This window comes from Suricata suricatta, chromosome 4 (genome assembly GCF_006229205.1).
Source record: "Suricata suricatta isolate VVHF042 chromosome 4, meerkat_22Aug2017_6uvM2_HiC, whole genome shotgun sequence".
Lineage (NCBI taxonomy): Eukaryota > Metazoa > Chordata > Mammalia > Carnivora > Herpestidae > Suricata > Suricata suricatta.
The window spans coordinates 47,057-119,145 of NC_043703.1; the positions used below are offsets into that span (position 1 = coordinate 47,057).

At 41.6% G+C, this 72,089-nt stretch overlaps 2 protein-coding genes across 9 annotated transcripts in view; both read right to left on the reverse strand.

Annotated features, from left to right (window-relative positions):
* Positions 1–15,503, reverse strand: part of UPF3A (UPF3A regulator of nonsense mediated mRNA decay) — a 19,994-nt gene extending 4,491 nt beyond the window's left edge. For 3 of the 8 annotated variants that reach the window (XM_029936389.1, XM_029936386.1, XM_029936390.1), the window contains exons 1-8: positions 15,255–15,503; positions 14,238–14,344; positions 12,563–12,669; positions 8,707–8,805; positions 8,469–8,579; positions 4,546–4,601; positions 4,297–4,455; positions 720–880 (exon numbers count right to left, since the gene is read on the reverse strand). In XM_029936389.1, the coding sequence (XP_029792249.1) occupies positions 720–880; positions 4,297–4,455; positions 4,546–4,601; positions 8,469–8,579; positions 8,707–8,805; positions 12,563–12,669; positions 14,238–14,344; positions 15,255–15,461 (1,007 nt within the window). In that variant the 5' untranslated portion in view covers positions 15,462–15,503. Of the gene's footprint in view, positions 1–719; positions 881–1,395; positions 1,485–4,296; positions 4,489–4,545; positions 4,602–8,468; positions 8,580–8,706; positions 8,806–12,562; positions 12,670–14,237; positions 14,345–15,254 lie in introns of those variants that run through there. The other 5 variants (XM_029936391.1, XM_029936387.1, XM_029936388.1 and 2 more) reach the window with 5 other exon arrangements.
* Positions 15,504–23,859: 8,356 nt separating this feature from the next.
* On the reverse strand, positions 23,860–50,939 carry CDC16 (cell division cycle 16). Its single transcript, XM_029936385.1, has 18 exons — positions 50,752–50,939; positions 48,828–48,882; positions 48,630–48,727; positions 47,612–47,650; positions 47,136–47,276; positions 45,006–45,165; positions 43,970–44,061; positions 43,355–43,488; positions 42,425–42,504; positions 41,357–41,406; positions 40,375–40,448; positions 38,089–38,214; positions 34,125–34,277; positions 33,067–33,130; positions 30,476–30,537; positions 29,219–29,354; positions 27,738–27,828; positions 23,860–24,347 (listed from the first exon to the last, which is right to left on the reverse strand). The coding sequence occupies exons 1-18, from the start codon at positions 50,797–50,799 to the stop codon at positions 24,088–24,090; spliced, it is 1,863 nt and encodes a 620-aa protein (XP_029792245.1). The 5' UTR covers positions 50,800–50,939; the 3' UTR covers positions 23,860–24,087.
* Positions 50,940–72,089: the final 21,150 nt, after the last annotated feature.

The window sequence follows — 72,089 nt, forward strand, 5'->3', positions numbered from 1 at the left end:
TGCCTCCAACTGCAAATTCACTTCCAGACATTTCGGAAGCAGCAAGCCCTGGGCTCCAGGAGCTGCATGGGTGTCCTGATATAGTGCAAGAGCCCTGAGCCAGGGGAACCAGAAGCCCAGACACACGTGGCCCCACTGACCATATCTTGAGGAGGCTCCGGGGTGAGGGGGGCTCCTACCTGACAAGGTTCTGGCAGGTCTCTCTGGCCCCCGTGCAAAGACAGTGTCTGGCCCATTCCACACAAGCCCTGCTCAAGCTCCTTTCATGAGCTGCATGTCACAAGCAGGCAGAGAAGTACACGGCCAATGACCCCTAGTCTGAGACAGGTAGGGCTAGCAGACCACCAGGATCCACATGACTGCTGGGCGGATTCCACAGTAGGGCCACAGGGATGCTAACGCCGACAGAGGAATCCTAGCACTTGGACAAGAGACTGGGAAGGAGATCCTGAAGACCTAAAGACTGATAACAAGAATCCAAAGGGAACAAGGACAGAAACAGCTACGGAACTAGCAGCAGGACCTGTTCCTGCTTTGAAGACAGACTTGAGGCTGCAGATGAAAGGCATTTACCCAGTTTCTAGCATGACCAAGGAGCAATAAAGATGTGGACAAGCATATCCTGGTAAAACCCCTGAATTCCACAACTCATATGAAATATGAGCACTTGTACTGACAAAAGACACATATGACTATGACAGTGACAGTCACAGGCTCACTTTCCCCTGGGTTCCTCCAGCGAGCTCCCCAAGAGCATGGGCTTCCGGACAGCACAGCCAGGACAGGACCCCTGTTCTCCATCTCTAATATCCATTTCCTCTCCTCTTTCTTTTGGCTTCTCAGTGGTTGGTTCCTCTCCCTTTTCTGGTTTCTTAAGAAGCTAAGAAAATATAATGTCAGTAAAATATTACTTTTAGAGTACGGTATAAATGAAATTATTTAATAATAAATTAAAAATATAAAACAACATTGAGCACAAGTGTTTGAATAGTAAAAAATGTAAGCTAACAGTACAGCAACCAGGTTTTTGGCTAAATACTTAAGGGAACATTCAATCAATGAAATACTATAGTTATGAACAATGATTTAGGACAGCTGATGTGAGGAGAAGATGCTCATGCTGATGAGAAACAGAATGCTACAAAACGGAATGACCTGGTGTGTATTTGTATGTTTGTACACACACAGAACAACATCTCAAAGGCTGGCAACACTGTTAATAGTGGTTTTCAGATGGTGGAACTGCAATGATCTTTCCTTTTATCAATAAGTTCTGTTTTTTTCCTAAATGAACAAGTATTGCTTTTGTGATAAGAAAAAAAAAACATTGTTTAAAATGCCGCATTATATTGATGACTTTTAGAATAGTTTAGACTTTTCAGAAACACTTCTTACTCTTTCTTGAATCAGCCTGAGCAGGTTGCATGTCTTTGAATTTGGGCCCTCCTCGCTGTTCTCTGTGTAGTTGACACTTTGAAATTCAACTGCCACAGGTAAGTCAGTTTATAGAACAAAAACAGAAGGTATACTTCTGAGAATTTTTTTCTACCTTGTAAAAGGGAACATATTTTAAATTACACTATAGCAAAATTACACACAGGTAAGTTTCAACCACATGAGTTAAGAATCAAACAGATAAAATACAAGACCAAGCACTAAAAGTTGCAGTACCTTACCTACCCTCATTCTGTCTGTGGGATCTATGAATTTAAACATTTTCTTTCTCATATCTATTGACATATTTTTTCAATTAAAAAAATCAATATATGCTGGTAATACAAGCAAACCATGAGGAAGTATAATAGTTTGTTTCTGCCCATCCATCCAACAAATACTTTAGTGCACCTGTGAATCGTTTTTACTTGCAATACTTCTGAAACCAAATGTGTGGTTTCTTTTCCAAAACCACTTCTTCAACTCTCAGCACACACTGGTGTCCTACAATTCCATTCAGTGTTGCCACCAGCTAGCTGGAATTAATGTCAGACCCCACAAAACTGTTCCCACTTCTGATGCCAGTCAAAAATCCCAAGTTGCCACTTGTACTTATGACTTACTGATTATATATTCAGGAAGTTCTGGAATGAGAATGAGTTGTGGGACTCAGCAAAGCTTTATACTCACTAGACCACTGGTTTGTTATAAAGGACACATGCAGGAACAGCTAGATCCAAGAGTGTACTGTGTGCGAGGTATGGGGGAAGGGCTCAGAGCCTCCAGGGCTTCTCCAGCAGCAGAACCCTCCTGGCACGTTGATGTGTTCGCCAGCTTGGATGCTCTATGGACCCCACACTTTAGGGAAGTCTACAGAGGCTCCACTACATGGCCACAAGTGATTAAATCATTGGCTGCTGGGGACTGAATTCAATATTCAGCCCTCTCCCATCTCTCAAGCTCACAGGGCTAAGTGAGCATTCCAACCCTCTCATCATGCCCAGTCTTTCTAACAATCAGCTCTTATCCTGAAGCTACCAAGACCTCAGGCTCAGATAAGGCACTCTTATCACTACAGGTTGCAAGGGTTATAGGAGCTTTGTGCCAGGAACTGGGGAAAAAGACACCTGTGTTAGGTGCTAGGAATGCAGTTGTGAGTAAGAGACAAGCGCCCACAGGCAAGGAATTCACAGGATATTCTAGCTGAGGCAGTGGTGGCCATGTGGGGATGGGGAGAATGGCGCACACAGTGACTGGAAAAGTGAACCATATAATCTTAGGTGGCATGAAATGGTACAAACAACTAATAGAACAGCAAAAAAACCCCAAAACCAAAACGAAAACAAACAAAAAACAGAGCGATGTGGGGTGAGGGGAGATAAGGAATGGCTTCTCAAGGGGGTCAGGGAGGGCTCTCCGTGGAGGTTAGCCATGAATAGAAAGCAGATGATGAGAACGAGAACTTAGGAGAAACCGTAAGTCTCGAGGGAAACTCCCAGTAGAGGGAAGCAACCAGAGGTCTATGGTGAAACCAGAGGGAGGGGGAGACAGAGAAGCAAGGGATTCAGGGAGGCAGGGGTGGGAAGAGGGAGGGAGGAGGGAGGAAGAAGGAAGGAGAGGGGAAGAGGGAGGTGGCAGACGGGTAGGAACAGGTGCCAAGTCTTGTGTGCTTCTATCCAAACCACTTTGGGCTTTTTAATAAGCTTTTTGAAAAGGATCACACAACTAATAATGTATCTATTGCCTAGAGTCTGTGTACTCAGGAATTTTATTTGTGACTTTGATAACCTAACTTCCTACTTCAGCTTAAGCTCATTTCCTAGTTTGAGAGTCCTCAGAGGAAAATAAAAGCAGCTGGCTTGCTCTCCTTGTATAATAGCTTCCTTTATCGTTAAAAATAACCATGCGGCTCTCTCTCTGCATCTGTATTTTTATGATATTAACACAAACTCTTTTAGCATTTCTTCACAGATTTTATTTCTCAGGTTACAAAATAATTTTAATTCTCCATATGATTCATAAGGCAGAGATCCTGAAAGTGAGCTCAGATGCTCATTAAAGGCAAACCTTGGGCACAGCTCAAGCCGTCTGGTAAGGACACCAGACAGTCCCCTGATGTGTTTCTGATCAAGCTTACCAGAGACCAGTCTATGGCTCAGCTATGTGGCTCTGATCTCTCCCCCATCCTCTCCCTTTATACTCCATCTTCCCCAAAGTCCTGATCTTTTCTTTCTCTTTATGATACAATTTTAATGAATCCCTATAAAGCATCTCAAACCCTCTACGGAACGAGAAAAGGTGCACATTAGGTTGAGGTCTAAGATCAGTAAGGTCATCTGAGGAGAATAGTGAGAAGTAAGGGCTGACTCAAATTGGGGCAACATATTTTACACTGGAAAGACCTCCTTCTGTGCATTAACCCACCCTTCCAGATGAATGCATCAGTCAAGGAGAAACGGGGCAAGAGATGTAGAAACCATTGCTGCTCCTGCAAAGTAAACAGTAAAACCCAGTTCTAGGAGTGAGCCTTCATCTAGAAAGGCCAGTAAACAGAGAGCCAGTGGTTTTCAAATGTGTATGGTTTAGTCAGGGAGTCTTCTCTCTAATGGAAATGTAAGCAGAAGCCCAAACTCTGACATGTAGGTGTGGGGCTCCTCTGGGTGGTCCTCCTCCGCCTCCCCCACAGTATGCCCAAGGAACCTCCAGGGCTCAGGGAACACAGTTTGAGAACCACTGCTGTATCGCAGAGAAATGCAGCTGTAATAGTAAGAGACTGGGCTAACTGAAAATGTCCTTCAAAAAGGCATGCCTGCAGCAGAACTAGTTTTGGGAAAGAGAAAGGAGAGGTCTCCCCAAAATTACCTTAATCCTTACTTCTCTCTCAGCTGTTCTCTTCTGTTTGTCCGCTTCTTTTCTCTTACACCTCTCCTCTTCTCTCTTTTTTCTCTTTTCTTCTTCCCGTAAACGCTTCTTCTCCAGCTCCCTCCTCCTTCGCTCTTCTCGCTTCTCTTCTCGAATCCTCTAAAGATGTGGAAAAGCAGGTGTATAAATTGCCTGCACAAATGTGGCAGAGACAGGATGGATATTCATCAGGTAAAAAGGTAGACCTACCTGTTTCTCTAATTTTCTATTTCTAATATATTCCAAAAGAGGTGTGGTTCTTCTAGCTAAAACACAAAAATTGTAATGTAGAATTTAACTCTAAAATATGATTTCTTTCCTTTATTTTAAATACTTGTTTTCAATTTAATCCTTAAACAATCAGGCTGGCTCAGCAGGCATAGCGTGCAACTCTTCATCTTCAGGTTGTAAATCTGAGCGTAAAGATTACTTAAAAATAAAATCTTTAAAATAAATAAATAAATAAATAAATAAATAAATACAATTTAGATGTGCAGACATTGTATTTGGGGGAGTTCCTATCCCATGCCTATAAAATCACATCATCTGGAGGCACGGACAACTCTACACATAGTAGGCCACGAATTCCTGATTATTAGAGAGTCTTCACATTACTCACAAAGATGCTATAAAAGCAAAAGAAAAGTGAGTATAATGGATTAGACAGACTTCCTAAATGTTATGAGTATCTTTACATTATTTTGTTTAGGTTTACTTATTTGTGGTGGGGGGCAGATAGAGAAGGGGAGAGAGGGGATCCTAAGCAGGCTCTGTGCTGTCAGCACAGGGCCTGATGCAGGGCTCAAACTCACAAACTGTGAGATCATGACTTGAGCCGAAATCAAGAATTAAACGCTTAACTGACTGAGCCACCCAGGTGCCTGAGTATCTTCGCATTTTGGGGGATATTTTAAAACATTACATAACACAGTGATAGATTCAGTTTGATTCAACATATATTCTGAGAGTTTCTTCCTTTCCTGCTCTCCAGACAATGATTTTAAGCAATGTGGACCCTTGTAATTTCTCACGATACATGCTCCAAGAACCAAAATTACCAGATGTAAAAGTTTAGACAGTGACTCCCACACAGTACTTCCTCTAAGCAGCACCAACCACCCAGAATGAACCTCTCTGCAAACTCAAACCTGATCCTGTTTTCATGTCCTGGTCCTGTCTGACCTAACCTGAAGTTTGGTGCCCAAATGTGGCAGGCCTCCTGGCATAGCCTCTCAAAGAGACTCGTTCTGAGAAGCCTGTGTTCCCTACGGCAGTGGCTGAGGATGCAGGTGGGAAGGCGGAAGATGGTTTAGGTCTCTTCTACAGCTCTTCCAAGACCTAAGATTAAATGAGGGAGTGAAGAATCCCTGGATGCACTTGAAGACTGGCCATGACATTTCCAGGATGTCATCCTAATTATGAGGATCAGGAATTATTCAGAAATTGTATAAGAAAGCCCCTGAGCAGGGGTTCTTACCTTTGAATTAAGGGACTCCTGAACACCTCAACATAATGTACCAAATGGCTTCTGCCAGGACAGCTCTGCCCTGGATTCAGGGCTGTGCAAATGCCCATGTTTCATCCTAAGTGCAAGGGCTAAGAAGAGCCCATTTCCTCCCTTAGGGGCTCCTGTATTAACCATGAACTCTGGCTCAGGATGAGCACAGCCGATGCCCTTTGTAACAGGCAAGTCACCTCAAACAGGGAGGATTCTGCTCTTCCCCATGGGAGTTCTGGACTTGTGAGTAAACGACAGGGCCAAGACCTCCCTGGGTGGGTGGGGGAGCTGACGCTGAGATCCCTCCTGCCTTCTCCCTTCTCCTACAAAACACCTCCATTCTTACCTCAAAGGGTCAATATGAAGGGTAAATGACACTCTGGATAAGAAAGTGCTTTACACATACAGAAACGTATTATTTGTTAAACAACAGGTGCATGGCCATGTAATACAACACTGATTTAACCAACAGCGTAACTCTTACCACTTATAGAGAGCTGTTGCATCCTTGGCACTGTCACAACCACCTGGAAGAAGGGAAGCTGAGGCTCGGATGTGGCCACATGGCTGCGAAGTCTTAGGGCTGGAACCTGAGCCCAGGTCTGCACTACAGACCTTGCCGTGCCACTGCACTAATCTGCAGCCTCACAGGGCGTTACTTCCACTTAACCTGCTTTGCTCAGACTACGTCTAAGAGTCCACTGAAGGCCAAAATCTAAGAAAAGATATAGGCAATTTGCCATGAATTGTCTGGTTAAGATCCAAACTTCAATGCGCAAAAACAGGATCACAGATTCTGATTCACACTTACTCGTTGAGTAAAACACTATGACCACCTACTATGCACCAGGAACAAGGCAAAGGGCTGGGAATGGGAAAGAATGTCCCTCTTGTGTGGGAGGGTGGCTCAAGCAGCTGGAGGTGTGTGTCTGGTCACCAAGGACTGTCTCAAAACTGTCCACCAGTGGAAGACCCTGGTCCTTTTCTGTGGGTATCCTGTACAAGGGCATTTACAGCAAAGTAGGAAAGAAATGATGGTGGGGGGGGGGGGGGAATTCTGTAAATAATTTTTAGTTTGTTCTTTTTTAAGCTCTTCCTAAATTTAACATGCTCTATAGTGAAATCTCGATTTTCCTCCCATGTTTTTTCCCCAGCTTGCCCCACGTCAGTGATGGTGCCTCCATCCACTGATGTGTTTGGGTCAAAGTCCCGGGGGCCTGGATTCTTTCTCTTTCCTTTCTTCTCGGACCCAATCTGCCAGAGCTCATGTGGACTCTGCCAGCTAGCACAAGCAGCCCTCCCTGGACGGGAGCAGAGCCTCCCCACTGGAAGCCCAACATCTCCTCAGGGCATCTGCAGCCCATCATGCATGTAGCAAATCAAGCCATGCCACTGCCTCAGTGGTCCCAGCTGTCTCTCGAATAAACGCCAAATCTCTTACCAGCCTGCCTCTCCAGCCGCTCTGCCGGTGACCCACCTGTGTCCCAGGCACACGGGCCTGTACCCCGCTCCTGGGGGCTCGCAGCTCAGCTTCCAGCTCTCGTCTCTAGTCCCCTCTTCTCCCACCTCTCAGCTCAAATGTGGACTCAGAAGGCCGTTCCTGCCCAGGAGTCTTTTACCCCATTGTGCCACTGACCCCATGAAAATGCCCTTGGCTGGAAGGCTGATTATTTTTCAGGGGTTTACTACAGTTCTCCCCATGACCAAGGCAGCTACATGATGGCAGAGGCCTCATGGATCCCACTCATGCTCACTCCCACACCCAGGCAACACGTGCTAAGAATGAGCAAAATGCATCCTAGGCACATCTTCACAAATATTTGCTTTAGTGATTATAAATGTTTGAAATGTTAACCTCTTACTACTTTACTCAACAAACATTTACTGAATCCCTAAACTTGGCTAACAATGTACTATGTGCTGGGACCACCGGTACGAAAATACAGTTCCACTCGGGGGTGGGGAGGAAGGGAGATGGGCAAATAAGAATGTCAATTATATAAACAGTGTGATCATCCCACTCTAGAGATGTGAATAGGTGAGTGGGACAGAGCCACAGGGAGGGATACGGTAGCAGAGGTGAGGAGGAGCAGAGACAGACAGCGAGGGGGACACCAAGTATGTTTACAACCTGCCACTAGGAGATAACCATTTCTAAAATATGCTGCTTGCAGATGAAGGGCTGAAGCCTGGTTGGAAGCAGATTCTGTGCTCTGGCTGGGTTTATCCACTCATCTGCTTGGGTCCCTCAGACGGCTTGATATTTTTTTGAACAGTAGCAAGATGACCTCACACTGAGGCAAAGCATCTCATCTCTAGGTCTCCTCTTCAGAAGGATGACTGACTTCAACCTTGAGCCACAGCCCTCCCCCAATGATGCTGCAGGCACGGAGCACTCCAATGTCTTCTTTACTGCTCCTCTGGTAGCATCATGACAGACTATAACTGAAAGCTCTGGTGCTCTCCATCAGATACTCAAATATTTTCACAGGTTGCCATATTTTTGTTAAAACTGGAAAACATTCTATATTCCTGCCAAGCCTGTCCCGAGTGTGGATTTTTAAATTATCATGAAAAAGAAATACATACACTATAAGTACATGTCTAAATAAAGAGAAGAAATGAACAAACAGACCAATGAGTTCTCTGGTCTTTGCCTCTATGTCTCCCAGAAGAGTTTCAGGATTGGCATTAGCTTTCTCTTCCTCTACACAATAAGTTTCCAAAAACTTCTTATATTCTGGATCTGTAAATAAAAAGAAAAAAAGAAAAGAAAAGAAACATGCTTCTCCCCATGTCTGGGAGAGGAATTATATCTGATCAGTGTATTTGATTTGGCAGTTTCCTAATTCAGCCTTTGTGAAAGGACTCACCCTCTTCAATGCTTCCGGTTTTGGCATCTTTTTTCTTTAGCCTCTTTTTGGCTATCTTCTGGAATGGGGCAAACTCTACCACAGCAGGATATTCCAGGCCTTTATTAGAAAACAAACTGCAAAAGCCATTCTAAAATTCCACTGCATTCATTTTAGAAAATAACATTTGCCTTCTTAAAGACTGTGTATGACAATGACAATGTTAAGCTGTTTTAAATATATTTTGAGCAACCGTAACCTTAGCATGTCAAACATCAGACATGAACAAAGGACAAGCATTTATTTATTAAATAAAATTATTTCTCATGTGGTAGTAGTGGTTCTATAACTGAACACATTCAAAATTCATCAAATGGTGGATTTTACATTAACTAAATGTCAATAAACCCTTCTCTCCCCTCACTGAAGAGTTTATAGTAGAATGCCGTTAAATACATTTCTTAGTCACATTAAAATTTCTTCTTATTTTATGGGGCGCCTGGGTGGCTCAGTCGGTTAAGTGTCCGACTTCGGCTCAGGTCATGATCTCACAGTTCATGGGTTCGAGCCCCGCGTCAGGCTCTGTGCTGACAGCTCAGAACCTGGAGCCTGCTTAGATTCTGTGTCTCCTCTCTCTGCCCTTCCCCTGCTCATGCTGTCTCTCTCTGTCAAAAATAAATAAACATAAAAAAATTTTTCTTCTTATTTTAATTTTTTTCAATGTTTCTTTTTGAGAGAGAGAGAGATACAGAGCGTGAGCGGGGAGGGGTAGAGAGGGAGGGAGACACAGAAACCAAAGCAGTCTCCAGGCTCTGAGCTGTCAGCACAGAGCCTGCTGTGGCACTCAAACTCATGAACTGTGAGATCATGACTTGAGCTGAAGTTGGACGCTTAACCAACTGAACCACCCAGGTGCCCCAAAATTTCTTCTAATTTCAAAAAGTTAATTCCATTATCAATCTGTTATGTGAGTTCAAGGGAATTACTTTGCTGACAAGAGACACTCGACTAAAAGAGGGGCTTCAAAGGGTGTGCACAGTAATCAGACAGGGTTGGCTTCAAACAGGAATGTTTAGAATGAAAGCCATGAGAAACTGATTTGGTCGTTACGTGCAGGGGGAAAACATACCGAGAAATGTTCTCTAAGATAACTGGCTATATGCTTAATCAACAAATGGAACACTTCTATGTTGGTACTAAATTCACGGAATAATCATCTTTAGCCTTGTCAAGAATGGTCAGGTGACCATGATATTGCAACTCTTATTACCTGGAAGATATCTCTGTTCTAATCTTAACTATCCAGGATAAAGTCAAGAACCAGGAGGAGAGCAAGGCTTTGAACAGGGAGGAACAATGTCTGATTCACTGCTCCATCAACAATGCCTGGGACATAGATACTTATTAAATAGGAGTTGACACATTTCCTGATTTTAAAGCTTATTACAAAGCTACAGTAATCAAAATAGTATGGTATTGGGGCGCCTGAATGGCTCAGTCAGTGAGCGTCTGACTCTTGATTTCAGCTCAGGTCATGATTCCAGAGTTGTGGAATCAAGCCCTGCCTTGGGCTCTGCTCAGCATGGATCCTGTTTGGGATTCATTCTCCCTCCCTCCCTCCCCCTCTCTCTCTCTCTCTCCCTCCCTCCCTCCCTCCCTCCCTCACACACTCTCTCTAAAACTTTAAAAAAAAATTTTAAGGTTAAAAAAACAACAGTATGGTACTGGCATAAAGACAGACATATAGGCCAATGGATTAGAACAGAGAGCCCAGAAATAAACCCTCACATACATGATCAAATGGTTTTACATGAGGGCGCCAAGACCATTCAATGGAGAAAGGACAGTCTTGTTGGAAAAACTAGATAACCACATGCAAAACAATGCAGTTGAACTCGTAGGTAACATCACAGACAAAAGTTGACTGAAAATGGATCAATGACCTAACCATGACACTTAGAACTATAAAACCCTTGGCAGAAAACATGGAGTAAAAGTTTGACATCAGATTTGGCATTGCTTTCTTAGATATGGCACCAAAAGTACAGGCAAATGAAATAAAAATAGAAAAATTGGACCACTTCACATTAGAAACATCAGCAGACTATAAAGGCTACCTATGGAATGGTAACAAATCATGTATCCAGTGAGGGGTTAAGATCCATAATACGTTAACAAAAATTTTACAGTTTAACAAGAAACAAATAACTCAATTTAGAAATGGGCAAAGAAATTGAACAGACATTACTTCATTTCTCTTCCTCCAAAGAAGACGTACAAAAGGCCAGCAAACACACAAAAAGATGCAGACAACACTAAGCATTAGGGAAATGCAAACCAAAATCATATTGAGATACTGCCTCATACCCATTAGGATGTCTGCTAACAGAAAATCCCAGAAAACAACTGCTGGCTAGGATATGGACAAACTGGAACCCTGTGCACTGATGGCGGGAAGAGAAAATGAAGCAGCCTCTATAGAAAACAGTAGGCCAGTTCCTCAAAAAATTAAAACTATAATTGTAATATGATCTAACAATTCCACATGGTATCTATCCAAAAAAACTGACAGCAGGGTCTCAAAGAGATACTTGCACACCATGTTCACAGCACCGCTGTTGACAACAGCAAAGAGCTGGAAGCAATCCAAGGGTCCACTGACAAATGGATACACAAAATGTGGTACACACACAACTGAATATCACTCAGCCTTAAAAAGGAAATTTGGACACCTCCTGCAACACGGGTGAACACTGAGGACACCGTGCTACATGAAGTGAGCCAGTCACAAACAGAAATAGTGTCTGATTCCACGCAGAAGAGGTATCTAGAGTAGTAAATTCACAGAAACAAAACACAGAAAGGTAGATGCCAGGGGCTGGGGGTAGGGGAGATATTGGGAGTTTTTTAACAAGTACAGAGTTCTGGTTTTATAAGTTGAACAGAGTTCTAGAGGTGGGCTGCACAGCAGTGTGAATGTACTTAACACCACTGAACTGTGAGCTCAGGAAAGGCTAAATGGTAAACCTATATTATGTGTATCTTACCATTAACATTTTTAAAAATAAAGGAAAAAAGCATTTGAATAAATGAGCATTTAACACAAATGTCAAACAGTTCAAGCATTAACTTTGCTTTTACTCACAGGCCAGAATCCCTTTACCTCAGCCTAGTCACTCTTTAAGGATTTCTTGCTCCTTCTCAGTGGAGAAGACGACACTTATCAGGAGTGGGGCAGGGTGGAGCGGGAGGAGGCTGGCTGGTGAGGGGCGTGGAGAGAATACAGTGCTGCAGGTGTACAGACTTGACTGCAGTGGACACAGCACTTGCCAGACAGGAAAGGAGTTACAAAGGGAGGAGCCAAGAGCACGGAGAACTGGGGCCACTTAGAGGACAGGTAAATATCACTGTCTCAGAGGGCAGCTGTTCAACAGTCAGAAACTGAGGTTCGTTGCTACGATCCCCTTCCCCCCATGACATCGTCCAGAAATGGTATGATTACGAGTGTGCTCTGTTTAAGACACAGATATAAGTAATATGATTTAAAAAACGTATATTGCATATGATCAAAGTAACTTAGTTTTGGTACATAATAAAGCGGAGCTCACTTATCCAGAAAACTCATTTATATGAAACACTTCACTCTCTGATAATACATAACTAGGTTGTCATGGTTACAAAGAACTGCCAGAGTTCTTTGATTTACACATAATTTCAATTTTCAACACAAGCACATAACCACAGTAGCATAATCAAAATTTATGAACTTATTTTAAGTCAGTATCTGAGAACTTAAGTGCAATTCACAAACAATCCATAAAAACGTAATTAACGTACTTTGAGATTATAATAGAGTTTAAAAAGCCAATGATCGAACCTTTACTGTCAATGAAGATATATCCATCAAAACGATCTCTAAAAAGAAGGATGTCATCAGGATTTCTAAAATTAATGTATGCTCTTGAGTAGAGATGAGGATAAAGACTGAAATAAGAGATAAGAGTGAAAATTGTTAGCAAAAAATTGCAAGACTTAATTTTAATTTTTTTTTCTTTTTTAGATGCAACAAACTATTTCAAATAAAATCTTTATGCCAAAGAATCACCTCTCTGTTAATTACAACAATCTGGGTATTCTTTAGCAAAAAATAAATAAATAAAAATAAACAAAACATTACCCGAGATCTTTTTAATAACTTGGGAAAGACACTTAAACTGAGTTTCTCTATTATACAAAACTAGGGTTAAAATGTTGGTCTTCCAAGGTTGAAAAATCACAGGCAAGCTTATTCAAAGGTTTTCCTTAGCACACATCATGATGTAATACAACCTAATCCTGATTCATTCACAGTTAAAAACGTTATATTTACAAGAGATTCTTCACTGATTTTGAGACCACCTTTATGTATTTTAATTCTTTTTTTATGTTTATTTTTGAGAGAGAGAGAGAATGAGCAGGGGAGGAAGAGAGAGAGAGAGACACACACACACACACACACACACACACAGAATCTGAAGCAGGCTCCAGGCTCTGAGCTATCAGCACAGAGCCTGATGCGGGGCCCAAACCTACGAACTGTGAGATCATGACTGGGCCAAAGTCAGATGCCGAACTGACTGAGCCACCCAGGCGCCCCTCACCTTTATGTATTTTAAAGAGATATTAATTGTAGCACATAGTACGGGGACTACAGAAGAACTAAGTCTCCTCTATCTCAAAACTACTAATTTTCTTCATAGGTAGGAACTTTCAACCCCATTTCACAGATGAGATCACTGAGGCTCAGAGAAATTCAGTATGTGCAAAAGGTGTAGCTAGTTAAAAGGTAGGACTGGGGTTCCAACCTGAGTCACTGAGTCCAGTGCCCGTCCTTGAATAGTACCTGTTTTCTTAAACATTAGTCCTTTTAAAATCATCTACTTTTTTTTTAAACAAAATCTATATTTACCTGTTAGTGATATTTTTCTTTGAATGGACCCACAGTTTTTTTACTTCAATGTATTTATTCAGAAGGAAAGTTTATATGGCTACCAAGAAGGCAAACTCAAGTCACTGAAGATAAAAAAAGATAATAATAATAATAATAATAAAGGTAAAAATAAAAACTGAAAAATCAAAATTCTAGCTGAATTGTCATTTGTTGAAGGTCTAACCTGCTCTTTCATTGTTAATAGAAAGATCTGGAAGTGTTAGAGTGTTGTCAGAGCCACCTCACTACCAAGGTGTAAGAGAATAGAAAAAGATATAACCTGGCAGGTGTGGAGTGGGGGCAGGGGTCTTAGTGATATAAGGGAGCACAAGTCAGTTTCTGGGGGCTGGAATATTGTTTCTTTCTCTGGTGGTTGTTCTTTTTAGACTATGATGGTGCCAATAGAATTTAATGATCTGCCTACTTGAAAACAACTTGCAGAAACAAAGGTCTGCACTGATTTCTGGGTACACGTAGGAAAGAAGATGGAACTAAACATAGCTTCCATTATCTATAATAATCTTAGTGTCTCATCAAGTGACAAGCCCTCTCAGCTTCATAATGTGGGTAAGCAGCTTCTCACCTGAAATCGGCAGTAAAGAACTCAAAGTAATCATGTGCGGGCAGTGGATGTAGCTGCTCTTCCAGCTGCTCCTTGGTGAGGCTGGGAGGAAGCCGCCGGATGACCACCTAGAGAAAGGACGCTGGGTGGGTTTTGATTCACTATTATTGCCTCAATAATCTGAATGTCACCTGTGTTTAGGTTCAGGAGATCTCAAGCAGGAGTCCAGCAGAAACACACATTTTAGGAAAAGCTAAGAAACAGATGCATGGAGAGCATGGTTGTCAAAAGGGTAATGTAACGAGGGCTAATTTAAACGGGATCAGTAAGGTCAGAAAAGGCTGTGCCTAAAGCAGTTCCTTTTCAGGAAACCAGACAACTGCTGGCATGACGCTTACTGTCCATGCCCGAGTTGGAAAATAAAACCTCCGCCTACAGTCTCCCTGCACGAGGGCAACAGCAACCCTAACAACCCAGCGGTGCACCGGTTCTTCCAGCCAAGGGATCTCCGTCTGCGACGCACACCTGTTGCCCCTGCCCGCGGTATCCTCCCGCCGCCCTCCCTGGACCTCGCCGAGCCACCCCCTCGCAACGCCCGGGGCGAGGACAGAGCCTCCCTGGTGTCTAGTGTCTCAGCGTGGCAGCCCCATTTGAAAACAACAAAGACTGAAGGCGCTCTTCTGCCTCCTCTCAACACTAGAAAGGGCCGCGTCTGACGGAGCGGGAAACGTCCCAGCCTCGGCCGCTGTCCGCGGTGCTGAAGCTGCTGGCCGGAACACGCCGCGCGGGGCCTCACCTCCTCCGCACCACCCCAAACCGAGCCTCCCGCCCCCGCCGTCTCACGCAGAACGTACCTCTTCTCGCGAGGTTTGCCTGCCCCACCCCCCGGGAACCACACCAACTCTTGGCCCCACCCCCACCACGCTCAAGCTCCTCCCTCTTCTCCTCGGGAGGTTTGCACACAGGACCTCGCCTCTCTTCAGCCAGTTGAAGCTCCTCCTCCCCTCGCGAGGTTTGTCTGCCCCGCCCCTTCCCCACCTTGCTCAGGACCGTTTTCTTCTCCTCGCGAGGTTTGCAAGTGCCACTCCCGCAGCCCAAGGACGAGGCTGGTGGCGCCTCGGGCTCTCGCCGTGGCGACTCCCGGCGAAACAGGACTTCCACGGCCGACGGCTTCTCCCTCCCGCTCGGGCATCGCGCAGCAACGGCAGGCCCTGGCCCTCCTGTCCCCTCCTTCTCTGAGCGCATCTCGCACCCGCCGCGGAGCCGCCTCTGCCTCCCTCACAGGCCGAAACCTCGCGAGAAGTGGGACACTGCCCCTCCTTCCCTCCCTTCCTTCCTTCCTCTGGCCCATGATGCTCTACGTCTGGCATTACATCCGGCTGTCCCAGGGAACCTGGAACCTGCTAGTGCTGCTCGACGGAAAGCCGAGTCGGGTCCTGGCAGCCTGGCCTTGGGTGGGTCTGGGGGCGGCCAGGGGTGGAAAGGCCTCTCCCAGTAGTCTGGCAGCGGGAAGTTAGGGACCAGAGCACATTTGGATAAGTGTTCCTAAGAATTACATACACGTACTTCACAAAGTATTAACTGCTATTTTATTATTTTACTCTGAGTCACCTTAAGGTGGCGACCGAGCGGCCATTCTGCTGTAGGTCGGAGAACTCCGTGCACCAACGACCTCCACCCCCCCCCTCAACTGCAGACCTGAAATGTCCCGGGCCAGTTTGAAAACAGCCAATCATGAAGCTCTAGCTTCCCATCACCCTGACAATAGGCAACCTATTCCATCCCTCCACGTCCCTGAAATGCCCTTATTTGATAACCTGCCCTCCCAAGACCAAACCCAGAACCCTCTCACCCATTAACCCCCCCCCCCCCCCCCCCCCCCCCCCCCCCCCCCCCCCCCCCCCCCCCCCCCCCCCCCCCCCCCCCCCCCCCCCGTCACTGTCATACTGGAGGTAAATTCAGGCCTAACTCTAGTGCTTTATCCTTAAACTACTCACTACCAATGAACACACTGGAAATTTGACTTTTAAAAGAGCCAAGACTCAAACTGTTCCAAAGCAGTTTTCTAAAACCTCGTGAAGAGGGCAAGGAGCAGTTGTCACTATTTCATAAACCTAAAGGAATCCTGTTAGAAGCACACCTTTAATAAGGTTGCCCACACTGGCTCCATGGTTTCCTTTTTATTTATAGTTTTCATCTCAAATCAACGTTACGTTAAGATAAAAAGTTTTGGTGTTTAAGGAAGCATTTCAGGTGTCAGGAAAACTCATAGCTGTACAATACTTTGTTAATAATGGTCTGAATAAAAGTCTCAGAAACCACGAAAATGTAGGATAATATATCTGGTGAAATCAGGATGAAGGCTTGCAGGGGTTTCAACAAATGAAGTATATAATCCTATCCCTTTATTATATGACATATTTAAAGCTCTGAAAGAGAAACACCATCAACCAAAAATTCTTCTGGCTAAACCATTCCTCAAGAAGGAAGGAGAAATTAAGACATCCCCAATACACAGAGGTTAAGGGAGCTAATCACTGGTAGACTAGTACAAGTGCCCTTTAAGAAATCACAAAGGGAACCCTTCAAGGTGAAATGAAAGAAGGCTAAACAATAATTTGGAATCCTGTCACGAAATAAAGAACCGTAGTGATGATAACCACATAGGTAAATATAAAAGCCAGTATTAGTGTGCTTTTGATATTTGGTTTCTAACCCCTTTTTTCTTGTAGGATTTAGAAGGCAAATAAAATGGTACTTATAAATCAGTATTAATGGGAACAATGAAAAAAGATGTAATCTGTGATAAGAAGAAGAAAGGGAGGGAGGCATATAGCAACAGCGTACATATGCTACTAAAATAAATTGGAATTACTCACATTAGGTTGTTATAAATTTAAGTCGTAAATTATAATCCGCAGAGTAGCCATGAGGGAAAAAAAACTTAAAAAAAAAAAACCCAGAATAATAAGAGTATCAAAATGGCGCAACACACACACAAAATCAACTATAAAATAAGGTAGTTCAGAGGAACTGAGCAGCAAGAAATATGTAACATATCTAGAAAACAAATAGCTGTATGGCAGCTCAAGATAAATTTCTTATCAATAACTACTTTGTAAATGATCAAACTTTTCATATAAAAACCATGATGGATAAAAAAAAAATGTTCCATTAGTATGCTGTCTATAGGAAACGTGCTTTAGACACAAAAGGGTAAAAGTAAAAGGATGGAAAAGATTATTCCATGTAAATAGTAATGGAGAGAGCGGGGCTGGCAAAACTGTTAAGAGACAAAAAGGACATTATATATAGATAAAAGTGTCAAAAGCTGTAACAAGTATAATGTATATATGTATCCAGTAAGAGAGCCCCAAAATACATGAAGCAAAAATGGGCAGAACTAAGGGAGAAATAGTTCTACAATAATAGTTTCAGACAACACTTTATTTTCAATAATGGAATAAGTAGGCAGAAGATCAGTGAGGAAATAGAATACTTGAAAAACACTATAAACCAGGTGGTGCCTGGGTGGCTTAGTCAGTTAAACGTCTGACTTTGGCTCAGGTCATGATCTTGCAGTTTGTGGGTTCGAGCCCTGCATCAGGCTCTGGGCTGATAGCTCAGAGCCTGGAGCCTGCTTCGGATTCTGTGTCTCCCTGTCTCTTTACCTCCCCCCCCACTCCCCCCCACACACCCACGCAGGCTTGCTTGCTCTCTCTCTAAAATAAATATTTAAAACTTTTTTTGAAAAACACCATAAACCAATTAGACCTAACAGACACACACAGACCACTACACCCAACAAAAGCAGAATAAACAATCTTCTCCAGTGAACACGGTATATTCTCCAGGAAGGACCAAAAATTATGCCACAAGAAAAGTATTAAACATTTAGACTGAAGTCACACAAAGTATTCTTTCCAACTTCAATGGAATAAAACTAGAAATCCATAATAGAGAAAAAACTGGAAAGCTCACAAATATGTGGTGAATTAAACAACACACTCTTAAACAACCAATGAGTCAAAGAAGATATCACAAGGAAAATTAGCAAATACCTTAACACAAATGAAAACAAGAACACAATGTAAAACTTAGGGAATGCAGCAAAGAGAGTGCTCAGAGGGAAATTTATAGCTGTAAATGTTTGTGTTGAAAAAAAAAACTTAATTCAACAATAAAACTCTACACCTTAAGGAAACAAAAAAAGAATAGCAAACTAAAACCAAAGCTAGCAGAAGGAAATAATAAATATTTGAGTGGAATGAAATAGAAACTAGAAAAACATGAAATAGAAATGAAACAAATGAAATAGAAACTAGAGAAAGTAAAGAAGATCAAAATTTAGTTCTTTGAAAAGAGCTTTCAATATTGCCAAACCTTTAGACATATTAAGAAAAAAAAAGGCTCACATTACTAAAATCATAAAATGGAAGGAGAAATTATTACAGACTTTACAGAAATAAAGATCACAACAGGATACTTACTATGCACCATGGTTCACCAGCAAAGTAAATAACTTGGATGGACAAACTCTTGGAAACATACAAATTACCAAAACTGATTCAAGAGGAAACAGCTATTAGCAACTAAAGACATTGAGTCAGTAATCAAAAACTTCTCAACATGAAAAGGCCCAGGATCAGATGGCTTCACTGCTAAAGAATTAACATCAATTCTTCTCAAAAGCCTGAAGAAGAGAGAATACTACTTAATTCAGTTTATGAGGCCAGTATTACCCCAATATCAAAGCTGGACAAAGGCAATACAGGAGGACTACAGACCAATAAATATCTCTTATGAACATATATGTAAACTCTTCAATAAAAAATTAAACCAAATTCAACACTGTATTAAAAGAATCATACAACATGACCAAGTAAGATTTATCCCAGGATCCCAAGGGTGGTTCAACATACAAAAATCAATCAATGTAGGGGCATCAGATGGCTCAGTCAGTTAAGCATCTCTTGATTTTAGTCCAGGTCACGACTCATGGTTAATGGGTTCGAGTCTCGCATTGGCCTCCATGTTGATGGTGTGGAGCCTGCTTGGGATTGTCTCACTCTCTCTCTCCCTCTTCCCTGCTCGCTCTCTACGTCTCTAAATAAATAAATAAATAAATAAACAAACATTTTTTAAATTTAAACAATCAGTGTAATATATCACATTAATAAAATGAAGGAAAAAACCTTCAAGACATTATATAAATGAACCAGAGAGGGCCCCTGTGTATTAAAACCTACATTGGTTACTTCTTCACAGCAGGTGGGGATGGTGAGCTCAAGCCCAACACTGCCAAGTCCAATTTTTACACATACAATTGTTTTAATGTTTTTTTTTTTTTGAGAGACAGTGCCGGCAGGGGCGGGTCAGAGAAAGAGAAAGAGATACAGAATCTGAAGCAGGTTCCAGGGTCTGAGCTAGCTGTCAGCACAGAGTCCAAAGCGGGGCTCAGACCCACGATCCGTGAGATCATGACCTGAGCTGAAGCTGGATGCTTAACCGACTGAGCCACCCAGGCACCCCCATATAATTGTTTTAAATATAGCTTAAACAAGCATATCTTTAGCCATCTAGAGCCTGCCTGTTTTGCGTACTGGGCAAATCTACACTCAACATCTACCACCTGTAAGACAAATGCTGGGACTATGAAGGATCACATAGCCACTGCGCTTCAGACTTCTCTAACCTCTCCCTGCCATGCGGCTACCACACGGCCCCCAAAAGAGCCGCTCAAATACACTTACCCAAACAAAATGTGCTACTGCTACCTTATGGTCATGTTTCCCCCTCAACAGTCCCAAAATCCTAGAACTCATTGCCACTCATCATAATTGATCGGGGGGGGGGGCAGGTAGCATTTCACAAAATTTGCAGCCTTTCTTGGGAAAACAACTAAACACTCAATAGAGTAGGAATAGAAGGGAATGTCTCCAACACTATAAAGAACATTGATGAGAACCTCCAATAGCATTACCCTCAATGGTGAACTGAAGCCTTCACCCTAAGATCAGGAACAGGACAAGGATGCCTGCTTCTCACTTCTATTCAATGTAATACTGGAGTTCTAGCCAGAGCAGTTATGCAAGTTGAAAGAAATAAATGGGATCCAAATTTGAAAAAAAGTAAAACTATCTCTATTTGCAGATATAATGATCCTATTATGTAGAAAGTTCTACATGCGCGCGCGCACACACACACACGCACAAACTGGTAAACCCAATAAATACATTCAGGATACCAAATCGACACACAAAAACCAGTTGTTTATACACTAGTAATGAACAATCAAAAAAGGAATCTAAGAGAACAATTCCATTTATAATAGCATCCGAAAAAAGAAATAAATACTTGGGAATAAATTTAACCAAAGAGGTGAAAGACTTGCACAATGAAAACTACAAGCACTGCCAGAAGAAATCAAAGATGACATAAATAAATGGAAAGACAGCTTTTGTTTATGGATTAGATGACATAATATTAAGAAGATATACACATTCAATAAAATAAAACATGAAAATCCCAATGCCATTTTTTTTGCTGAAATGGAGAAAAAAAACTGTTCTAAATTCATATGGTAATTCAAGGAAGCCACAACAAACAAAACAATCTTGAAAAAGAATAAAGTTGGAGTCACACATCCCAATTTCAAAGCCTACTATAAAGCTACAGTAATCAAAACAGTGTGGTACTAGCATAAGGGTTCACATATGGACCAATGGAATAGAATCCAGAGCTCAGAAATAAACCCTCATTTTTGTCATCCATTCAGTTCTTTTTATTTACTTATTTTGAGAGAGACAGAATCACAAGCAGCTTGGTGCTTTCAGCACAGAGTCCAACATGGGGCTCAAACTCATAAACCATGAGATAATGACCCAAGCCAAAACCAAGAGTTAGACATTTAACCAACTAAGCCACCCAGATATCCCAATCATCAACTGATTTTTGACATGAATGCCAAGACTATTCATTGGGGGAAAGGATGGTTTCTTTACAAAATGGTGCTAGGAAAACTGAATATCCACATACCCAGAATGAACTTGAACACAATTTACCACATTTAGACAAATTGATTTAAATGGATCAAAGACCTAAATTTAAGGCTTAAAATTATGGAAATCTTAGAAAAAAAGTTTAGTGAAAACCTGCATAACCTTGTAACCTTGGATTTGGCAATGGTATGTAAATATAACACCAAAAATGCCTTAAACAATAAAACGGGCTTCATTCAGTTAAAAACTTGCATATCAAAGGACACTATCAAGAGAGTGAAAAGACAACTGTAGAATGGGAGATTCTGTGCAAATCACATATCTGACAAGGGTTTAATATTAAGTCAATAAAGGACTCCTATAGCTCAACAAAAAGAAACAGCCCAATTTAAAAGTGGGCATAAAGGGGCACCAGGGTGGCTCAGTCAGTTAAGTATCCAACTCTTGATATTGGCTCAGGTCATGATCTCACAGTTTGTGAGTTTGAGCCCCACATTGGGCGTTGTGCTGACAGTGTGGATCCTGCTTCGGATTCTGTCTCCCTCTCTCTCTGCCCCTCCCCTGCTGGTGCTGTTTCTCAAAAAAAATAAATAAATAAACGTAAGTGGGTGTAAGACAGTTCTCCAAAGGAGACATACAAATGATCAGGAAATATAATATCATTAGTTATTAGGGAAACACAAATGAAACAAAACAGCCACTTCCCACTGAGTGAACTGTAAAAACAAAGAATAAAAAACCTTGGTGAGGGAGCAGAGGAACTGGAACCTGGTGCTCTGGTGGCAGGAATGTAAAATGGGCAGTTACTGTAGAAAGTTGGTCAGCTCCTCAAAAAGTTAAGCACTGAATTATCACGACCCAAGTCCCTTCCTAGGCAAATATCCAAAGGAACAGAAAACAGGGACTCAGATGTTTATACACTCATGCTCACAGCAACATTATTCACAATAGCCAAGAGATGGAAATAACTTGGTCCATCTGTAGATGAATGTGATATTCATTTTAAAGTATTATCAAGTCTGGTAAAAGCTGCAACAGGAATGAACCTTAAAAATATGCTAGGTAGGGGTACCTGGTTAAGTGTCCAACTTTGGCTCAGGTCATGATCTCAAGGTTTGTGACTTCGAGCCCCACATCAGGTTCTCTGCTGTCAGCACAGAGCCTGTTTCGGATCCTCTGTCCCCTCTCCTTTCTGGCCCTCCCCAGCTTGCATGCACTCCGTCTCAAAAATAAATACTTAAAAATATATGTACACTAGGTAAAGTCATACAGAAAAGGACAAATATTGTATGATTCCACTTATATGGTCTAGAATAGGCGAATTCAGACATAAAGTAGATTAGAGGTTACCAGGGGCTAGGGGGAAGGACAAGTGTGGTGTTCCTGTCCAAATGGGTACAAAATTTATTTGGGATGATAAAAAAAAACAAACAAACTGAAAATAAATACCACTGAAACGGACACTTGAAATTGGTTAAAATGGCTGCCCACCCATATCTATACCCACACATGCACACAATTTCTTTCTTAGAGCACTAGAAGGTTACAGAAAAATGGAAAAGAAAGCACAAGTTCCCACAGGCTCCCCACCCACACCTGTATCACACCTTGCACTGGGATATTTGTACCAATAGTGATACATTATTACCTGAAGTCCATAGTTTTTGTTACTTATATTTTACCAGAACAAAGAAAAAAAACACAACTCCAAAAATGGATGGGGTTACATCACAGCGATACAGAGGCCAGGCTCAAGGAGCTTCCAATGGCCAAAGTTGAAACAATGAAGCCCTAAAATAATATTGTGTAGGATTATAACTTAAAATATAAAATATATATACTGGAGTCCAGCTGAATAAATGGGAGGAGACACAAATTTTTGTTATAGAAGATTTCCAAATAATATTTGCAGATAGTCGCTCCTTCAGACAGCGGAGCCCTTGGTGCTAAAAGCTAGCAAGCAAGCAGATAAATAAAAAACAATCTTGGTCATATTGAGGATAGGCTGAACTTCATGAAGTTTTTTTTTTTGTTGTTTTTGCTTCCAAATCATACATTATGGACAGGGGGAAAACAGTAACTTTATAGTGGAAAAACTTGGTAGACATCATAGTAACCAAGTGGTCAAGACTAACACCATCTGTGATGTCATGTTGTATTATGTACCCTGAGATGTGATGACAAAGGTACTTCATTCATATCCGTGGGCTTTTCCCCCAAAACAACCCTAGTCCAGTATGAGAAATACATCAAACTCCAACCAAGGGACACTCTACAAATCATCTGACTAGTCTTCCTCAACTCCATGTAGGTCACGTAAGTCTGGCACACGGTCACAGCTGAGAAGAGCGTTAAAGAGATGTGACAGCTAAGTGCAGTGTGGCCCCTGGGTAAGGTGCTGAATAGGAAGAGGACATTAATGGAAAAATGGTGAAATCCAAATAAAGCCTGGACTTCCATTACTTGTAGAGTACCAATGTGTGCTTCTTTGTTATGACAAAGGTTCCACGGTCACATATGCTGAGAACAGGGAGAAACTGGCTGAGAAGTCTATGGGAGCTCTCTGTGCGATTTCTGCAGCTTTTTCATAAACCTAAAATTAGTTTGAAAATAAAAGTTTATTGACAAAGGAAAAACAGACATACTGCACAATTTACCTCTTTATTCCTCTACCTATAATTCTTTTGTAGGATCAGAAAACTCCTGTTGCAAAGGTATGCAGTCCAGTCTTTTTTGTCAGGTCCCCGTTTCTAAACGTAGAAGTGAGGTCTGGATTTGTGTTAAGAAATGGGAAATTCTGAAGATAGGACAAGGCTGTGAGGAAACCCCAACCTCCCCCAAGGCAAAATAGAATTGACAGCTGTCTGCAGTCAACTACTATGGTCTGACATAGAGGTCTCTAACATCATGTCACTTTCGTTCATTTCAATTTCAAAGGTTTCTTCCAAGGAAGGTCTGGGATCTGGAGTTTTCCTTGAGGTTTCCAGTGGTGCAAGCCCCGTTTCTTCTGCAGTTTGTTTTTCTACTTCAAATTCCCTGAAATCCCACGGAGGCGAAATAATGTTTTTTAGTGTCTTCATTGTATGCACATCAAAGTCATAACATTTTAATTTGTCTTTAATGTCTGCTCCTAAAAGGAAACACCACAAGGAGAATAAAATAAGAAACTCCACCATTATCTGTCATTTCCATCATTATGTAGCACTGCCTCTATCATTTAGGTCCAACCGTACTTTTTAATTTTTTAATGTTTATTTTTATTTTTGAGACAGAGAGACAGAGACAGAGAGAGAGACAGAGAGAGAGGACATGAACGAGTGAGGGGCACAGACAAGGAGACAGAACCCAAACAGGCTCCAGGCTCTGAGCTGTCAGACCTGAGCTGAAGTTGGATGCTCAACTGAGACCTCAGGCACCCCTAAGTCCAATGGTGCCTTTACGAGCACAAGTACAGCTTACAAGGAAAAAACATTCCAATCACTCTCCTCCTCTTCCTTTTCTCTTTATTATCAAGGGCGGTTGCTGGGCGCCTGAGAAGCACACGGACCTCCAGCTCCATGTGGCAGCGGCACCCGTCCCTACAGACCTCACACCCACAAGCGAGCCAGAGGCAGGCACTTGCCCTCGCCTGTTACAAACAAGAACCGCCTGCTGGCATTCTGGCATTGGTCTCATCTCAACCGTAGGCACACAGAAACACAGCGAAGGGAAATATGCTTTCCACATATCAAAATCTTAAGAACAATGGAGAAGAGATTTCCAACAGATGTATTAGGTTCAATCATTTCTGACAAAAAGTAGTTTTACACAGTTCAAACTAACAGCTTTCAGCAACAGGTGTTTTGACAGATAATGGCATGCAGGCCTTCTAAAAAGAAAAATAGTACAGCAGAGTGATTAGTGTTAATACTGTATTGCATATTTGAAATCTGCTAAGACAAGATTTTAAAAGTTCTTGTCAAAAGAAAAATAATTTATTATGTATGGTGATGAATGGTAACTAGACGCACTGTGGTGACCCTTTCACGATATATACAGATACTAAATTCTCTTTTGCGCCTGAAACTGATGTTATGGGACAATTAACACGAATAAAAAATATATATAAATAGTTGGTAATGACTGCCACACTTGGAAATCTCTGTAAGACCATGATCTTTGTGAGGATAGGCAAATGTCTGTCTCACACAGTAACCTGCCTCCAGACCTTCCCTAGCTTTGTAATTTTGCATTTAAGCCTCACAATCCTCCTTGAACAAAAGAAGAAACAGGCTCAGACTTGCCCAAAGCCACGGGGCTTGGTAGCAGAACTGAGATTTCAACCCAGGGTCTTTGGGGTGCCAGAGCTCAAGCTTTCTGTTTTAGCTTTAAAAAAATGAGCCCAACCATACACATCGTAAAGTGTGCAGAGCTGGGCAAATTCTCACATACCTGCATAACCACCACCACACCAAAAAGAGAACACTTCCGGCTCCCAGAAAACCACCTTGCGCCCTTCCCAGTGAAGACCTCCCCTTCCCAAGCCAGAAAGAATTACTGCTCGACATTTTCTACCACCATTGATTAGTTTTGCTTATGACTAATCGTCACATAAATGGCATTTATCAGTGTCTCTTATTATTGTCAAAATCTGGGAGATTCACCTCTGTTACAGCACGACTTCCTAGTTGGTGCTTTTAACTGAGTACTCTACCACATGAGCTCGCCACAATTCATTTCTCCATTTTCCTACTGGCGAACATCCAGTTACTTCTAGTTAGGTGTGATTGCAAACAGCCACTGTGAATAACCCTGCATGTGAGCGTTGGCCCACGGAGCCCTTGATCTACTGGGCACACACGTGGGAGCACATCTGCTACAGCTTCAGAGCAGGACGGCAGACCAGCACCCCAATGAACCACACCTCCTAGCCCCCACCCCTGATGACAATGCACTCGATCACATGACTTATGCTGAAGAGAATGTGACGGAAGTCATTTTGTGAAACTTCCAGCTTTCAAGCAGTCTTGAGGCATTAGTTCTTGTCATTAGAACCGTGAGACCTCCATGTTACGGAGAAGCCTGAGATAAAAGACCCATGAAAGGCCCAGTGGGGTTGGCTGAGGTCCCCATCTGTGCATGAGGCCATCTTACACCGTCGGCGCGTCAGGTGCCTGTTGACCGCAGCTGCGTTAGTGAAATGAGACCAGTAAATAAGCCACCGACCAACCTCGAGAACTGAGAGAATACACCCTTGCTGGCTGGCGTGGTCTGTTGGCAGCAACAGGTAACTGATGTAACAGGTCTGTTTAACTTAAGCAGACAGATGGAACAGCTTTCCAAGTGGCTCTACCTGCTCATAGCCCACCAACCATCAATAATATAAAAGAATACCAGTTGCTCCATATCATCACCAACCCTGGGCACTCCTGGTATTTTTCCTCTGTAGCCATTCTGGAAGGTGTGCAGTGACGGCTCGTTATGGTTTTCATTTCATTTCCATGGTATGAAATGATAGTGTGCACGTTCACTTGCTTTGGCGAACAATCTCTTTGGTGAAGCTCCTGTTCAAGTATTTTGCCCATTGTGGACCCATTTTTTATTGAGCTTTTTCTTACTGACTTATAGGATTTTTTGTATTCTAGACACAAGCTCTGACCAGTATATACACTGTAAGTTCTTCCAGACTATGACATGCCTTCTCATTCTGTTAGGAGTGTTTTGATGAACAGTAATTTTATTGAAGCCTAACTGAACACTGTTTTCCTCTTATGTTTTTATGTCCTGTTAAAGAAATCTTTGCATACCCCAAAGTCCAGATCTCAAGGTTTAACTTCATTAAACCCTCTTTACCTTACAATGTTTGTAACTAAATGAATGCCAAAGGACAGCAATTCTACCCAAATTTATCTTAACATTTACTTATCATTACAAAAACATTATATATATAAAATTATATAGCACTGTAATGTGAACGTAAGCCAACTTATTTTTCAAATGTATTGCAAAAATTAATGTTATTAATATGCTATAAACCTCATTATAAAGTATTAAGGCTAGAGCGTTTTCATTTATTTATTAGAAATTAGAAACTATTGGAAATTTAAAGTCTCTAACATTTTTTCCCATTACGCAATTTAGATTTTTTTGTTTTATTTCCTAAGATTTTATTTTTAAGTAATTTCTACACCCAACACGGGGCTTGAACTCATGACCCCATGATCAAGAGTCACACGCTCCACCAACAGAGCCCAGTGCCCCACAATTAAATGGATTCTTGTATCTCACAGCACTTTACACATACTCCGTAATAGAATTTTGCGTATACCAAGCACTCAGTTATAAATGGAACGAACACTTAATGAGCCATTAATTCCCACAGCATTGTTCCAACAAATAAATGGAGTTTCTTAACAATATAGGTAAATGGTTACAAAGATAAACTTAAAATTTTACATAAGATTTGAGAAACCTAAACAGAGATACACAATGATCTAAAGAATGGGATGCAGTGTCAGTCAGAATAAAATTATAATCTTACCAATGTAAGCGTCAGAATCACCAATGTACATCTCAATGCAATGACCAAGCATTGTAACAGAAAATGTATCATCTCGCCTAAGACCAAGGGCCTGCCAGAAAAGATGCACCATGGTTATTACAAGAAAATGTATTTCCTTCTCTTTCATTTTCAAATATTCCCGCAGGACTCCATTCAAAACACTACAGGGCATCAGAAGTAGGGTCGGGCTACAAGAGTGGCCATGAGTTGCTGTCTGTTGCAGCTGGGTGATGGGCACAGGGAGGGTCATTACATCACTCTGTTTTATATTTGAAATCCCCCTCCTCCAAAAAGATTTTCAAAACTTTGTCTCCACAGAGAGGCTTCTAAGTCTTCTGCATTAATTATATCACAGAAGACAGGTAAATTTTACAATCTTCAGGACTTGATCTCACCTGAACATCTCTGACCAACTCTATGCATTTTCTCAGATTTTATTTTTCTCTCCAAATACCATTATTTCATGGATTCTAAGACCCACTTTTTTTTGTTGTTGTTGTTTTTTTACTTCTAACATTTCTGAACTTAGGATGCCTTAAACTACTGGTGGTTTCTTACTACTGTTGTCAGCTGGCCACAGGTGTGATGAGGGTATCTAGCATGGGTAGCCTGGACTTGGTGGCCATGGTGATGTACAGACTAGACTTCAAACCACATGAACGCTCAAAGATACAGGAGAGACGGCTGTTGCCTAAAATCCTTGCACTGACACCTTCTGGGTGTATAAGACTTACAGAGCCAACGTCTGTGGGAAAAACCTGAGTCAAGAGCAGGGTATATGTGCCGGCTGCAGGAAAACAGGGACACTTACCACCTGGTATAAAAGTGATTTAAAAGGACCAACTCTGAACAGAGTATCTTAAGTATTTATTTCACTTTTATTTTCTTTTGAATATAGACACTAGAATCATCCCTGATAAAAATCTATGTCCTAATATATCCAAAAAGAGCGCTTCCTCTAAGTACCAAAATTGAGAGATTGGAAAGAATCATGTAAAGTTTAAAAGTGTATTTGTCTGTGTGTGTTGAGGGGGCGGGGCACTCAACCTGCTTAGTAACGATGTCTTAGGGCCCATGAGGTAGGACATGTGGGTTAGGAGATTCTTTCCTTGTGATGAACACAGATTGTTTTGTTCACCAACTAAAGTGATCCAAGAGAATTAACTATAAGTGCTAAATAGACTGGAATTTCTTTTCTCCTGCCCAGATGTAATGCCCAGCTCTGACGAGGCCAACAAACCTCAAGGAAACATGTACGTCTCACTGCACAATTAGGACAAGTCTCACATCTGTCTCTAATTTGATGAGTATTGTACAACACACAGATGTTTTTCTCTGGAAAGGAAAGAAGAAAACACAAAGTCGTCTGAAGAATTTTAAAATAGTAAATACAATACTGCCTAGGAAAGATCTACTCAAAATATTAATAAAAAAAAGTGGTAAATGTTAACTAGACATACTGTGTGGAAATAGTCAACAGCATTTTCAAAGTTGCCCATCAGACTGTGGATATACCCTATGGCAGAATAGGTAGATGCGTTCTGAGGAATTAATACCAGTGCCTGACGATGATAATCCAAGGCCTCGGCATATTTTCTGTGAGAGAAGAAAAGACAGGGCGTAGGGAGTAGGGAGCAGAAGAACAGGAAGAAAGAGAGAAAACAATTAGTGGGTACAGTGGAAGCACTGAATTTCTAGATCTAAGATCAGTATTCATCTATGTGCTCACATCAGAAACAATCTGGTACATGACAGTAATGATTCAAAATGATCATGACACTGCCTCGGTGTGTACCTTGGCACCTCCCTAAGTGGATCTTCCCGCCCCGCTCACCCGGCCAGCTGAGGGCGCTCCCACAGGGACACAGGTGGGAGACAGGAATCAGAACATAACCTCTGGCCCTGGGTCCTGTGCCCTACCACACTGCAGAGTCTCCTTTAGGGCAAGACAAACTTCCCATTCCAGGGGTAATTAAAAACAACCAAAGGTTTTTGGTTTAAGAACTTCCAAAGAAGTTACTTGAACAGCATTTTCCAAGTTCTCTGCAGTTCCGGCCCTGTAAAATCTTTTGTGAGATAAAGATTCAAAAAGGTCTGGGAAATGCTGCAGCTCATAATGAACAGTAAAGAAACCAACACATCCTGAAATAAAAGAAACTGTTAAATTTTGAGTAACCTAGAGTCTGCCAAACATATTGAACCAAAGAATCTATTTTTCAAAGGCTGTCTATCACATCATAAAACTGGTACCTAGAGGAAAAAGATCAGTTAGAATGTGGATATGGTTTTAACTAAACCCTACTGTCCTAATTCTTCCAAATTAATTTTGGATACCAATTTTTCTAATCTAAGAAAATGGAAGTTATTGTAATTCTCTATATTTCCAAAATAAAATTATACCACCAGAGATAATAAAAATAAAGAGATAATAAACCCACTAGAGATAATTATTTTGATGCTTGCTATATCTGAGCAGCAAAGTACAAAACTGAAGATCTCAAAATAAAAATATGGAAAAAGAAGGGTGTGTGCTGGCTCAGTTGGTAGAGCATGTGACTCCTGATCTAGGGGTTGTGAGTTCAAGCCCTATGTTGGGTGCAGAGATTACTGAAAAATAAATCTTAAAAAAAAAAAAAAAAACCATGAAGAAGGCTACACAAAATTAAGTAAACTTTTAGTCACAAAGAGTATTTCTAAAAACGTCCTAGTTTACTTACTTGAGCTTCCTGCAGACGTGCCCCAAGTTGTTCAACAAAGGCTCCCATTTGTCAACTGTTACCTGAAACACAGCAGCATGGAGCCCATGACTTGTGTGCCGCTTTTCAGCTGAGCCTATCCAACCACACCACTGCCCACAGCGAGGCAGGCTGCCTGCTCTCCTAGTGCCTGCACAGCACATAGCAGAGTATTTGTGGATTCTCCACCTTTCTTTCTTATTAGGAGAGACTTCCTGAGGATGCTGTTATTTTATTAGCAGAACACTGTTAATGAGCCCCTCTATGCTGAAGTTCAAATTCTGTATCTTGAGCCCAGAGCTTTCTGCCTGCCTACTAAATATTTCTCACAAGCACTGCAAATCCAGCAGGCCACCTGCTGGATTATCCTGACTCTTATCATCACTCCTGCCACCCCAGCTCCCCCACCTCATGCCCTTCTAAGCGCCTGCCTCTCATGCCTGGCACCCAGGTCGTCCCTGACCCCCTTGCAGCTACCAAAGGCTTATTCATCACCACCCCAGCATAACACCAAGCTCCCTGTATCAAGTCTGGTCTGAGCCCAACCACCTCAGGGTAAGGTACAAGGCCCCTGACGATCCACACTCAACACTCCTGACCCATTTCTTGACATTGTCCATTAGCTCCAACTTGGCACATACCATTCTTTATACCTAAGATACTCTTTTCCTCACTTTTGGCTTGGCTGATGTCTATTCATGCTTTAGGACAGAAACGTAAGATAACTGTATCCAAGAGGTCTTCTTGGCCCATCCTCAAGTCCAGGGTAACTGCTCTCCTGCATGGGTTCCTTTATTTCCTCCAACACAGCTCTTTTTGTACACTGTATCATTACTGCCGATTTACTAATTTGCAATCCCCAACAGGTCTCAGGCCAGGAGCTATCACGTCAGTTTCCCACTTCCTCCCAACACCTAGTTCACAGCTTAGGACACAGTCAACCCACATCAGTCAGTCTGAGCTAACCAGGCAACAAATCTGAGCCACAGTCTCCAGCTCCCATGAACCTGACTCCAGGAGGCACAGCCTATAAAGAATAAAAACAAATGTTTCATGATTCTTAGGCACATGGCTTCCCTATGTCTGTTTTGACATTTGCTGCAGTTTACAACTGAAGGGAAACACTAATCCCCCTTCTTCACATAACTTTCAATAGTCCTGGGCATTTGTGCTTAAAGCCCTTACTGTGAATTTCTGCAAGGCTCCACAGTGCCCTCTGATCATCAATGAATATAGTTCAACTCTAAGTGTGGTTTGTGAGAGTGCATTTTAAACTTCTCTGAGCATGAGAATCATCTTGGATCTTCCTAAAACTGCAGACATGATCCAAGATGTGGGATCCTAAGCTTCTAGAGAGCTTCCAGGGGATGCTGATGCAGCTGGTCCATTTACAGCAGCAAGGTCCTAAGGTATTCTACTCTGAAAACTAGCAAGGTGGTATGGGGCAACCTCCATATTAACAGAAACACATTTATTATCCAGACTGCCCAAGACTGAGGTCATCAAGAACCTGCTTTATAGGGGCGCCTGCGTGCCCAGTTCATTGAGCGTCCAACTTTGGCTCAGGTCAGGGTTTGTGGGTTCGAGCCCAAACAATGGGTTCTTTGCTGTCACCACAGAGCCCGCTTTGGATCTTCTGTCTCCCTCTCTCTGCACCTCCCCGGCTTGCTCTCTCTCTCTCAAAAATAAACATAAAAAAAAAAGGGAACCTGTTTAATATAGACACATGTGCCAACACACAGACAATCAGTGTTTGTAAGTTCATATGTACGACAAATAAGAGACCTGGCAGGAATCCCAAGGGAGCTGTGTGCCAGCGAAGAGGAACCCACGCCACGGAAGACGTGGGTTACAAGCAAGGCTGACCAAACTGGAACAGAGTAAAAATGGGAAGTGACAATCAGAATGGAACAAAACAAAATAGATGTGAATAAAAAGAATCAGGAACCAGAAGAGTAGCAATATGCAAATCCCTTACTTACAGGAGTTGACAATATTTAAAATTATTATTATTTTAAAATAATACCCATGTATACACATCCAAGCTAGCCAGGTTAATTCACGAGCACACATCTTTCATACGGCAGAACCTAGCTAAATATTTCACACCTTGAGAGGTATGAATATGTAGTGAGTACACGGTCAGCAAGAGCCAAGAGGTCTGAATAAAGTGACACCTGGCCTTATTCCTACAGAGGTGGGCGCTGTATATTTACCCATTAATCCAAGAGGAGGCTCTTCAGTTCTATAGGAGAAGATCTTACGTTAGATGCTCCAGTCCACTAGTATCCACTAAATGTCACATATTCCCCATATCAAAAAATTATCAAATATATTCTGGTTACTCCCACATATCAAAGCCTTCCAGGAAGCAAACAGTTGACATCTACCTTCTCAACTGGAAACAAACTCATTTTATACCATGCAGCAAAATAAGTACCTGAAATTCAAACATTAACAAGCCATTTGCCATGATAAGTATTAGCCCATTATCTTCCAGGCAAGACACTGTCCATATTATTGTTTTCATTCAATAGCATACACACAAGAGTGACAGATATTACATAAGATACCTCATTCCCAATTGCTTTAATTTTTTCCAAAGCATCAAGAAACCATTTTTCAGCTGTTTTCCACCTAAAATAGAGGGGAAAAGATTGCAGATTATTCAAAACTAGCAAGTACGAACATTTTAAGAAAAATGAGGTGAATTGCTATAAAGTTTATTAAAATTCAATTTTAAGGTCAGATAAATGAATTTTATGGCATTAACATTATAAGAGTTCAAGATTTTAGGATATAGTTAATTATCATTATTCTTGGTAATTATATCTTATAAAGTCACTGTGAACACTGTTTTAGCAAATACTGAACTACTGCTCCTGGCAAAAATACAGGGTCAGGTTCCTATAAACTCTGGTCAATCATTCAACACACAACCTGTTTTCTATGTGCTTCCGTTGATCGATACCTTATTTAACATACAAGCTGATTTACTGACGCCGAACTCACAGCCAGCAACAGAGCTCATCTAACAGGCTCACTGCAGCCTTCTTGTGTTTAGGGTCACTAACAGCACATCAGCACCAGGCTTGGGGATCATTTCAAACAGTAAAATCACCAATGAAAAGCACAAAAATGTGAAAAATGGGGCACTGAAAAAACCCCACAAAATCAGTTACAGTATGAGAGCAGAAACAGGAAGGCAGAATATCATCTCTGACCTTGGCTGGGAATGTGCACCTGTCTGAGTGTGAAAGTGCTGCAGGCACATCATCTTCAACGTATGACTCCAACTCCTAACCAACAGGGAGATGACTAAGGGCTCTGCAAGGCCTCCAGGCCACCCTACGGTGTATGGTCACTGGACAGTCGGCAACAACTGTACAGTCTTGGAACTGAGTCCGCAGGAACCCACATCCAAGGGGACCAAAACCCTAATTCAGTATTTTTAAAGAATTCCAACGTAACACTTTCTATTTCTTTTTTTCACACGTCTGCCTCCTTCTCCTAAAATGGTATACATTAAAAAAAAAAATCTACTCAAGAGTCATTCATCACTTAAACTCTAGTGACTGGTTTTACGTCATTTATAGAAAGAAAACAGGGTCTGGGGCCTTTCAGGACTTACTCGCCATTCTGAAATGCAACCACGCCAACCTCGTGCATAACAAAAGGGTCTTCTGGTGCAATGCTTAGCGCTTGGCCAAAGAATCTTTCAGCCAATTTTGAGTTATTAGTCAATCCATATTCTAATCCGATGTAGAGCATTGGCAAATGACACCTAAAAATATTGGAGAATTTCACATATTCAACACCTAAAACTTTGTAATTCAGCAAAAATAAACTTACCAAATCCAAATCCTGTCTGCAAAATAACTTAAACATAGCCAAAAACAATGTGTTTACTTTTTTCCTAACACTTCATTTACTAATACGTAATAAATGTCTAATAGGTTTTCAGACCTACTAGAATCTATCACCTTCAGACCACTTTTAGAATCTATCAGCAAGCTGCTTACTTATCTTTATTTTTCATCATTCTACAGTAAAAACAGTACAAAACAAAACCCTCCTAAGCAGAAGGGCAGGTCTGTGCTTCCTGTTTTCTTTCAGGAATGCTAATGTCATACCGCTGGCCTTCACTGTCTTCCTCTCCTCCGTGGATTCAACGTCATTTATACTTTGTGAAGTGTTTAAGTGCCCTTTCCCTTCGGAAAATGCTTCTGACTTTCTAACCCAAATGGCTCTCCCTTGTGTTGATTCCTATTTTCTCAATTACCATCAGTTCTATCCCTGAGGAGTTCAAAAGTATGTCATGTATACCCCATTTTCACATCCTCTGAAACAGTTCTAGGTACAGAGAAAGTTCTAGGTACTAACCACTTCTTAACTGAATCTTGACAGACTAGTAATTACATTAAAACAAACAGAATAAAATAATATTTTTTTTGAAGACAGATCTAATAAAGTCTATAAATACTAACCAACTGTTTGATAGGTGCTTTGATTTTAATCAAGAATCGGCTCAGGTGCAGAGTCTATCACCTACAGAAGATTCATGAAGAACCCTTTAAAAGGATTTACCTGGAGGAAGTACTTCCAAAATGCCTAAGACCTCCAAAACTCTAGACAATAAAAGCAATATCCACACTGCTTAACTGTCAAAATACACTTTTCAGAACTCTGGAGGTTAACTAAAGGCTAACAATAATCTGAGGGGTGTTTACACTAGAAAAACAGCTGAAACATGCAAAGACCCAGGAAACAATCGGCAAACCAGGGGAGTGGGGTGGAAAGCAGGGACAAACGGATGCTGAACATACTAGACAAACATTTTGGTATTTTTTTTTTTTTAGACAAGCACTTTAAATGAGCTATTTTAAATATGAAAATAGAGGGGCATCTGAGTGGCTTATTTGGTTAAGTATCTGACTCTTGATTTTGGCTCAGGTCATGATTTCACAGTTTGTGAAATCGAGTCCCACATCAGGTTCTGTGCTGGCAGCCAGACCCTGCTTGGGGTTCTCTCTCCCTCTCTCTGCCTTTCCCTCGCTTACATGTATGAGTGCATGCACTCTCTCTTTCTCAGAATAAACATTAAAAAAAATATATATATGAAAGCAAAAATAAATATAAAATATCAAGTTGACAAGTGAAATAATGAAAAAAAAATTCAGTAGAAGGTTCAACAGCAGTGTGAACAGGCAGAAGAATCAGTGAACTTGGAGTAAGGTCAATTGAGATTACCCAGTCTAAAGAACATAAAGATAAAAGAATAAAGAAAAATGAACAGAGCTTCAGAGATCTGTGAGATACCACCACACAAACCAGAATATACACGATGAGAGCCCTAGAAGGCAAAGGGAAACAGTAAGTGGCAGAAAGAATATTTGAAACTAAAAAATATTTGGGCCAAAACACCTCAACGTTCAAACAAACAAACAAACAAACTTTAAACAGGATATTCAGAGACCCACATTTAGACAAATCATAGTCAGACTACTGACTTTTAAGCAGTAAGAAACTATAACTAGTAACGTATAAGAGACTCCCAATAAGATTAACACCTGACTTATAATCAAATACCGGGAGACCAGGAAAGGCAGATGGAGGACATTCAAGGTGCCGAAAGAAACAGAGCGCCAACCAAGACATTTATATCCAGCAAAACTATCCTTGAAAATGAGGGTGAAATTAAAAAATTGTCAGAGAAACAAAAATCTAGAAATATTGTTGCAGACAAGAGACACTGAAGGGTGCCCCTCAGGCTGAAACGAAAGGACACTCGATAGTAACTCAAATATCACATTAAAATAAAGGAATTTAGGGACACCTGCGTGGCTCAGCTGGTTGCGCATCCAACTTTGGCTCAGGTCATGGTCTAAAGGTTCGTGCGTTTGAGCCCCACGTCAGGCTCCATGCTGCTGACAGCTCAGAGCCTGGAGCCTGCTTTGGATTCTGTGTATCCCTCTCTCTCTCTATCCCTCCCTCACTTATGCTCTGTCTCTGTCTCAAAAACAAATAAACATTAAAAAAATTTTAGTTGAATACAGATGTTACATTGAGAAATTCTGTCATTGGTTTTGATTCTTAGGTAGAAACTAACAAACAATAAGTATTATGGGTTTGTGAGCACCCAGAAAAAAAAAATTTAAAAAGCACACTCTAGCCAGTTTTCATAAGAAACAACCCACAGTGATTTATGGAGACCTTTTCTTTTCTGCCAATTAACCAGACTGATAGATTAGGGGTCTTGGGAGACACGGGGGCCAAGTTTCAGCAAAGCACTGGAAAAGAAAGGTCTCTCACGGCTCAGTGGATAAGCTGGAGAATCACGGACTGGGTACTGAGGACCATGTGGATGGATCAGCAGCTGCTGGAACAATTTTAACCTGGAGGATTATTTCTAATAATACACTGGTATTAGGCCTGAATTATATATCCCCATTCCGACCAAATTCATATATAGAGCCCTACCCCAATGGACTACACTTGGAGAGGCCTGTGAGGAAACAGAAAAGGTAAATCAAACCTAACAACACGATGTTCAATGCAGACAAATATATGATCCCACTCCTGAATACTACAAGCAAAAAAATTAATGTAGCTAACTTCTACTGAGTGCTTTCAGTATGTCAGACATTTCTCCAAGTCTCTAATTGGTACTGTCTCAATTATTCCCATGGATTAAGTACTGCAATTATACCTATTTTTCAAGAGGGTACATACATGGCTAAGATCACTAGGAGTCTGACTCCAGAGTAGCCCTCTGAACTACTGCACTCCCACTACCTCTCCAGAGATGAACACAGCCCACACAAAACAACACTGTAGGGTAAGGCTAGGGTAAAGGGTAGGCAAGTCCAAAGCAAGTTGACAGGAGAGTTGACTCCTCTCCTCAAAGTAAGATACTCTTAGGGTGCACCTACATGACTTAATTTCAATAGTTTTAACATTGATATAAATCTAGAACACTGGAGGGGTCCCTGGGTGGCTCAGTTGGTTAAGTGTCTGATTCTTGATTTAGGCTCAGAACATGATCTCATAGTCATGAGATGGAGCCCCTTGCATCAACTTTTGCACTGACAGCGCAGAGCCTGCTTGGGATTCTCTCTCTGCCCCTCCCTCCTGAGTTCATGTGCACTCATGTGCGTGCTCTCTCTCTTTCTCAAAATAAATAAATAAATAAATAAATAAATAATAAGTAAATAAAATGAAGAGCACTGTCAAATACAGTCCACAAAGCCTACATCAAATACCTTTCGGACATAAAATAGGATACAAATAACAATATTTTCTCACGAATACTTTCATTCCTACATGAGAAGGAGCTTCTAACCCTCCTGTCTTCCCTCAGCTCAATTTCCTAGCTCCCTTCTGTACTGGTGACAGTGAACTACTATGCCAAAATCACTACACCAGCCTCTTTTCCTCAATGTTCATAGATAGTTTACAATCATAAGCTACGAACAAGATACGAGTAAGATATTTTTGTTTAGTTCAGTCATCAAATGGCAACGGCAGTAATAACAGAATCGTCATTCCATTAGCAAGAGCAACCCTTCATGATCTCACCACGCGCTCTGCCGTACCCTTTCATGAGCTGCGCCGCGGTGAAGTAAGCAGCCATGGCCTGGTCATGCTCACTCTCCACAGCAAATGAGTGCCCGTACGCTACCCACGCAGGCCCGTAAGTCTTCTCAAGTGTTGTTGCTTTGCTGAAACAAAAGACATCGTTCTGGTGAGATACCCATTCTCGTTAATTTTATATAGGCTGACGGCTTCAAGGATATTGGAATTAAACAAATAAATGAGCTCTTAACATAGTAAATACTTGCATAACAACTGTTATCTCATTTGTTAATCTCATTTGAAATAAAAGAATGCTTAATAGTACCAGCAAAATTTTAAGACATTTTACCACTGGCACTCTGAATTTACAAACAGCACTTAATCCAGGAGCTTTGTTTCAGTAACTATGGTAGTAACAACTGTTTGATGAGGGCATATTTTATGTCAGGCATCATGTGAGATGCTTTATATGCATCACCTAGTAACCTGCAAGATAAATCACTGCTTATATTTTAAACATCAGTATCCTGAGGCTGGGAAGATTAAGTGACGTCCTATGGATGGTGGCAGGAGAGTGCCCTGGTTCTGCAGATGGCACTACACAGTGTTCAGCTGTCAAAAATAGTCTTCAGTCAGCAGACACAGTGACCCACAACAGGAATAAAGAGAACTTAGCACAAAACAAGGAAAATATAAAGGAAGAGATTCCCATTTCCCAGCCTCTTAATTTCTACGTTTTCTATCACTCAAATGTTCCTTGATTCAAGTGGAGTCCATCACTAAATCAGAGAAGCATAGTTCAGAGGAACTATATCTACTGAAATGTCTGCCTAGTCCTGGAAAAACCATAAGGAAGTTCGTCTAAAATGCTGAATACTCAACTGACCAGAGAACTCCCTGTTTTTATCCTAGTGCAGGATCCTTATGAGTCATCCTACCAATTTTCCTAACAACCCTGGGATACAAGTATTATATCATTCCCATTTTTAAAGAAGAGACGGTCAGAGATATTAACTTTCCCAAGGAATTACAGCTAGCAAGTAACAGGACTTGCATTAGAATTCAAATCTATGTCCAAAGTTTATACACCTGCTCTTAGATCTACTCTGTTTTATTCATGTGGATGAAATCACACTTAGAGTATTTTACATTTCTAGTAATTAATTCTTCACACACTGGACATTTTTCTGTACTTGAATAACTGAATAAAGTAGCTTTCTTGGGCTTTGACTGGGCTGCACACAGCAGACCCTTACATAACCAGTTCACTATGACAAGAATTCTGTTTGACAGTCACATTTAGTGATCCTACTCTCATGCAGTTTCATGTAACTTCACAAATATTAACAAAATAAGTCCTAAAAAGTGAATAGTATCTCTGTAAATGAAAAACAGGACCTTCCAAACTACTATTATTCTGTTTCATATTTCTTCTCACTTATAAACAATTTACACATATCATAGGTTCCTTGAGAACAAGGTCTACACCACTGACTTTTATCTCCCCTCATGACATCTTATAAAAGGGCATGTAGGGGCGCCTGGGTGGCTTAGTCAGTTAAACGTCCAGCTTCAGCTCAGGTCATGATTTCCTGGTCCATGGGTTCAAGCCCCATATCAGGCTCTGTGCTGACAGCTCAGAGCCTGAAGCCTACTTCAATACTGTGTCTCTCTCTCTGCCCCTCCCCTGCTCACACACTCTGTCTCTCTCAAAAATAAATAAACATATTGAATGCTGAAAATGAACTGAGAGTTGAAGGGGAAGGGGGAGGGAGGAAAAGAGGTGGTGGTGATGGTGGAGGGCACTTATGGGGAAGAGCCCTGGGTGTTGTATGGAAAACAATTTGACAATAAAATATTATGGAAAAAAATTAAAAAAAAAAATAAATAAATACACCTAAAAAAATAAGTAAATAAATAAATAAACATTAAAAAAAAAACAGTATGTAACAAGGGCGCCTGGGTGGCTTAGTCAGTTAAGCAGCTGACTCTTCAGCTCGGGTCACGATCTCACGGTTTGTCAATTTGAGCCCTGCGTTGGGCACTGTGCTGACAGTGCAGAACCTACTTGGAATTCTCTCTCTTGTTCTCTGTCACTTTCCTGCTCGCATGTGTGCATTATCTCTCACTCTAAGATAAATAAACATTAAAAAAAAGGTATATAATTGATGCAACTGAACTGATTCTGAAAACAATTATTATCCTTTCATGTTGCTTTCACAGTACTTGATTATCGTATTAAAAAGGAGGAACAAGATATCCCTTCCTATAGGCTCATGACAGGGAGAAAGACAACAGATCCATACCTGAGGTATCTTCTGGCATGTTCATTTTTATGACCAACCATGAGATAATAGCATCCCACTGCAAACCACGACACCTAAAATGTTCAAAATTTACTGTGACCAAAGATGCTTAACATGGAACTGGAAATCTCTAACATAGTAGGCCAGAGGGTGGACCAGACATTCCTTTACATGTTCTGGTTCAAGTTATTCTAGTTCAAGCTGGAAACTTCTCTGAGACAGGTTGTCTACTAAAGGTTCTTAATGAAAAAAGAACAGATTCTTCCTCAGAGTGCCTTCACTGATGTCCCTGCGGCATTCAGTACAAGATGAGGTTCCTTCACACCTGGGACAAACAGCAGCCTGAGTGGTGTCCTCCCTGGCTCAACCCAGGTTCTCACTAGCACTGAGCAGGCTCAACCTCACCAGCAGACTTCTCTTGCACTGGTTCCGCCTCTTTTTCAAAAAATTATTTTCACACTGGCCAAGGGCAGAGATTCTTGGGTGAGGCTTAGGCTTTGATCCCTGACTTCTGTTTCTAGGGACCCAGTTCCTGATTCAGTTTTAATCTCTGAGTCTCAGTAGTGTTCCAAGGCAGCCTGGGAGGCCCAATGACTCAACCACTGCACTACTCAGTAAGTTATCCTGTATGGGCAGTGTGAGAAAGCCACCAAGTAATTATCAGCATCACTTCTAAGAGGTGAGAGTATCACCTCCACTTTCATTTTTTCTGTATGTTAAGTATATTAAAATAAGCATGTATCATTTCTGTTAGCAGAAAAAAACTGATTTTTGTTTTAAGCTGTTGTTTCAAGATACTTAAAAAAAATACTTTCATGGATTGAAAAGTTAATGCTACTTCTAAGTATCATAGCACTAGGAGGTCCTCCTACACCTTAAAATAAACATTATTCACTTGGACTTAAATAGAAGTTACTACCTAAACACCAGTTAAGTATTTTTTTAAAGTTCGGGTAAGAAAAAAAGGTTCACATTTACTTACAGGATTACTAGGATACAGATCCACCAATTTATGAGAAAGATAGAAAAGTTCTATATTAGAGAAAAAGAAAAAAAATTATAACCAGTCAATTTTAAGATATGACTTTCCTCTAGTTACAACTCTTCACAATCATACAAATTTTTCCTCACAGTAACGAGTTCATAGTTTTCTTTCTATTTACCTAATAAAGTATACAACTACTATAGTTGTTTCATTCACAGCCCCCCATCAACCCCTTACCCTGTAAGTGGACACTGAGTGCTTCTTGAGTGACTGGAAAACCAGATGAGTCTCTCATGATAAAGCATGTCATGGTGCTTAAGAAGTCATTTCAAAGCTCCTCACGTATCATAGTAACTGAGATCTCTAACTCCAGGCCCTTACAATGAGCCATCTTAACCACCACAACCAATCTGAGCGACCAAACTTTCAAGTTTCAAGACAGCAAGATGATTTCTTCCTGAGTAACGTGTAAGTCCTAACACATCACGGTGAAGTTTCCTATGTGCAGATTTGGATTCATTAGGCCACGACAGCTGGAGTGTCTGCATTTGCAACAAGCTTCTGGTTGATGTGATGCTGCTGGTTCACAGGCCACACTTTGAGCAGCAGGGGTTTGGAACTGGAGTATCTGGCTTTTTAAACTCCTGACAGAGCTCACTCATCAGTTTAAAAGATTTAAGGGCAAATACCATCCAAACATAACTAAATTGTTTCTGAAATGTTAAAATTCTGCCCCCTTTGAGTTTCTAAACAGCTACTGCCTATTGTCTGTTAGTTTTCTTAGGGTTGTACAAAAAAAGGAAAAACAATCCACCAATATTCTCAAGCTTATATAACTTAAACCACAAACTACATTTGAGAAAAGGAAGCAAGGATAAATAAACACTGTTCTGTTAGGGTAAGAGAACTGACCCTCGGTCACTGTGATAAGCTCTTCTTACACCAGCTGTTACTTTTGTTGAACTCCATTTTGTTGTCAATTATCCAGGATTTGTGACACAAAATTTCAAGTTACAGAAAATTTTTTTGTCTTAACAACTATTATTTTAATTTAAAAAAATTTACCATTTGCTTTATTCAGCTCCACAAGCGTCCCTATATGTACAGGTAAACAGTTTGCATGGAAAGGGTCTTTCTCCATTACTCTGAAAGTCAAAGAAACACGCTGAATGTGCCAGAAGCAATGCATAACAGAATATTAACCCACTAAAATTAGCTATGTCTACACAGTCATTACACCATTATGTAAAATACTGTGGGTTATATTACTTTTTTACTTTCTTTACTCCATTATCTTCAGGTTGGCCGAGGTAAGGTAATGATTCCCTCATAAATGAAAGGGGAAATTCTGGTATATTTAGAAGGAATAAAAATAAACAGTATCACATATATTTACTTTAAATCAATAGAATTATAAAATAAGCAGTCTAATTACCAAGAAGGATTAAAAAACCATATGAAATATTAGGCAGATCATAAGTATTTGTCAATTAATATTTCTGTGAATTGAAGGATGCTAAGCAATCCCCAAGATCTATTTAAAATAGCGTCTGTGATTTGGCTAAAAGACAAGTTTGAATCATGTGCACTGGAAAACTGTTACGGTGGTGAGGGTGAGGGGAGATGGCTCAGCTGCTCAGAAAGCCTGACTGAGCACCCAGCACCTACAGGATTTGACGAGTCCCTACTTTAACAAAGAAAGGATTTTATGAGACTATGTGCCAGATGATATTTTCAAATTTTCATATTATAAAACACTGATATGAGGGACATGTCAAACCAAAGGTAATGGAATAAACCTGCAAGTGTCCATAAACCTGTGTCTGGAAATTGCTTTTTAAAAACAGTAACCCATCTATCTAGTAAACTGTGCAAATGGTAGAGGCAACTTATCACCAGTTAGTTCAAGCTCATTCAGAAAGCAGTCCCGCATACTTCTTAGGGAAAATGGGAATGGATTCTTTGCTCCTATACAGAAATGGTGGATATACTTACACAGAAGTAAGCTTGTAGCACATTTTAAAGTCACAGTTATAATAATGTCTTTCAGCCAAAGACACTACCACATCCAGATTCTCTTGCAAACCATCCACAGACTCGGGGAGGACAGTTTCACTGGGTTTATTATACTGCAACCGAGAAAGGTAAACATGAACCAAATGTGCAGCACAAATCAAACGGAAGACTCGATCTGGCCCAAGGGCTCAAGGTTTACACAGCACTGATGTGAGCCTCTGGGGCTCTAACTTTCTATCTTATCAGTCCTCCTCTCAATTAGCTGCACTCTCTTCTCAACTTTATCACGGGATTCCAAGGTGGGAAGTATTTTACAAATTAGAAGTTCGGGAAGCATAAGAAAAAAATCCTCATTTTCACACAACATCCCATTTATGTGATAGTTCAATCTTTTAGCATAAGGAATCCCTAAAAGAAAGACATGTTTTTGGAAGCTTTTTAAGGAATCATATCATCTATTTCAAGTAATCTAAATCTATTCTTAGAAATGTGCTAATAAAAATTAACTTTTAATAATTTAACTAATAAAAGAACAGATGCCAAATTCAGTGAAATGGTTCCATAAAGCAAATACTACTTTGTGGTTTTACTCACCTTTTTTAATTTGTTCTCAAACAGAAAGCGTAGCAATTCCTGTTCTTCAGTACAGAGCTTGCTGAGAGGTAGTGACTCGAGAAGTTCTTTTTCTTAAAAATGTTAAGAAAAAACAACGTCCTCACAATATTTACGGGGAAAAAAAAGTCATCAATGAAAAATATTCTTCTATAGTTCTTGATCTAAATAAATCAAACTCAAATGAGAAAATAACAAGATCGAAATATACTTGAAAAACTAAGACAATGGTCCCAGACCCAGGTGATGAGAACGACCCGGAGGGCTGAGCCATGAAGCCTTTCAGGCAACTCTGGTCACGACCAGACGCAAGAACCACCAGCCCAGCTTCCACCTCAGCAGTGTTGACACTCTGTGTGGAAAATTCTCGGTCATGCTGCTTGTCCCACGTGCCACAGGACGGTGAGCAGGATCTCTGACCTCCACTCACTAGATCCCATTAGCAACCTCCCACTCCAATCCCCAGTTTATAAAAATCAAGTGTCCCTAGGGCACAAAATCAACCTGAGAACTATGGCACTAGACTAAAATGTGCTTGAGCCCCATCCTCATTTTCTCTGTTTCTTGCATGTATCCACCTGGCATTACTGCTGACATCCTAGGTCTACGGTTCTCAGCCCGAGTTGCACCCTAGCGTCATCTGAGAACTTTCAAACATCGGATGCCAGGGACCCACTGCCAGAGATTTCACTCCCCCCGTCTGGACCTGGGACCTGCATATTGATGTTTTTAAAGCTCCTTGTGGTTTGAGCGGAAGCCATGTTGGGCATCTCTGAATCAGATACTGAGATCTTGGTTTACACTACCTCAAGTTACTTCTCAAAGAGATGGCCTCACCACATCACAACCCCTAAAGATTCTGACAGCAAAGGGCACTGCACAATCCAGCACTGTCCTCTGCAATGTGCTTCCGGTCTGCTTAAACATGCATAATCTGCTCTTGACTCTATAGATTTCAGAGAAAAAAGTCCAAACAATATTAATTGTGCTAAACGTAAAAACACCTGAGTTTCCAAACCTTCTTGGGCTGTCAACATGTGGTGTGATGTTAAGAGGTCAAATGCTTCAAAACAGTAGGCATCCAGCTTCAAAGCTTCTTTGTAGCTATAGGTAGCTAGGGCTCGGTTATCCAGAGCATCATAGATTTTCCCTCGTAAAAGACAAATAGAACTCTTTATCTGTTGGAAAAAATATGATGAGTCATACACTAAATCAATACTTCTAAATTTAAGTTTTGATCAGCATGATCTATTATCTTAAGGCTGAGACTTTTCTTTACCTCTAAAATAATTTGTTCCACCCCAACTGTCAGACAGTATAAATGAACAGAAATAGGAAAGCAAAAGTAGAACTTCTCTCTCTTTCCTAGGCTCTCCTCACTTCAGCAATCTTTGTAACTATAGCACATGTCACTGCTACTTGGTTCCTTATCTGTTCTGTCTCAAAGAGGGTAATGATTTAGATAGCAAGCAAAATACAAATATGAATTATGAAAATATGAAATATGAAACCGGCAGTAACAAGGCATAGTGGTTAGGGTCACAAACTTGTAGCACTGGACAGACAGAAGTTAAAACCCAAGTTCTGATGCTCACTAATGACCCTGGACAAGTTTCCTTTCCTCATCTTACTTCCACGGCCCTGTAAGAACCATTGTGAGTTCTCTGCAGAGTTGGTACACGTGAGGTGTTCAGAGCAGCCACCTCATCACTGCCACTGACAAGAGGATGTGGGCAGCAATCCAACCTAGGTACTAGACTCTGAACCTCAAGAAATATGTAACTAAACCTATAGATGATCCAAAGCAGGCAGCTAAAACTGGTAAAGAAATGAGTAAGATTCATCACAAAATCCAAACCTAAAGATAATAGAGGATATGATAAGAGAATCTTTTTTTTTTTTTAATATTTATTTTTAGACAGAGAGACAGGAAGGAGAAGCACAGAGAGAGAAGGAGACACAGAATCTGAAGCAGGCTCCACGCTCTGAGCTGTCAGCACAGAGCCCGACGTGGGACTCAAACTCGCAGACCGTGAGATCATGACCTAAGCCAAAGCTGGATGCTTAACCAACTGAGCCGCCCAGCCGCCCCATGATGAGAGAATCTCACACCAATATAGTATCTTATGACTTCTAAAAAATAAACAAATAAAAATAATAATTTCATAAAATAAATAACAATGTATTACAAATAAACCATGCAAATTAATAGTAAGCAGTCCAAAAATAATAATGGCAATATCAAACTCCCTCATAAATACGTTTATTCGCAGAAAAAAATGTGCTTATTAGCACACAAATAGATATCACGAGAAGACTATTTAAAAAAACAAAAAAACAAAAAAGAAAGAGGGGCACCTGAGTGGCTCAGTCGGTTGTGTTTGACTTCAGCTCAGGTCATGATCTCACAGTCTGTGAGTTCGAGCCCCACATCCGGCTCTATGCTGACGGCTTGGAGCCTGGAGCCTGGAGCCTGCTTCAGATTCTGTGTCTCCCTCTCTCTCTGCCCCTCACCTGCTCATGCTCTGTCTCTCTCTGTCTCTCAAAAATGAACAAATATTTTTTAAAAATTAAAAAAAATAAAATAAAAACCACCACAGAACTTAGGGCCTTAAAAAAAAAAAAAGAAAAAAGAAAGAAAAAATGATTAACAGTCCAGATTAGTAATCTCACTGTGAATGCCATTTATTATGTTACATTATATAATCTCTGCCAACAAGGAATTTGCAATTTCAGGCAGATATGAAGTATACAAATGGAAATAAAATAACAAATAGTAACAGCAAACCACTCTCTGGAAAGAAGCAAACTAGGTTAATCGAGGTTTCCTGGGGGGTAGGCATCGAAACACAGTAAGGGAAAACTTATTCCATCTGTGGGAGTAATTTAAAACATCAAATCTGAGAAGAAAGATGTCAAGTCAGCCTAATTCAGATTCAAGCACATGAGGCTCTAACTATAGCTTCCAACTAATGACTTAGAAATGTCTTAGAGTCTTCTTGTGTTTCAGCGGCAAATTACGTAAGGTAGCAACCAAGCTGTTTTAACATGGTTATACTCAATTAAAAGAAAGTGATTTATGTTTGGCATGTTACGTGGGTAATTCTTACTGATGTTACTGAAGCATGCTTACTGCAGCATTACTTACTGAGGACTGTGACATTTCCCAGTCACTGGAGGGGTCCTTCAATCCACTTTCATCCTTCAAGTATTTCTCAAATAACCTTTTGTTGATTGGCTCCTCCATATCGAGAATATCGAGAGCCTGCTGATGCTCTTTCGCAGCGTACTGTGTAAAACCAGAAACACTGCTTGTCATCTACCACTTTGAACACGACGTACACGCATACACTGCAGACTTTAAAACAGTAATAAGACATACCTACTCAGTACTTATATTTAAAATGTAGAGCTTAAAATTTAAAATTCTAAGGCAGAGTTTTTGTCATGCATGTCATATTTTGGTAAATGGAGAATCGGTATTTTATAGCACACAACACTAAAGAAAAGAACATTGCTTCATGAACTACTTTACTGATCTCCCAAGCTCCATCACCAGAATTCTGTATGACAGTAACATAATTAAACTTTTGCCAAGAAAATTAAAACGGGGAGCATACTTACATGGCATCTAGCTGCAAGGTAGCGACACGCTTCATACAGCTAGGAAAGAAATCAATCTATTAAGGAGGTTATAGCAGGAAGATAAACACAGTACTATGTAAGACATAAACTATATAAACTCTGAAAGAAGAGCATAAAAAGTACTAGCCAGTTAAAGAAAACATGTGCAAGGGATAGAAATGTAGGAGCTGGCCAGCACTGCAGGCACTGAGCAGGGTCTGTGGAGCTGCAGGTAGTCAGCGCAACTGGGGTACATGTCACACGTACTGGTGGTGGTGGTGGATTTGACACAGACTGGAGAGAAATCATAAAGGACCTTTGGTGCCTATTAATGCATCTGATTTACCCTGTAGATGATGGGAAATCACTGAGTGATATTGTGAGTGCTATAATCAGGTCTGCATTTCTGTGTTTTAGGATGACCACTCCCATGACAGTTTAAAAGACAGACAGCGTCAGGGAAAATGGAAGTGGGAAAGATGTTATTAAAGAAAAGAGATAAGAGGCTAAAACAAAACAGACAAATTACAGGCCTGACATGTATGAGTAGTAATGAGATGGAAAGGAATATCCATAATTTCAGAGTTATTTAGAAAACAGAATTTTCAAAACTGAGTGATTAGGTTGGGGGACAAAAGTGACGGAGAATAGGAATTAGAAAATTTCTCTTTACATTCAATAAGAAAAATTGAATCCTTTGAAATAATTCTGACATTAAATCTAATGACATTTAAAAAAAATTATTACCTTTTTTAAAAATTTATTTGAGACAGAGAAAGTGCAGAGGAGGGATAGAAAAAGAGGGAGGGAGAGAGAGTCCCAAGCAGGAAGAGAAAGAGAGTTCCACGCTGTCAGCGCAGAGCTCAATGCAGGGTTCGAACTCAGAAACCGTGGTGGGATCATAACCTGAGCTGAAACCAAGAGTCGGTCGCTTAAACAACTGACCACCCACGTGCCCCTGATCTAATAACATTTTTGGAAAGCGTTGGGAAGCTTTAAAGTTCACACAATTACTTACTTTGTCCAGTTTTCGTGACCGAAGTGCATGAGCTGCTCTATGATACTGTGCCGTCAGGTAAAGACACTGAGCCAACCAATAAATGTCCTGGGGTTCCTCTGGAAGGAAAAATCACATGAATTGTCAGAGGTACAAGGAAAAATAGAAAAGTTTTCAAAATACAGAAATCAGAAAAGAAAATTACAAGTTGTCACTTACCATGAGAGAGTGAAGCTACTTTATCTGCCCAAAATAGAGCACTTTGATACTGTTGCTGTATTAAAGAGAAAAAAAAAAGGTAACTGCCCTATTATTTCAATAGTTTTAAATAGGTATCTAATAACATTAGAATGCTATATAATAAATCTACATCTTAGTACAATTTTTACATGTAACAAGGGTCTATCAATCCTATGTCCATTTTACATCTCAGCTAGGTGAGTTTTGGTTCAAAGACACAAAAACATAATTGTAAGCTCTTTGATACATACAGCCCAAGCTGGTGGAATTTTTTTTTAACTCCTACCTTGTAAAAATGTATGAGCAGGTATGTAAAACAGCACATAATGTAAACAATTATTTTGCAGTTATCTCCTCATTAGCAATGGTTCTCAGCCTTTGTACAGTTCTTTTTTTTCTAAATGTTCTTTAAAAAAAATTTTTTTTAAACAGTTATTTATTTTTGAGAGACAGACAGATCATGAGCAGGGGAGGGGCAGAGAGAGTGGGACACACAGAATCCGAAGCAGGCTCCAGGCTCTGAGCTAGCTGTTAGCCCAGAGCCCGACGCAGGGCTCGAACCCATGAACTGTGAGATCATGACCTGAGCCGAAGTTGGACTCTCAACCGACTGAGCCACCCAGGCGCCTCTGTACAGTTCTTAAATACAAACTAGGAACTCTGTCACCAGTCAACCTGGGATGAGGAATGCTTATGGAATAGTTACAAATTTGCTCAATGTAAGTGTCCCAAGGGTGGAAACTGTACCAAAACACGGCCCTACGCTGTACTGCAGGCATTTGGCATTCTCCTTTCACATCCATTAGCAACATTTCCTATGGAATACATTTTCCCCTCCCCTTCTTGGTTTTCAACTTATTTGGAATTTGGAGGGTATAAATTTTACAAAAACAAAGTTTTAGGGGGAATGGGGGAGGCGCCTGGGTGGCTCATGTCATGATCTCACGGTTCTGTTGGTGGTTTCAAGCCCCAGGCTGGGCTTTGTGCTGACAACGCAGGGCCTGCTTGGAATTCTCCCTCTCTCTGGCCCTTCCTCTGCTAGTGCTGTCTTTCAAAACATAAATAAACATTAAAAACAAAGAAACTACCTGACCTTTTGGATAAAGTAATGCTGATTCTGGAGACACTTCCTAAACAAGCTGCTGTTCATTCATGGGCAATGCAGGAATACAGATACAGTTAACATGAACTTTTTTTTACTAAACATTTTTTTAAATGTTTCTTTCTTTCTGGGAGGAACAGAGCCCGGAGGGGCAGAGAGAGCAAAGGAGACACAGAATCCGAAGGAGGCTCCAGGCTCTGAGGTGTCAGCACGGGGCCCTCCCTACGCGGGACTCCAACTCGCCTGACCCGAATGAACTCACGAACCGTGAGATTATGGAAGTCTAAGGCTCAACCGACTGAGCCACCCAGGCGCCCCAACATGAATTCTTTAAAGTACTGATGTGACACAACAGGCTTGTTTGTATCTTCATTCACTTAAATTCTGCCAAATAAGCAGTACAACTAAACTTCTCGAAAATTTCCCATTAACTAGCTAAAGTCAAAGGCCACCCTGAAATATTCCTCCTAAAATAATCTTTCAACTTCCAATAAGCACTAAGTTTGTACTGAGCACCCACTGCGCCCAGCAGTAAGACGGTTGCAGAGCGGGACTCAACACGTGTAAGGCTTGCGCTGCGCTTAAGTGGCCTGCGCTCTCAGGGTTCCTCATCCTCCCAGATGCAGAGAGGGCTGGGCGGCTGTATCCCTCTTTTCCGGGGTTTTCCCGGGGCAAAAGCCCAGGCCCCGCAGGACGATAAGCCAGCAAGACCCTTACCGACAGTTACCCTGTGGACAAGGGCTCGGGAGCGCTTGCCTCAAAGAGCCCCGGGGCCTGCGCTCCCCGGGTTGGTTCGCCCACCTGGTCCAGGTACTGCCGGACACGCTTCCGCAGCCGCTCCAGATTCATGGCCGCGCGGCCGGGGAGTCCGGCAGAGCGTGGTCCAACGCCACGGTGCGCGCCCCGCTTCCCGCTGCCCGCCGGGTGCGCTCAGAGCCCGCACAGCAGCCGACAGCACCCGTTCCAGGGCCGCCCGGGATCTTCCGCTCCCGCCCTGACCCCGCCCCGGAAGTCCTCGGCAAACGCGTTCCCTCTGGCTCCAGAGACGGGTGGCCGCTGATGGTTCCGAGGCGCTTCCTTGGCCCTTGAGTTGCCAGGGTTTGGGTTTGGGGATCGTGGACGCTTTTCCTCCCAAATGGAGGGGTCTGGTCGCGCAGCCCATTGTTGTGTCCGGACGCTGTTCGCTCATTAGCTCGTTCTAGGGGGCAGGGCTCTCAAGTCGGGTAGTCAGGGGGAGAGGGCGGGTGGCCAGGGGCTGCCTCCTGGGTCGCCGCGGGGCTCGCCACCCTTCCCCGTCACGTTGTCTTTTGGCAGAACCCCTAGGTAGAGGAAGCTGTGACCAAAAACGTAAGAGCTAAAACGGCTGGCCAATTAAAACTTTGAGTCCGTACAATGGAGTGGGATTAGGCAATGAAAGGAAAGTGAGAACGCCAGCCCTAAAGCACCACACACCGTGATTCCACTGGGGAGGGTTCGCCAACTGACTAAACCCTACTCAGGCTACCCTCAACCCCTTTTCAACCAGACCTCACTGTTGGACTTCTAGTTTCTGTTCTACATTGTCCCATTTTAACAAGAATTCCCATGTCAGTTTAGCCAGAAGCCGCCACCTTCCATGTGTGCTCACCCTTGATTTATGACCAAATTCCTCATCCCTCGCATCCCCCAGTATGTGTCTGATCACCCTGGCTTGCCTTCAGCAAGAGTCCTGTTAGGTCGGTTTATCTTTTTATTTTTTTAAGTTTATTTATTTGAGAGGCAGGGAGAGTGAGTGGGGGAGGAGGGAGGGAGGGAGGGGGAGAGAGAGAGAGAGAGAGAGAGAGAGAGAGAGAGAGAGAGAGAGAGAGAGAGAGAATATCCTAGCAGACTCTGCACTGTCAGCACAGAGCCCAACACCAGGGCTTGATCTACCACAGTGATTGACCCTAACAGGTCTTGACGAGCTGAAAGCAATAGTCCGGGGCTTAACCCACCAACACACCCAGGCGCTGCCGCCTGGGTGGGTTTAGACAGAACCTCCACCTTAACTCTGCTGTTTCCTCTTAATAATATTCTATTCAGAGACCCCAAAGCTCCTTGGCTATAAATTCCCACTTGGAATACACTATGCTGTATTCAAAGTTGAGCCCAATCTCTCTTCCTCACTGCAGATTTCCATCACAGTGGTCCCTATACCTATGATGATAGTTCTCCAGACTTGAATGAAATCATCCTTACCACGCTTTGACAAATGTCATTTGAATATTTTTTCTTTAACACCATTTATATGAAATATCCAGAATAGGCTAATCAGTGGAGATAGCTGCATAGTGATGGGCAGGGGCAGGAATGAGGGATAGGGTTGGGAAGATGAGAAGTGATCACTAAAGGGCATGTTTTCACTTTTGGGGCAATGACAACAGTTTAAAATCGATTGTAGCTATTCCTGCACACTCTGAATGAACTAAGAGCCATAGAACTGTACCTTTTAAATTTCACAATATGTCAAATATAGCTCAGTAAAGCTGCAAAACATGTCTTTGACATGTTGAATGCAAAAAGAAACATTATTTGCCAAATATTTTTTACTTGACTCAATGTGCATAACATGGTACTAGCAATTAGTGCACACAGATGAGAAAGTTCTGTGCACTACCTCAGAGAGTTACCTTGGAGAACAACCTGGGGTAGCACACAAAACTTTTTCAACCTACCAGAAGGAAACAGGAGTATAAACATGTAAGTGCAGTGAGCAAGTGCAAAGATGCAAGACTCAGGAAGGAGTGGAAGGACCATAAGGGAACAGTCAATTCTACCCAAGAGAAAATTGAGTGACATGTAAGTGATGAAAATGGAGGTGATATAAGCTGAGCCTTCCTCACAACGAGGTTAAAGTTTTGAAATAAAGGCAATGCATTCCCAGGGCACTGGGTGGCTCAGCCTGTTGAGCATCTCACTCTTGATTTCGGCTAAAGTCATAACCTCATGGTTGTGAGACTGAGCCCTCTGTCAGGCTCTGGGCTGAGTGTAGGGTCTGCTTGAGATTTTCTCTCCCTCTTTCTGCCCTGAACACTCTCTCAAAAGACATCAATAAATGTTAAGAAATTAACAATAAAGGCAAGTCATTCTCATTACTGAAAAAAATCAGTGTAGATGGACAAACTGCAAATGAAGTCAAAAGACAAGCAAGAGACAAATTGGAAATCTATTATAAGGTGGGAATTTCCTTTAAATATAAAAAGCCAATATTTCCTTTAGATGTAAAGCCACTATAAAAAGACTCAAGAAATAAAATGGGCAAATGACTGAAAATACAGTTCATAGGGAAAGAAATGCAAATGGATTGTAGACATATGAAAGAAAGCTCAACTTTGTTCATAATAAAAATTAAAATTACAGTAGGGTTCCACCTTTTATACATCAGCAAAGATCCAAAAGGTTGGTGATGCTTTGTTGGCAAAAGTGTAGGGATATGGGCTCTCTTGTATATTATTTTTAAGGTTGGTATTGGCATATTTCCTATGGTGAGCAAGTTGGACTGTCTTCCAAAACTAAATATGTACATAACTCTTCCCTAAGCCTTCCAATTCTGGGAAACATAGAGATATATTTTGCACATATGCAGAATCCCTTGCTTTATAAGGATAACCATTATAGCATTATCTATCAATGCAGAAGTTTAGGGACAGATTTAATAGCCTGATAGGTAGGAAACTGATCAAAGCAGTCACAGCATACTCACATAGAGGAGTACCATGCATCTGTTTAAAAGAACAAGGCAGTTTTATGTGCATGGGTATGGAAGAATCTCCAACATAAGTTAAGGGGGGGAAAGCAAGGTATAGGAAAGTGTTTCTCGTGTACATCCTTTGGGGTAAAATAGAAAACTAACCAGAGAATAGACAGGAAGATCCTTAAACTATCCCCGAAAGGACAAATCGGAAAACTGGCCACAGTACAGTGCCTTCTGGCATGAGTGCTATGAGACAGAAGGTGTGAGAGAGGATTTTCCTTAGGTATCCTGCTGTGCCTTTTGAATTTCAGACTATGTACATGTATTACCTTTTAAAAGTAGATAACACCGGGGCGCCTGGGTGGCTCTGTTGGTTAAGCCTCCGACTTCGGCTCAGGTCAGATCTCACGTCCGTGGGTTGAGCCCCGCAACAGGCTCTGTGCTGACGGGTAGCTCAGAGCCTGGAGCCTGCTTCCAGTTCTGTGTCTCCTTCTCTCTCTGCCCCTCCCCCTCTCATGCTCTGTCTCTCTCTGTATCAAAAATAAAGAAAACCTTTTAAAAAAATTAAAAAATAAAAGTAGATAACACCTTTATAAATAAAAGGCCTAAAAGATGCAGAGTAAATAAATGAACATAAGACCACCACTAAAGAACACCACTCACTCAAAAATTCTTCTTTTAACACTTCTGTGAGCAATCTGCCACGTCCTTTTCCATGCGCGCACACACACTGGCAGCAGGTCGACATTTCATCTTCCGTATCTTTTCCTTTCCTTCACCTCCTCCCAGAAACAATCACTGTCAATTATTGTTATACACTTTTTGCCATCCTTTCTGTTCTTTGAATGTACATATATACATTTACAAATATTTTTTTCTTTTCTACAAAAACATGATGATGTAATGCATAATCACTCTGAGAATTGCCTTGTTCACTGGTATGCACTAGAGGTATTTCCCTGTCAGAACCTGCTTTGTTCTTTTTAATGATGAAAATTGTTTCCTGTTATACTCATCAGAAAAGGCTGGATTATGATGCTATACAAACGAGTCCTTCAGGTCACACCTCCAGTGGCTGTGATGGTTAATTTTGTGTGTCAATTTAACCATAGCATAGGATGCCCATATCTTTGATCAAACATGATCCTGGGTATGTTTGTGAGGTATTTTGGATAAAATTAATATTTGAATCAGTAGACTGAATAAGGCAGATTCCATCCCCAATAAGGGTGGGCCTCATCTAGTCTGTTAAAGGCCTGAAAAGAACGAAAAGGTAGAATAAAAGAGAATTTGGTCTCCGCCTACCTGCTTGAGCTGAGACATTGATCTTCTTCTGCCTTGGGACTCAGACTCGGACGAACGCACACCATTGGGCCCCTCAGGTCTCCAGCTTGATGACCACAGACCTTGAGACTTCTCAGCTTCCATAACTACATTAACCAATTCCTTATAACAAATAACACACACACACATACACACACACACACACACACACACACACATCTCACACAACAGAGGAAGTGTTATCCTTACATAATAATATGTAGTATACAAATACACAGATGTATATGAATAAAGAGGTGGACAGTAGCATAAAAGATTGTGAAAAGTCACTTGCTCAAAGCAGAAAAGTCTTTTTTTTTTTAATTTTTAATGTTTATTTTTGAGACACAGAGAGAGACAGAGCATGAGTAGGGGAGGAGCAGAGAGAGAAGGAGACAAAGAATTGAAGCAGGCTCCAGGCTCTGAGCTCATCACAGAGCCCAATGCGGGGCTTGAACCCATGAACCATGAAATCCTGACCTGAGCCGAAGTCGGACACTTAACCAACTGAGCCACCCAGACATCCCAGAAAAGTCTTTAATATCACATTATCTGATATTAATCCCACAACTTCTAATTGCACTGTGCTAAGCACACAAGGTATAAGGTAAGCAACCATCCCAATTTGCCTAAGACATGAGAATTTCAGTGCCAAAACTAAGAATTTACTATATTATATAAAATGTGTAACTAGTGGTCATTTTTACTTTGCCATAGGATATAAAAGAATTTTCATGTCTATTCCAAACTACAATAAAGTGTGGAAATGAAAAAAAACCAACAACCTCAGAACCATCTGGCAAGACCACACCATGGGGAGGCAACAGTGTGCTGTTTGGTGAAGAAAGGGGTTTGGAGTTAGACTCCCTTGGTTCAAATCTTAGGCAAGTTCCTCAGCCTCTCTGTGCATCCATTTCCTCATTTGTAAAGTGGGGTGATAACAGTTCATACTTTGTATGATTGATGCATGTAAAACTTACTGAGATAATTTATGTAAGGTGCGTACAACCTCGCTGAACGTACCATAATTACAATGAATATGTATATCAGTGTATATTGCATCACATCACATTACATTTTATTACCATTTCAATGCCATTTATTAGTAGCAGTCTTGCTAGCAAGTCTGAGGGACAGACACTTGCAGCATAAAGATCTCTCTTAGCCGTCTCTCAGGTCCATCCACAAACTGGACAATCTGATCCAGTGCCATTTAAAGCCTGTTCTCACGTGCTTATTAAGCTCTAGGTAACAGCTGAAAAGCAGTGACCAGATCACCGAACACATTTTTTGGAACCTCAGATAGGCCTGGAGTTTCTCTATTTGTGGTAAGGCTGGCCAAGAGACTTATACCAGATTTCATACTTCAAGTCTCTATTGAATATGTTTATTAATATATATATCCTAGTTAAAGTTATGTATTTGAGAAGAATAATTAGCAAAATCTCAAATACAGTCTAAAATATTCTCTCAAACTCATTTTAAAAAAGACTAAATAAAATGGCGGAATCAGTTTGGATTACAAGCCCTTTGTAACTAAACCATGTTGCTGTTTCCCAGCTGTGTTGACGGGCACACATCTTACTGCATTCTGCGCGGCCAGGCTCGCCCTCTGTGTTCTTGTATTGAACACTTCGCTGCAAAGGGACTTCACTGAGTAAATACATACCTTGAAAGTACAGCTGATCACTTTTTTCCATCTTGTTCTCTCCTCTTGATGACACCTACAGAATCCACTCCACTGCATTTATTTTTTTTTAAGTTTATTTATTTATTTTGAGGGAGAGAATCTCAAGTAGGCACTGCGCTGACAGTGTGCCCAGTCCCACAAACCAGGAGACCATGACCTGAGCCGAAACCATGAGTCAGACACTCAACCGACTGAGCCACTCAGGTGCCCCTCCACTGCATTTAAATCAAGAGGATTGGTGAGACATTTGACTATCTGAAGAATTTGAACCATAGACATTTTGTTTCAAAGTCCTGAGAATCTTTAAGTAATAACCAATATCTGTATGAGACATCTCCATTTTCCAAGTATCTTCCATGCAGCATGTTATTCACTTTATACCTTCCTGTGCTGTGGGTGCAGCAGCCTCGCTGTGGAGGACGGGCTCTGCGCTTCAGGGATTGGACGCACCTCAGGCAAGGGGGCTGACTCACTCTGAATTCTGTGCTTGCACAGCTCTTCCCTGGAGGGGCAGGCAGTGTTCTCACTATGGCAACATTCCTACTAATAAGTCCCAAAATGTTCTGGTTAATATCATTTCTCATTTAAAACATTCTTGCTAGAAATATTTAAAAGCCACATCAGTTTACCTAGTTAGTAAGTGTGGTAAGGGAAATATAATGGTGGAAGAAGTTCTAACCTAAGGAGCATGATTATCAGAGCAGTGATGATGATGTGGCAGTGGGCATAGATGGAGAAAAAGATCAAGCTTAAACTAGGTGTCTGCTACAGACTGGAGGTCTGTGTCCTCCCACCAAAATTCGTATGTTAAAACCTAGCATCCTAACCTGCTCCCTGCCTGCCCGTAGGAGGGCGGTTTGTTATTTGCACAGCAACGCCAGGCTGCCTCAGCCTGGCCAGACGGCACACTGGTCAGCTCTCCAGGACAACACACCTCCCTCTCCTTACCCCTCCTCCTCCTCCTCCTCCTCCTCCTCCTCCTCGTTCCTCTTCTTCCTCTCCTTCTCTTCCTCCTCCTCCTCTTTTTCCTCCTCCTCCTTCTCTTTCTCCTTCTCCTCCTCCTCCTCCTCCTTCCTCTTCCTCCTCTGCCACAGTTACAGTAATAAGGTGCAAAGCTTGCCCTCACCTCAGATGCTTCATTGCTTAGTAGCCAGGCATTCAGTCGTGACCATCATGGGCCCTGAGGTACCAAGGCCCAGCCAGCTGCTGGGTGGCAGATTGGCTACACTGGAATCCTACCACAGAAGGAGCAGCACTTTTTTATTTCTGTAGTAACAGCTTCATCAGGATTTGAATTTGCCTCCCTGCCTTTCATTTTTCATCAGCTGACCACCTGCAGACTTTGTAACTACCACATTCATCTTCACAGTTCTAACCAAGCATGTGAAGTAAAATGGTAGTCATCGGATTCACCATGTGCAGGGATAGTATCAGCAATTGAAAAAGATGTACAACCAGGATGGTATGCGTATGCGTTAGGCACAATCTTTCTTCCACTTCTTCCCTTGCACCTATACCCATGACGTAAATGCATCAATCAGGTGTCACTGCTCAGGTGTCTGAGGGGATGGTAAAGGCCAAGGGACAGCTATAGACTGTTTTCAAGGGGTAGCAGAGTGATATGGGGCAGTGGGATGGATGACTTTATGCCTTCAAAATAGGACAATGAAGAATCATATAAAGAAAGAAAACCAGAGGGGCACCTGGGTGGCTCAGTTGGTTGAGCATCCTACTTCAGCTCAGGTCATGATCTCACGTTCATGGGTTTGAGCCCCGTGTTGGGCTCTGTGCTGACAGCTCAGAGCTTGGAGCCTGCTTCCAATTCTGTGCCTCCCTCTCTCTCTGCCCCTCCCCGCTCATGCTCTGAATCTCTCTTTCTAAAAAATAAATAAAACATTAAAAAAATTAAAAGAAGGAGAACCAGACACTGAGATCATCAATCAAGTTTCAATCAAGGGGTTCTAAACCCCTAACACAAAATATTTTCTGATGTATAGCTAGTCTGAAGTCAGCCAAATACAGGGGAACAACTGTACATTGTTATTTTTATGTAATACTGAATTTGACGAAATTGTATATGCATTAATCTTATTTTACAATTCTTTCCTTAAACTGTCCATGAAATACAGATAAGAGGCGCCTGGGTGACTCAGCTGGTTGAGCGTCTGACTTCGGCTCAGGTCATGAGCTCACGGCTCATGAGTTTGAGCCCTGCCTTGGGCTCTGTGCTGACAGCTCAGAGCCTAGAGCTTGTTTTGGATTCTGTGTCTTCCTCTCTCTCTGCCCCTCCCCTACTCTCAAAAAATAAACATTAAAAAAATGAAAAAAGAAATGCAGTCAGGAACACATGGACTCTTAGTATAACCATATGAAACATCTCAAGTAGTTTGTCAAGAATTTAAATTACTCTGGAATGAGAGAACAATAACCGTGCTCAGGGGATTGTGAAGCGTTGCGATATGGTTACCACAGGAGAGTAATTTGAGAACTCGTCGACTCCTGTTGGCTGCAAATGGAAAAATAATTAGGGTTTAGAAAGGCATAAATAATTATTAAAAAGTCAACGATCTGTTGCACTTTACATGACAATTCTATAAATATGAAATTAACCAGATAGCAACTCTCCGTTTATTGTGGATTTTATGGAGAGGGCAGTTACTTAGACTTGAGCTGGAGGCAAGAGCGGTGATGAGTAGGTGACACGTTAGAAGCCTGTGGGCACAACATCCAGGCTCTGCGGCTCTTACCTGGCCTGACAGCTCCCAGCGCCAAGGCCCATTGACCAAGAATCTCAGGCGCCGGACAGGCACTCTCCTCCTCAACCTCTGACCCAGAGTCACCTATGGGTTCATTATAATATTTTTACATTGTGGTTTCCACCCAACCTCCTGGGGCAAGGTGGCCCTAGAAATTCTGAACCATGTAGGGCCAGAAACTCTGCCTCCCAACCAATAGGAGGAGTCCCTCAGATGATTGGAAACCACCTCAGTAGGACACCCCTGCGCTGGCCTGCACCCTATACAGCCTCGAGAAGAGAAGACACGCTGGCCGGGAGCAGCTGCCCCTCTGGGCCTGCAGAGCACACTGTCGTGATGAGCTGCTTTGTGCTTGCTACCTTCCTCCCGGCTGTCTTTGTCTGAGTGCAATTTTCACGTAAATCTTCCCTGCGGACTCTAAGAAGGGAGTCCTCCCTTCACACAAGGCAGACTCTCCTACTGATAACAGATTTTCCTGTTCCTGCCATGTTTGCTGCAGGCTTGCTAAATGTCTGCACCAAACACCTACTTAGACACAGGTCAGTGACCCAGTCAGGCTCTGAATGGTTGCCTAGACACCTGGACCCTCAAAGGTTCTCTTTGATAACATGTTTTCGAGGCTCCTGAGGAAAAACCAAAATCTTGGTTAACAACTGTCTTTTGAATTAACCTCCACATAGATAAACGATGTTTGTTAATATAAATTGAGGTTTTAAGATGGTTTATAAATGTACAGCTTTGTAATACCTACTCTGATGGAAAACGGGACCCTGCCAGGTAACTTAACCTGCACAAGGTCACAGAGCCGATCAGCACAAAGCCACTGCTAAAACTCGGATGTCAGGACAACAATGACTTCTGCTGTTTTATCCACGAGTGACTCTAGGTGTGGGTTTTAGGGCAAATGCAAGTTCTAGGGGAAACTGTTTAGGGTAAATGATCACCTTGGAATCTTTAGAATACTGGTGTTTGTTTGCTTTTGAGATGCTGTGTTTCCCTGAGCACAGGGAAACTGATTACTTCTTCATTTTCCCAGGCCTCTAACAATGCAGTGTCAGTGGTATGGTAATTTGAGAGTATTTCTGTTACGGAGCACTGTTGGTTTATTTATTATTCTATTCAGATGGTGAAAGTTAGGGATGTGATTGAGAGTCACGTCACATATGTGTCCGAGGGAGTTCAGGTAACTCATGCCCACAGGACTTTATAGGAACTTTGCTGGGAATTACTGTCTGTTCCTTGAGGACGGTAATCCTGTTGGGGAGCAGGGTTTAAGGTTGGCAAAAGGAGCATCATCATCATCACACTTGCAGAAAAAGATCTGAACTGGCAGATCCTTGGACAATTTGGAATTCCTCTGTGGTTTGAGCCTACAGCCCCTCCTGGCATTTCCACTCGGGAGCTGGAGCCACAGTTCCATGGAGCACCACTAGTGACTGCCACTTCTCCACACATCCGTTGGTTTTCCTCAGAGCATTGTGGGGGGCCATGGCTGGCCCAGGACTTCATGTCTGTGCACATCTCTGGCTGGACAGGAGACTGGTCCGAGGAATCATGATTGAGGAAATTTGTCATGAGGTCCAGGTCATAGAGCCTGAGAATCAATGGGGTGGGGGCCAGGTTAATAACCACAAGGATTCTTTCTGTCTCAGCCACTGTCTTGAGGGTCAGTACTATTTGTGGTTACCTTTAATCTACTTATGAATTACATAAAACTTTACTCTGGTCCCAAAATAGACTTCAGAGTTTCTGGAAGGCCCATGTGTCACTGTCTTTGAGAAAGGAGAGAGTGACCACTGCATTGTGCAGCCATGACTGAAAGCTGGGTGATACAGAGGAGGGGCCCAGGGATAGATCCTCCACCCCGCACAAGGCCCCTCCTTGCCTCCCCCAGTACCCGCCTGGGCCACAGCACCCTGTGCAGGACCTCATCTCCAGCTGTTCCTCCTCCTGCCCCCATCTTCCCCATCCCATCGCGGTTCCCATTCTTTCTATTTACGGTGATTATAAAACATTTGAAAGTTCTACACATTTGAACTCACTTGACAGTGTAATATGGGACAAACACACCTCTTCACCCACAAACACACCTGGTACCTTAAATTTTCAAGTTATCTTCAAAGTCAGAGCTCCTGGATGGCCAGTTTTTACTCTAAGAGACGGGTGTGAAATAAGACCCATTCTCCCACTAAAAACTCTCTGAACTTTGCTCAGAGAAAGAGCAAAATGAGAAGGTCCCTGTTGTTTTTGAACAGGGAGTTGCTTCCTGACCGTGTGGAGTCATTTGGCAGCTTCATAGACTGCGGTTCTCTGGGAACTAAGGCAGAGAGTTAGAGCAATGTTGTCCTGACCAGAGAGCGACATTTGCAGCTCTGTGGGAGATTATTTAAATTTCACTGCATTGGGATTCTTCAGGACAGGGCTGCAGGGACCAGGCTACTAAAACACAGCTCTGGGAATAATGTCATCACCGGGATGAGGAATGAGGCATGAAAAACAATGACTGTGCAGAAGGTGCGAATATGAAGGCTTGTAAATCAGGTCGACTGTCATTACCAAGAGACCGTTTTCCTATCAAATTTAGCACTGTGCCCGGTTTGAGGTTTCACGCTAGGAAAGGGAGGGACTCTAAGACCACACCCACCTCGCACAGAGAGTCTGGTGTACTGGCGTGAGCCGGCTTCTAACTTGACCTGCTCTATGGATGAGGGATTCAGAGAGGTTGAGCAATCTGCTCAAAGCCACTCAGCAAATCAGTCAAAGAGTCAAAATTCACATCCAGGTCTGCCTGACTCCAGGTTGGTGACTTTAAACACCACTGCAAGGAGCGGTGAAGGGGTGATTCTGTTAAGACACAGAAAACTGAAACCAGACTTACTATTGATCTTCAAGTATCCTTTAGAGGGTTTGTGCATAAAGGAATGAAATTAGCTCCTTTCTCTCTCTCTCTTTTTCTTTTAGTAGAGAATTCAACCTCAGTCTATAGTATGAGTTGGATATGGCGAAGAGTGATTATGTCCTGTGACATCACCGAGGGCCCAGCTCTATGAGGGAGGGTCCACGTCTGTCTTCCTCATCTCGAACCCCAGGTCTATTCAGTGCCCAGCACACCCATGGATGCACACCTGCGTTGTCTAAAATTAATCACATTGTCTTTTCAAAAATAGCAGCTTCATTGAGACATAATTTCATACGATGAAGTCACCTTTTCAAAGTGTATATTGAGTGGTTTTGGTGTTTTGAGAGTTGTACAATCATCACCAAATTCAATTTTCGATTTAGTTTGTTGAAGGAACGAATGAAAGTGTGTATGAGGCTTTCAGTCATTTGTTTTAGGCGCTGACAGAGGACAGACGTTCTCTGTTGCAGAACAGCACGAGCACGGTCCCACCTGCTCCTGGCAGAGAGAGTGAGCCATTTCCGAGGCACCCTGCCACACTCCATCCGTCTGACCAAGAACCACTGATCCCTTTTACGTCTCTGCGTTCTGTGTTCTGGAACCAGGTCTAGTTTTTTCATGTCAAAGAGTTTTAAACTGATTTGTTTAGATATTTGTTCGAGTAACAATCACAGGTTTTTAAGGTGAATTACACAATCCACTTGAGAATTACAAATACACAACGGCACAAATATGGTGACAGAGTACGTGTTGGAGGCCATAGAAGAAGTCTAACTCAAAGCCTGTTAGCTCCCAATACTTCTCTGCGTAACTGGCTTCCAGTTACCAGGCCAGAAGCACAAAGAATCATTTTGCTGCACCAGCCAGTCAGGCACACTGTGTAAGCACACGCAGTTGTGGAGTGCTGTCTCATGCACACGTGCAGTCGTCCTCAGCGTGACAGCCGTGAGGAGGGCCTGGGCGGCCTCACAAGCCGGCACCCTCGAGGACCAGAGCTGTCGTGGCTTCGGGGAGCCCATGCCCGCCTCACTGTTCCCCCCACCACGCTTCTCAGACTTGCCTTCTTTCCCCACTTTTTGTTTTCAGTTCTTCCTCCTCCTTTGCTGTTGGGATTTGGGCTTGGATGTGGCCTTGCTAAGTCCCAGTTTCAGTTCCTGCTGAACTAGAATTACAGCTCAGAAACACTTTCCTTAGGGAAGGAAAGTAAAATATCTATTTACAAGAATGCAAGGGAAATGGGGCATTTCAATTAACTGACAATTCTTTCCATTTAGAATCAATTGTATAACCCTTTTTAAACATAGTAGCTTCATTGAGATATAATGTTATATCATACAATTATTCCTTCTAAGGTACATATTTGAGTGGTTTTGTTATATTCAGAGTTGTGCAATCATCACCAAATCCAATTTAGAAGACTTTTATGACCCGTCCCCACTGTGCCCCTTAGCTCCCACCCCTGACCTCCCCTCCCACAGACCCTGGCAACCACTAATGCACTCTGCATCTCTGTGGGTTTTCATATTCTGGACATTTCATCTACGTGAAATCATACAATATATGTCCTTTTGTATCTGCCTTCTTCACAGACTCTACTATCTTCCAGGTTTCTCACAAAGAAGCACGTATCCAGTTTATGGATGTTTTTCAGTTGATAGACATTTGGATTGTTTCTACTTTTTGGCTATTGTAAATAACATTGCTATGAACATTCTTGAACAAGGAGGGGTATCTGGTCCAGAAGGCCTCCTGCGGGTTCTCGGACCATTTTCCAGCCTTCTGGTCCCATAAAACAGCTCTTTCTTCCCTACCTGGTGGTTTTCAAATAGTTTGATTTTGCCTTGCTTTCTGAAGGAAAGAGCCCTTCTGTAAAGTGTCCAGCTAACCCCACCCTCACCTCCATGCTGACTCGTGCCTGACGTTTCCAAGGCTGGAGGCAGGGACTTGTTGGGGGACAAACAAAAGTACACCCTTAGAGAAAGTCCTTCTACTTCAAAGTGGTCAGACCCAACAGGAGGAAAGGAGTTTTTGACTGAGGAGCCCCATAACTGGGGTCCTTCCTTCTGCCTCTGTGTCTGTCACCATCTTCCTCCTGCACATACAGACATGGAAGCTGAGGCCCTGGGAACTTAAAACAGGGCATAAAAGATGCTTGTGACAGAGCTCTTTTGGTTGGGGACACTCAGATGACAATTGTTTCTGGTTTGGGATCCAGAGGCAGTGAGTTGTTCTCCGTAGGCTGTCCATGTCTGTCTGTTAATGGAGAGCAGGGATCACCTTGCCAGGAGGCCCGGATCCCTAAGGTCTGGTCTTTGTCGGAGCTGTGAGTGCTTTTGTGCCAAGGCACCATTTCCTGACTGCATCAAGCTGGTGCATCAAGCTGACACTTCAAATAAAGTGCAGTCTCTGGGCTGCAGCTGCAGGAAACCCTATTTCTAGGAGCTTCTGTTTTCTTTTCCTTTGTTTTACTTTATCTTAACATCTCCGTTTGCTCTTGGGCTTTACCTGTTTCCTGTTTTGTAAAAGAGGAATTTCAAGAGTCAACATAATAAGTGAAGGATGGATTTGAAGTGTAGGTTCTGTGCATTTTCTTGACATTTGCTAAATAAAACAATATAAAGGAGGAAAAAGTAAGGAAACAAAACAGAGAAAAAAAACAAAAGAAAGCAAACACAGCATATATGTCAATAAACAAATGGATAAAACTGAGGGGGGAAAGCCTCTGGGACTTGATTAAAAAGCAAATGTATAATATTCTGCTTAAAGACACAAACCTGAAATAAAATGACACAGATATGAAGCATACAGTGATGTCAAAGAATAAATGAGTTTGAGAGGGACAGAAACCAACTGAAGGAGGCAGCAGAGGGGAATAAAACATGAGGTGCAGTGGACTGGGCCCAGGACACAGAGAACTTGGGGTGGAGACCGGCTTTCCTGCCCCCAAAGGAGAAGGCAGGCCCCCCCTCCCTGCAGTGATGCGGGGAGGGGGGTGGGAACATATGGTGTTCACCTGCTGGGAGAGGAAAGCAGCTGGTGTGAAACAGAAAGAGTATAAAAATTTTTCATATTGCAAACTGCGATTTTTTAACTTGCAATAAATTCGGGAAAAATGAATTTTGATCTCTAACTTATACAACATACAAAAATTCCATATTTATTAAATTCTATATTAATTATAGGTTTAAAGCAAACCAAGAAAACCATAAAAGAGTTAGAAGAAAATAATGGAGACTATTTTTCCAATCTGAGCTTGAGAGAGCCCTTTCTAAGGAAGACACTAGAACTGATGACCTAAAAGAAAACAGTGGCTGATTTGGGTACCCTAAAATAAACTTAGGTGAAATGACAATAATGTAGCAAAATATATTTGTGACATGAGAATAGAAAAAAGTTATTATCGATAGTATATAAACAGTCACTACATATTACCAGCTCGAAGAGACACACCAGTAGAAAACGAGCAGACAGTTAATACATAGAGATTGGATAGAATGAGACTCTAAAACATGTATAATGCCACGTGCTGGCAGGGCTGTGAGGAAACAGGGACTTAAAGCCACTGCAAAGTGCAAGTTGCTAGACCATGTAGGAGGGCAGTACGGTAGTATCAGAAAATTAAATATGTGTACCTTTTGATTGAACAATTTACTTTTAAGTATATAAGTATATAAGTTACAGAAATCACATGTAAGCATATGTGCTAGGACTACTCTCCGTTTCCTCCGGAATAGTGAGACCCTGCAGACACCCTACATGTCTACAGTTATGGAACTGAATTAGGGCATATCTTTCCAAAAAGTACCTTGTAATTGCTAAAGAGGCATGGAGATCTTTATGTACTGACATGAAACTATTTCCATGATACATAATAGACGAAAATAAGCAATTTACAGAAAACTGAGTAGACTATGATTCCATTTTTTAAAATAAATATATGTGCATAATGAATAAGAGTCAATGGTCACCAGCAGGTTAACAATGATTACTTCTAAGGAGCTCAAGCCAAGAGAAGCCCCACTTTTGACTTACACACTCTACTCTTTGACATGTTATTTTTCACAATTAACAAATATGAGTCTTGTAACTAAAAATAAAGATTTGAAATGAAATATTCAAGGTTTTGATGGAAATTGAAAAATAAATTAGATTTTCCAAATGCCTCAGTAATTAGTAATTATCCACTAGTTACACGTCTTTGGGAAAGGTGCTTATTCTCTGGGTGCCTCCAGACTCTGTAAGAAACGTCCCAGGCAAGCAGGCAGGGAGGCTGGAGCTTCTCCAAATCCCTTCCAGTGCCAACACAGATGCCTGTGGGGCCAGCGGCTACCTGCCGGAGCAGGCGCCTTGAATGAGGGAGTCGGGCAAGGGGCCTCTGGAGCCCGGGGCATGCTCGGGGACAAGGTCTTGGAGCTGGCGTTTCTCATTTAAATTTTGGTGTCTATGGGATTTCTTATGATGGACTGGACTTCGAGGGAAAGCAATTTGCTGAAATGTCCCACAACACAGTGGCTGTATATACAGGTAAGGGGAGTAAGTGACGATATTACAACTCTTTAACTTGATTCATGTTACAGGGTGATGACGAAAAGACCACCAAACTACAAACAGAAGTGAGGCATAATTTTATTTATGGCCGGGCCAAACCTCATCCCCTGAACTGCAGTAAGGATTCTGAATTAACCTCCAGGCCTACTACTTAGGGACTGATTGCAGAAATGGTGGCACCAGGCCATGAGAACATGTGAGGGACCCATGAAGTGGTGTTCAAGAAAACGTTGTAATGAGGTGCAAAAATCCTTTTCACTTAATGTTAGGTGAAAAAAATCATTTGACGTTAGGTACATAAATATAAGATTATGTATGAGGAACAATTTTAATTATACTTAATACATTTCTATATGTGCAGAAGTATAACAATAAGAAAATGCACACAAATATACAAAAATTATTACCTCTGGATGATGGAATTATACATAATTAAAGTTTTTTTAAACATTTTTATTTATTATTGAGAGACAGAGAGAGACAGAGTGTAAGTATGGGAGGGGCAGAGAGAGGGAGAGACAGAATCTGAAGGAGGCTCCAGACTCTGAGCTGTCAGCACAGAGCCCAATGCGTCTCGAACCCACAAACTGTGAGATCATGACCTGAGCCAAGGTCTAACGCTTAGCCAACTGAGCCACTCAATTGCCCCTAAATTATACATAGTTTAAATTTTCCTTTCTATTCTCTGATAGAAATCTATATTACTTTCTAAATAGGAAAACATGAAAATTATTTTTACAACTTTAAAAGGAAGCAAATAAATTTGGCATCTGGGAAGTCACTGGTGAGTTCATTTGATGGGTTGTTCAAAAACATTAACTCAACACCTGCTATGTGCAAGGTGCTTCTGCTTGGGTCTGCACTGATGGACAGTGTAGACAGTCTCCTGTGATCATGAAGCTTGTGGTTTGCAAAGGACAGGAGTAAACAGGTTAATTCACAAATAAATGAATGCAAATTACACACTGGAATGCACGTGATAAGGGAAAGAAGGTCATGGTACTCTCAGAGCGAGTGTCAAGGAGGACATCATTTAGACGGTGTCAAGCCTTCCTCAGGACATGCCATGTACAATAAGACAGAAGGCCAAAGAGATACTAGGCCTGAAGAACATTCTAGATTCTTATCCACACACCAGGACCCTGAGACACCCTGGGAGGGAGTGCTGTAAGTGAGACCATGTTTTCATGGACAATGCAGACCCTCACTTTGCAACTGGTCTTTCTTTAAAGAGACCACTGCTTGGATGGTAGTGTCAGTGGGATGGAAGCCTCAGCCTTCCTTTCTAGTTTAAAGTGCACACATACAGATGACATGTAGCTCCCTGAAACTTGACGGACTCACATGCATTTCACATGTGTCAGGTACAGACAAGAGAAATGGAGTGCACGTTGAGGGTGTGAGTCTGGGCTTAGCCTGATGAGTGAGCTCAGATCTCACAGTCACCTATCATGCCAACATGAAGCACTTATTTCTGGATTGTCCCTTATTTGTGGATTAGCATTACCTTTTCCTCCTCTGTTTGCACGAGTAACTGGCAGTTGGCTTCATGTATCTTCTTTCCTTCTTGTGTTTTCATGTATCTAAATTCTACCTCTCAGGTTTTTAAAAGCTCCTTGTATATTAAAAAACACAAAGGGGTCTTATTTAAATTCATTGAGGGGTGAGGTCATTGATGAGTTGTTCACCTGCTCATTCACTTTGAATACAGCAGGGAAACTTGCTTCTAGCAGCCCAAAGGATGGGGCTGTCTAGGCCACTACACAGAAGAGTGGACAGACACATAACAAGGTCCTGGATGAAGAGGGTGCCCAGGGGCCCATATCATTACCTGCCAGAACCAGGTTACGGAGCTGCAGGCTGGAAGGTTAGGTACAAAGTGGACCTGAGGGAGTCCAGTCCAGGGGGCCATGTGGAGGGTTAGGAATTCTCTACAAGTTCTGGATAGTAATCCCTTATTAGGTGGAAGACTTACAAATATTTTCTCCGACTCTGTGAGTTGCCTTTTTATACTGTTGATCTGTCTTTTGATGTACAAAAGTTTTCAGTTTTCATGAAGTCCAATTTGTCTAGTTTTTCTTTTGTTATCTGTGCCTTTGGTGTCATATCCAGGAAATCATTGCCAAATTCAATTATAGAAAGTCTTTTTTCCTGTTTTTTCTAAGAATTTTATTGTTTTATGTTGTGCACTTAGTTCTTTGATCCACTTGTGAATTTTTGTTTATACTTTAGCTAAAAGCCCAACTTCACTTTGTTTTGCTTGTGGGTATCCAGCTTAACCAGTGCTGTTTGTTGAAAAGACTGTCCTTTGCCCATTGAATGGTCTTGGCACCCTTGTAAGAAATTATTTGACCATATATGTAAGAGTTGATCTTCGGGCATTCTATTCTACTCCACTGGTCCATAGATCTGTCTTTAGGCCAATACCATGCTGTTTTGATGACTGTAACTCTGTAGTAAGTTATGAAATCAGGGAGTGTGAGTACTCCAGGTTTGTTCTTCTTTTTCAAGATTTTGTTTTGGCTCTTTCAGGTCCCTTGAGATTCCACATAATTTTGGGAATTTCTATTTCTGCAAAACCATCATTGGGTTTTTGATAGGCATGACACTGAATTTATAGATCACTTTGAGTAATACTGACATTTTAACAATATTAAGTCTTCCAATCTGTGAACATGCCAGGCATTTCCATTTATTTGTCTTCTTTTATTTCTTTCACCAATGTGTTGTACTTTTTATTGTACAAGTCTTTCATCTTAGTTAATTCCTAAGTATTTATTCCTTTTGAAGCTGTTGCAAATGGAATTATTTTTGTAATTTCCTTTTCAGATTGTTTATTGTTTATATATAGAATGCAATTGATTTTTTGTATTGACTTTGTGTCCTGCTACTTTGCTGAATTCATTTATTAGTTCTAACAGTTTGTGTGTGTGTGTGTGTGCACGCACGTGTATGTGTGTGTAAGTAATTATTAAAATTTTCTAAATGTAAGATCATATCATCTGTGACCAGACATCATTTTACTTCTTCCTTTCCAATTTGGATGGTTTTTATTTCCCTTGACTAATTGTTCTGGCTAGAACTTTCAGTGCTATGTTGAATAAAAGTGCTGAAAGCAAAATTGTCCTGATCTTAGAGAAAAAACTCTCAGTCTTTCACCATTATGATATTCACTGTGGGTTTTCTTATGTGGCTTTTATTATGTAGAGGTTTGTTCCCTTCTATTCCTGGTTTATTGAGTGTTTTTATCATGAAAACCTATTGGATCTTTTCAAATGCTCTTTCTCATCAATTGAGATAATCATGTCTGTTGTCCCCCTTCATTCTGTTAATGTGGTTTACTTTAAAAAAAAAAAGGTTTTAACATTTTTTAAAAAAATTTGAGACACAGAGAGAGACAGGGCATGGGTTGGGGAGGGGCAGAGAGAGAGAAGGAGACACAGAATCCAAAGCGGGCTCCAGGCCCTGAGCTGTCAGCACAGAGCCCGACGCGGGGCTCGAACTCATGAACCATGAGATCATGACCTGAGCCAGTTGTACACTTAACCAGCTGAGCCATCCAGGTGCTCCATGTTAATGTGGTTTACTGTATTGATTGACTTTAATATGTTGAGCCACCCTTGTATTCCAGAAATAAATCTCACTTGGTCATGGTATATGATCTTTTTAATATGCTGCTAATTGGTTTGCTAGTATTTTGCTGAGAATTTTTACGTCAATATTTGTAAGAGATATTGGTATGTAGTCTTTTTTTCTTTTTTCTTTTTTTAAACGCTTTTATTGTTTATTTCTGAGAGACAGAGAGAGACGGATCACGAGCAGGGGAGGGGCGGAGAGAGGGAGACACAGAATTGGAAGCAGGCTCCAGGCTCTGAGCTGTCAGCACTGACACAAACCCACGAACTGAGATTATGACCTGAGCCGAAGTCGGACGCTCAACCAACTGAGTAACTCAGGTGCCCCTGTAGTCTTTTTTTCTTGTGGAGTCTTTGTTCTACTTAGGTATTAGGGTAATGTTGCCCTCATAGAATGAGTTAAGAAGTTTTTCCTCGTCTTCATATGTTCCGAAAAATTTGACAAGCACTGGTATTATTTTTTCTTTAACTATTTTGTATAATTCACCAGTGAAGCCATTAGGTTTAGGGCTTTTTTGTCAGAGTATTTTTGATTCCTGAGTTCATCTTCTTACTAATTATAGGTCTGTACAGATTATTTGTTTTCATAATTTAGTCTTGGTAGGTTTTGTGGTTCTATGAATTTGGACATTTCAGCTAGGCATCCAATTTGTTGGCATATGATTCTTCATAGCATTCTCCTTTAATCATTTTTATGTTTATAGAATTGGTAGTAAGGTCTCCACTTTCATTTCTTATTTTCAAAAGTTGAGTCTCTTCTCTCTTTTCCTAAATTTTCCTAAAATTTTGTTAATTTTTTAAATCTTTTTGAAGAACCAACTTTTAGTTTGGTTTTCTCTATTGTTTATCCACTCTTTCTTTGATTTATCTCTGCTCTATACTTTATTATTACCTTCCTTCTGCTAGCTTGAGATTTAGTTTGTTCTTCTTTTCCTAGTTCTTCAAGTAGTCAAATTAGGTTGTGGTTTGAGATCTTTTTTTTTTTTTTAATGTATGTATAGCTATAATTTCCCTCACTGGCACCAATTTCCTGAACGTCACCTAAGTTTCAGTATGTTGTGCTTTCATTTTCATTTGTCTCTAAATATTTTCTGTTTTTTGTTTTCTTCTTTTACCTATTACTTGTTTAAGAGTATGTTGTTTAGGGGCACTTGGATGGCTCGGTCAGTTAAGCATCCAACTCTTGATTTTGGCACAGGTCATGATTTCATGGTTCTTGAGCTCAAGCCATGAATCAGGCTCTTTGCTGACAGTGCAGAGATGGCTTGGGATTCTCTCTCTCCCTCTCTCTCTCTCTCTCTCTCTCTCTCTCTCTCTCTGTCTTTCTGCCCCTCCCCCAAGTGCTGACCCTTGCTCTTTCACTCTCTGTCTCTCTCAAAATAAATAAATAAATAGGCATCTAAAAAAAGAGTAGGTGGTTTTAATTTCCAGAATTTTGTGAATTTTCCAGTTTTCCTTCTATTACTGACACCTAATTTCATCCTGTTATGGTCAGAGAAGATACTTTGTACAATATCTACCTTAAGTCTATTGGTACTTACTTTGTGGCCCAAAATATGATCTGTTCTAGAAAATG

Coding starts and splice junctions, on each gene's coding strand:
- CDC16 (XM_029936385.1), bottom strand. CDS start 50,799: ATGAATCTGGAGCGGCTGCGGAAGCGTGTCCGGCAGTACCTGGACCAG. Junction 48,883..50,751: donor TCCGGCAGTACCTGGACCAG/GTGGGCGAACCA, acceptor TCTTTAATACAG/CAACAGTATCAAAGTGCTCT. Junction 48,728..48,827: donor AGTAGCTTCACTCTCTCATG/GTAAGTGACAAC, acceptor TTTTCCTTCCAG/AGGAACCCCAGGACATTTAT.